Below are 72,089 nucleotides of genomic sequence, written 5' to 3'. Positions count from 1 at the left end.
CGTAGATTGTGCGAAGCACCGATATTAGCCCTGCCAGAGGGCATGGAGGATTTTGTTGTGTACTGCGATGCGTCCATCTCGAGTTTGGGCACAATATTGATGTAGAGAGGGCATATCATTGCTTACCCTTCGAGGCAGCTGAAGCTTCACGAGGCGAACTACCCAGCGCATGACTTAGAGTTAGGGGCTGTTGTGTTCCCCCTCAAGATTTGGTGTCATTACCTCTATGGGGTTCGTTGTATGATTTATACGGACCACAAGAGCCTGAGGTATCTCATAGACTAGCCAAATTTGAATATGAGGCAGCGTCGGTGGCTTGATGTGGTAAAGGATTATGATTGTCAGATCCTCTAACACCCGGGAAAGGCCGATGTGATGGCTGACACACTTAGCCGCAAGGCAGCGCCAATCAGGGATATGTGTCTGATGATGACAGTGGTGACTCTGTTGTTAGAACGGATTCGGGAGGCCCAGCAGGAGGCCATGAAAGAGGAACATCGGAAGAGCGAGCGGATTGTGGGGCGGGTTTCGTCCTTCGACTATGACAGTCGAGGATTACTGGAACTACACCGTAGGGTGTGGGTGTCATACCATGGGGGTCTGCACCAGGTTCTGATGGAGGAGGCGCACGAATATCAATTCTCCATTCTCCCCGGGGCGACGAAGATGTATTGGGATCTTTTTCTGGACTATTGGTGGCCCTGCATGAAGTGGGATGTGGCATGGTACGTGGAGCACTGCTTGACCTGTAGGAAGTTCAAGGCCGAGCATTAGAGACCTCACAGCAAGATGCAACCTTTAGATATCCCGCTGTGGAAATAGGAAGACATTACGATGGATTTTATCACAAAGCTTCCCAGGACCGCGCGAGGAGTAGATTCGATTTGGGTCATCGTCGATTGGTTGACCAAGAGCACCCACTTTATTCCGATTAAGGAGAGTATTTCGGCCGAAAAGCTGTCCGACATCTATATCAGGGAGGTGGTGGCGCGGCACGGGGTGCCAGTGTCGGTGATTTCAGATAGAGATGTTCGGTTCACTTCTAGGTTTTGGAAGAAGTTTCATGACGAGCTGGGTAATCGTCTGCATTTTAGCACCGCCTTCCACCCGCAGACAGATGGTCAGAGTGAGTGAACCATCCAGACTTTGGAGGACATGTTGCGGGCGTGTGTCTTAGACTTCAGAGGTAGTTGGGATACTTACCTTCCGTTCGCTGAATTCTCGTACAACAACAACTATCACGCAAGTATCGATCGTCCTCCCTTCGAGATTTTTTATGGGAGGAAGTGTAGGACCTCGATATGCTGGGGCAAAGTTTGCCAAAGGGTCATGGGGAGCACTGAGGTGGTGCTTAAGATGACAAAGAGGATTCAGCAGGTCCAGAGCAGGCTTTAGACTGCTCAAAGTCGGCAGAAAAGTTATGCAGATAAGCGCCGGTCAGACCTAGAATTCCAGTTCAGGGATATGGTTCTCCAAAGGGTGTCGCCATGGAAGGGCGTCATCCGATTCAGGATGCGGGGCAAGTTGGTCCCCAGATACATTAGGCCTTTCAGAGTTACCGCCCGAGTGGGCAACGTGGCATACAGGTTGGATCTGTCTGTCGAACTCAGTCAGATCCACAGCATGTTCCATGTCTCCCAGCAGCTGAAGTGCTTGGTGGATGACTCAGTGGTGGTACCCTTAGAGGATATTCAGGTGGATGACAACCTGAATTATATTGAGTGGCCAGTGGCGATCTTCAACCGGAAGTCGAAGGATCTGAGGAACAAGAGGGTGGAGCTAGTGAAGGTTCAATGGCAGCACCGAAAGGGCTCGGAGTGGACTTGGGAGCCGATGGATGAGATGATGGAGCATTACCCAAAACTTTTCTAGGAACGAGTAGCAGACCTCGAGGACAAAGTCTGAAATAAGTGGGGGAGATTTGTAGCACTCGGTTCCTGGTATGTATTTTATTTAAAATATTTTGCATTTTTGGCCTGGGACTCGAAGAGTTGACGACCCAACTCGTCGAGTAGGAGTGGGTTTAGACACGAGACTTAAATGGCGGACTCGTCAAGTCGGCGGCCAGACTCGACGAGTAGGCTCTGACTGGACAAAAGCCCTAATTTGAGGGTTTGCACCCTATTTAATAATCTCTTTCAGCCACCACTCGTCCCTATTGCTCCTAAAAACCCTCCATAGCAAACCCTAGCCGAGTGTGTGAAGATCTAAAGGCATTTATGGTGATTTTGGTGGTTTTGTTCACAAGGAAGAAGGAAGAGCATAAAAGGACCAAGAGGAGACTGAAGGATTCGTGTTTGGTACATCATTTGCAGTCTTTGAAAGGTATAAAGCCTATACGTTGCTTGCTTAATTTTTAGATCCCTTTTTTGGGATAATTTAGGGCTTTTAAGCCATATGAGGTGACCAACCATGATTTGCAAACATGGTTGGGGGTCAAGACTTCAGATCTAGCACTTGGGAAGAGTCACAAGGTAGATTGGAGTTGCTTTTGCACTCACGGAAGGTCCCATGCATTGTAAGAACCGTTTTAGGTCCTTTTAGGCTCAAAAGTCCCATGGATTCATGTAAAGTTCATAACTTTACATGCTAGATCGAGCTTAGGGGCTTGGATCTATCTTTAGACAAGTGTTGTACATCAGAAATCTAGGATTTAGGGTGTGGACGTTATCAACACGCTGAGTCCGTTCTTGGGGATCGATGAGTCCAAGGCATAAAGTCCCACATCTATTGAGGGTCAAAGGAACTCAGTTGGGTGTTAGAATGGTTGTAGCAGGTCAAAAGGAGTGACCCAATGCATTGGACTTAGTTTTAGACTTGGAGTTCATGGGACTCGACGAGTGCTAGAACAGACTCGGCGAGTCCAAGGCAATCTCCTTATGGTTGAAGATGAACTCGACGAGTTGTTCATACAATTCAGTGAGTGAGGGTCAGGACTTGTTCATCAGATGAAGGTGAACTCAATGATTTGTTCATACAACTCGGCGATTCAGATGAAGGTTCATTCAAAGTTGGTAAAGAAGAGGAACTCGTCGAGTCGTTGCCAAACTCGACGAGTCGAGTCATGGATAAGGACGGGTATAAGGTTAGGGACTCGACGAGTTGACGGCCCAACTCGGCGAGTCGCATCAACTTGAAGTTGACTTTGACTGGACTTGAACTAACCTTGTTTAGGGTTGCACGTTCTGTGTGCTGACTTGAAGGTTGTCGTGTAGGGATCGAGGAGTCGAAGGGAGTCGACTTGTACGCCGAGGATAGTTCAAACAATGCACGGCATTGAGGTGAGTTACCTTCTAGTAGTGGTGGGTCTAAGGCCACAATGCCAGCGCACCAAAGAAGGGTATTTAGAAGATGATTGTCTTTGTGATAATTATCTTGGTCTGGTTATGTGTATGCTAGTAGGGGTATTTATATCTTGTTGTTGTATGCTAGTGGTAGGGGGTGGAATAGTCCCCAGTTACCGGTTGGAAGATATCGATGATGATTACAGGTTGAAAGATACCGATGATGATTACTAGTTCAAAGATACCGATGATGATTATCGGTTGAAAGATACCGACGATGATCACCAGTTAAAAGATACCGATGATGATTATCGGTTGAAAGATACCAATGGAAGTTACTGGTTGAAAGATACCAACGATATTGTATGGTATGTGGTATGATGTAGGCCTGGCAATCGTGTTGTGTTCGGGTTGGCTTGTCGCGGGTTGGCGGGTCAAAATATGCCAACCCAAACACAACCCATTTAAATATACAGGTCATGGGTTGGCGGGTCACGGATTGGCGGGTTTGGAACATAAACCCATATATGACCCACCAACCCATTTATTTATACGGGTTCACAAGTTGGCGGGTTTGTGGGTTAGATTTCGGTTCATGGTTCCAAATTTTAGATATTTAAGTCTTAAACATCCAAATGAAAATTAAAAACATTCATAGAAACATGTTACAGACTTAGCCTTATAGGTTACGACTTATGATCTTAGACCATCCACCACGACTAATAATGTCAAAACAATCAAATGGTCTATGAATAAATGGTATATATTATATAATACTTATTAAATATTAATACTTGATACATAAATACATTTAAAAATATAATAATTTTTTTATTAAGAATATAAACGGGTTGGCGGGTCAACCCGTTTATTTTTTGAGAAACCCATATATGACCCGTTTAATAAACGGGTTGATGGGTTAGCGGGTTGGCGGATTGAAAAACTCAACCCAAACCCATTTATTTCGTGTCGTGTCGCAGGTCGTGTTGCGTGTCGTGTCGAGAATTGCCAGCCCTAGTATGATGGGGGAACTCACTAAGTTTTGTGCTTACGGTTTCAGTTTTGGTTTTAGGTACCTCTTCGTCTAGGCGGAAGGAGCCGGCGGCATAGCATCGCATCACACACACACATGATTCCGCATCAGACTTTCTGGGATTGTACTCCGATTTTTATTGTACTGATGATATGGATTTTTGAGACATGACTTTACGATTTCCTTTATTAGCAATGTTGTGGTGTTATGACTTATGTTATACTTAATTTAAAATGAAATTTTCGGGCTTGAATTTTGGGATGTTACATATTCAACATAACTTGATAAGTGTATAACAACTTGTTGTGGGCACTGGCAATCAAGTACTTTTCAACGAAGAGGGAAGCATCATTTCGAATGTCTATACAAAAGAAGTTTTGCTCTAATCAAAAAGGAAAGGTGACATGTTTACATTAGACATCAATCCAATTGTAGGCACACCTTCAGTATGCCTTCTTTGGAAAGCTACATGAGATATAAGTTGGCTTTGGCATCGAAGACTTTCACATCTTAACTTTCGAAACATCAACAACTTTTTGTACAAGATTTGGTAAGAGGTTTACCTGTACTTAAATTTGATAATGATTCTTTATGTTCATCTTGTGAAGTTGGCAAGCAACATAAACAAGGTCATCCAATCACGATCGATTCGAAGATTGTCGAACCACTGGAATTATTAATAATGATTTGTGTGGTCCATCCACAGTATCAACACTCAATAAGAAACGGTATATTTTAGTAATTTTTGATGATTTTTCAAGATTCACGTGGGTTTATTTTCTTAGGTTTAAATCCGACATTGCACAAATCATGATTAATTTTATCAAAAAGATGGAAATAACAGTAAAGAAGGTTGTTCGAAAAATCAAGAGTGATCATGGAACTGAATTTAAAAACAATGTTCTTGATTCATTTTTTGCTGGACAAAGGCATTTCGCATAATTTTTTTTGTCTCCATATACACCACAACAAAATGGTGTAGTTGAACGAAGAAATAGATCTTTATGTGAAGCAGCACGGACAATGTTGGCATATGCGACTCTTCTATAATAGCTTTGGGCTGAAGCAGTATCCACCGCATGTTTTACTCTAAACAGATCTTTCATCCGTCGTCGCTTTATTATTACTCCATAAGAAAGTATCAATAATCGAAAACCTAATTTGAAATTTTTCCATGTTTTTGGATGCAGGTGTTTTGTTATGAATCTCAAGGACAAACTTTCGAAATTTCAAGCTAAAGCAGATGAAGGGATTTTTCTTGGGATATTTGCATAATTCAGTTGCATATCGGGTGTTGAACAAAAGAACACGAAAAGTGGAAGAAAGTTTTAATCTTACATTTGATGATTACTATATTAAACAAAGAGTAACGCATTTTGAAAATCATCCAATTCTAAAAGAAATACAAGATGAATTTGAAAATTCACAATTGTTGGATGTTGATTATGATTTAATTTTTGGTATTTCAGATCATGTTGCTGATGCTAAAATTAATGCCAATGATAACCACATTTCTGAACTAACTAAGTTTTCTGATAATTTAACATCAAATCCTCAAGAGATAGGCGAAAGTATGCAAGATAGTCCAGTGGAGAGGGAGCACTTGGATTCGAATACTTTTGTTGAGGGGGAGCCTTCTTTCGAGGGAGAGAATGAGAGATTGGATGCTGATGTTGAAGGGGATCATCATCATGTTGAGGGGGAGAACTCAGGAAATAATGATAATATTCATGAATTTAATGATGAATGTTCAATTGCAGGTTCAGAGAATGATGATTTATACGAAGATGCACATTTGGATTTTGATCCAGCTTATCCACCAATGGAAAAATGGACAAGAGATCATCCGAAGGAACAAGTAATTGGCAATCCACAAGATGGAGTGTTAACAAGAGCTCAAATTCATGCAAAGAATGCGGTATTGAATACTCATCAAGAATTTTGCATGTTTAATGTTTTTATCTCTAAAATCGAACCAAAGACCGTTAAGGTTGCAATGGAACACTCAGATTGGGTTGTTGCAATGCAATCTGAATTGTCTGAGTTTGAACGAAACAAGGTTTGGAGATTAATTCCTAAACCTGAAAATGTTTCAATTGTCGGGTTAAAATGGATTTTCAAAAACAAAATCGACAAATATGGAAATATCATTCGAAACAAAACCAAACTTGTTGTTAAAGGTTATTCACAACAACAAGCAATCCACTATGAAGAAACCTTCGCCCATGTCACAAGACCCGAGGCTGTTCGTATTTTTCTGGCTTATGCAGCTCACAATGATTTTGATGTTTATCAAATGGACGTGAAGTGTGCATTTTGTAAACGGAGAGTTTGAACAAACACTTTACGTGGAACAACCCCCAGGTTTTATTAACGAAGAGCATCCTGATCATGTATATATCTTAGATAAGGCAGTTTATGGCTTAAAACAAGCACCATGAGAGTGGTATGCAACTCTTCCTTCTTTCTTGAAGCAATCTAAATTTAAACAAGGATCAGTTGACCCCACGTTCTTTTGTAAGAAAGTTGGGAATCATCTAATGCTTGTTCAAATTTATGTTGATGATATCATTTTTGGCTCAACTGACCCTGTCTTGTCTTGAGAATTTGAAGATTTAATGAAAAGTAAGTTTGAAATGAGCATGGTAGGAAAGATAAATAATTTTCTTGGTTTAAATATTCAACAAAGCAAAGAAGGTATTTTTATCAACCAAGAGAAATATACAAAGAATCTGATGGAGAAGTTTGGATTGACAAATAGCACGAAGTTACGAGTTCCAATGGCAACTGGCATAAGACTGACTCCTTCGCTAGATAAACCTGCAGTTGACCTAACTCTTTACAGGAGCATGATTGGTTCATTACTTTATCTTACAACTAGTAGACCTGATATCATGTTTTATGTGTGTAATTGTGCCAGGTATCAGTCAAATCCATGAGAACCACATCTCACTGTTGTAAAGAACATCTTTCATTATAACGGAACAATTTCATTAGGATTGTGGTATCCTTCGAAAATTGGGTTCTTTATTCAAGCTTATTCGGATGCAGACTTGGGAGGTTGTAATCTTGATAGAAAGAGCACAAGTGGAGGATGTCAATTGATTGACGGAAAATTGGTGAGCTGGCAGTCGAAAAAGAAAACGTGTGTCTCAATTTCAACTGCTAAAGTTGAATATGTGGTTGCTGCTTCTTGCACATCACAAATTATATGGATCCAAAGTCAATTGCGTGATTATGCAATTAATATCAAATAGATTCCATTATATTGTGATTCTCAAAGTGCAATAAGAATTTGTCATAATCTTGTGCAACATTCGAAGACTGAAAACATAGGTCTTCGTTATCATTTCGTCAAGGATCATGTGGAGGATGGGAATATTGAAGTACATTTTGTGAAAACAACTTATCAGTTAGCAGATATTTTCATGAAACCTTTAGATCAAACATCCTTTGTAAGAATTTTAGAAGGACTTGGAATGATCGATGGAAATTCTGTTCCATGCGAAAAGGAAGAATGATAGTGGACAAAGAATGATTCAAAGGTGCTGAATAAAATGCAATGCAATGTCATTCAGTATTCAGAGGTTGTTGTTCATGGTCAATGCTTCGACCGCTTCGAATTCGTAGATTTGTCATTTTTCAAGGGTTGATAAAATTTTGTATGTTTGCAACAAATACATTTTGTTTCTCATTTAATTTTTGAAAAATCAAAAATCAAAAAGATTTTCGTTTTTTTTTTTGTCATTTATTTTTTGAAAATTAGAAATCCAAAAAGATTTTCTTCTTTTTATTTTTGAAAAATTAAAAAGAACAAAAATATTTTGTTTATTATTACTTTTTAGTATTTTGTTGCAGATATTCATGATGATTTAACTTGGAGAATGATTGCAGTTCTGGGGTCAGGTAAAATTTTCGAATACTTTGAACTAGCTAAGTGGTCCCTAGAAGCATGCTACAGCATGTTGACCGAAGCCTCCATTGACTCAGTATGTGTGTACGAAAGCCTTAATGAAATTTTTCATACGAAAATTTCTTCTCAATCAGGATTGTGTTCATATTAGTCTCCTGAGCTACCTGACTCTTCTCAAATGAGTTAAGAGTTTACTGTTTTGTCCTAATATAATAGAGGTACTGTGTGTGTCTTACTCCAATCTTTTTCATCTGAAAGTTCTTACACGATCACACACGAAGACATATGTCCAAGAGGTCTCTGATTAAACCAATCGAGACTTAGACATATCAAAAATTTGTGTTTATGATCTGACATCATGAGACCGTGATGAAAGTGAAACCCAATTCTCTAAAACTTGTAAGGAATTGATGGGGAACTTTGTTCCAAATTTAACGAAACATTTGTTTCTATACCTTAAATTTGAAACTACATATCATATTCATTTCGTATGAGTGGTCTTGATAAAACATTCAAAACCCACGATGTTTGTTACCCAACAAGATCCAGTACAAATTTTTTTCATGAATATGATTTTCGTGTGAGTTTCATTAGAAATCCAAAGCCACTTAAAAATTTTCAAAGCAAACTTGTCACTGACTACACTGGTCAAACAAATAATTTTTGTTACAATTTCTCACCTTATGTTTAGGTTGATATGTAATGAAATCCTTATAGATACCCAAGAAGTCTAATAAAAGAAGCCCTTCGATACTTCTCTACAAGTATTCGATTATATTTCGCGGGAACATACACAAGCAGTTGATCATCTTTCTTGATTATTAATGAAGTAAGCTTTCCCTAGGGTTTTTACTGCTTTTATGTCGAAAAATTGATCGACATCACTGACTTCCAAAATTTTCTTATTATTGCTTCTCATTTATTTTTTCTAACACTACACTCACGAAATCCTTGAGGTTATGAGTGATACCAACTCAGGCTGATGATTTCGAACATCTGGCATATGACTTCACTTTCAAACCCAAAAGTGAAAGAGCCTAACTTCCATTCAAAAGATGATGACAGTTCCTATTCTATTGGGGAAATCAATACAGCCTGTTTTTTCGGAGATGTATGGTATTCTGTTCGGGTTCTAAGGAGACGTGACAGTTACTTTTTCATGTGTGGCTACTTTGTTGGGCTACTGGAGCGAGCTTCAAGGTGCCACGTAGGATTCATTTAATGTACATCCCGCTTCAAATTCAAACATCAGTGTTACATATAAAAGGGGATTCAAGGATCAATTATCAGTTTACGCAATTAAAAACAAAAATTCTCAAATTCTCTCTGATATTCAAAGCTTTCAAACCCTAACAATGGTGACTTCGCTAATGTCAATGTTCCTTCTCAAAACACTGATGATGTGACTTCATTGTCGATCATGAAGATTCAAGGAACTAACTACCAAGTAGAGGCTAATGTTTCTACCTATCCCGAAGAACTCAAAATGTTGATCGTTGCTTTACAAAGTTCTCTTTCGTCCAAGGCTATGTTCCGATCATTTGTTGTTCCTCTTTCCCGGTTATCTCAAGCAGGATCCACTGCTACGTACATCAAATCTTTGGATGTCATCACTTTCAATCTTGTGAATGACAAAAAGGTTAGACTCACCAAGAAACTCTTTTGTCAAATACTGGAAATCCTAAATTCTCCACCCTAAACTGATGTGCGATTTACCCAAATCGTCTATATGTTCAACGAGATGGGACACCAACCACAACTAACCAAGATCAATGATTTCAAGAAATTGGGTCTTCCTAGTATCCGGAACTTTCTTTTTTGGAAACTTTTTGAGGTGTTTGACAAGTCGGATTGTTGGTCTTGACAAGGGACAGATGGAAGTATACGCCATGGCAGCAGGGCTATACTATGATATCCATGTGGAGTATTCTACACAACTTTGGAAGGAATTTCAAAAGAGTGTGGAAAACACGAATGCTGCTCAAGGCATTTCATGTGGTAGGTATTGGAGCTTTATTTTAAAATATTTTTATGAAAAGGAAGGAATTTTAGTAAATGATGATGACGAGAAGGCTGAATTTTATACATATAATTATCCGAAGAACATGACAGATAATGCAACAATGTTTCCATTTGTTGCTCGTATTTCGAATGCCATGTTGCGACATGTTGATCCTTCAAATGCATTTTTGGTGGTGTACTTGAAAAATATTGATCCTATTGTTCAAATTGGGATATTGTTGCCAAAGGAAGATAAGAAATCCAAACATTTGAAGAAGAATGAGTCTGGTTCTTCTAAAAAGGTTGTTATTGAAACCAAAACAAAGAAATCTCTAAAGAATAAGACTACTGAAGTTTAGGTGCCAGTGGTAACAAAAGTGTCTGTTGAAGAAAATATTTTGATTGAGCCTGTTATTGACGAAACTCCATAGATAGTGGTTATTCCTTCGAAGACTGATGTTTTTCATAGGATCAAGATGAAGGGTAAGCATAAACGAAGGACTCCAACTCTTAATGTGGTACGAAAGCCACATCTTACTTATCAGGGGGGTAGTTTTTCGTGAAGTACCAGCTCCAGTTTCTCCATCATCCAAGAAAAGATTGGCTGAAGATATGGCCAAACAGATTTCTGAAAGGTAGAAGAAGTAAGCACGCAAGCTCATTGATGCGACCTTCGCTCGGCTCGATTAGTGCTGCTCACTTGGATTCTCGGCCGCCTCTGCAAGATCACAAAGAAAGAAGGCCGTCAGCCGTTTCCCAGGAGGAATTCCCAGAAGAACGCTCTGACGGTCAAGTTAGAGAGTGTTTAGGATCTTTGGGTGTGCGCTCCTTCAGAGTCCAGAGAGCTTACCTTGTAGGTCTAAGAGCATATCCTTTTATTCCTAGCTCTCTTGCCTGATCCGTACCAGACAAGATCGCTTTTTGGGGAGATAGGAACAAGGGCGCTGATTGGAGAGTCATGTGCCTTCAATTGTTAGGGTGCTCTTATTGGCTCTAATGGTAATGGTCTGATCCTCCTGCTTGTCTCCTGACCGTATCTTTTGCGTTGGAGTTGGGTGCGTCTCTTGGCGGGCACGAGCCTTTCGCTTGTGCGTTCCACTCCCAAGGGAGCTAGCAGACGCTAAGCCTGCTGGGTCGGGCTTGGTTGGCGTGCGTGAGCCTTTCGTCTGTGCCTTCCACTCCCGGGGGTTCCAGCGGACACTAAGCCTGCTGGGCTAGGCCCGGTTGGCGTGTCCGACTTGTGTTTCTGTCATGCTGCCCTATGCACGTCATCAAGTCCACAAGTCCTGTAGTCATAGCATTGCAGCACTAGCTATGGTGTTCTGAACTTAGTTAGCTTATGCGTGTTGGTTTTTCTTTACCCGTCATTCCGTCTTTAATGGCGATGTAACTACGCATGATGCCTGGCAGTTACGTCACCATGTTAGGCATTTAAATATCCTGCCTCTTCCTTTTCTTTATAAGGGCCTTTAGATGGTTTCTATTTATCTTTTCCTCCTTCCCTCTTCGTCTTCCTCTTTTCTGGTTTATCTTCTTCTTCTCATTTCCTTTCTCATGGAAAACCTTCCCGGTATCCTCCCTTCCGCCGCTGAGTATCGTCAACAGGAGGTCACGTATACCTTATCTTCTTTGGAAAGTGTAGAGTTTCCTGCACCCAGTCAGTATCTCATCCCCTCCCCCTGGAAAGATTGGGATTTACTTGAAAACCTTGGATGCTGGTATCCGCTTCCCAGTGACTGACTTTCAAGAGGAGGTCTTCCAAAAAGACGGTTACAGTCTTCAAATGCTGACCCCTAATGTAATCAACAAAGTGGTTGCGTTTGAGACGATCCGCAGGGCCGACGGTTATCTTCCGGATTACTTTGTTTTCAAGTTTTTCTTTCAATTCTGCATCACTGGGGACAAGTACACTTTTTCAGTCCGGCGAGGGGGGCACACCCTAGTTCCTGATGGACGGACCCCTAAGAACTGGCAAGATAAGTGGCTATGGGTAAACCAGGAGTTGGTCGGAAGCGGCCGGTACTGTGCAAATGCTTTCGCCGATACCATCCCCAAGCTCTTTCCTCATAACCAAAGCATCACTGATTACTTGAAGTGTGTGCAAGTGTCCCCTAAAGATTACTCTGAGGTTTTTCTTTCTGGCATAGGGATGAGCCCCTCTTGGAGGCGGCATGGCAAAATGTTGGTGTTTTTCTCTGATGGCGTGCCTAGGGTAGCACGACAGAGTTGCACCCAAGCCCTAGAGCCGAACACACCAGCCAGATCCGCCCCAGCAGGCTCAGCGCCCGCTGGCGCCCCCTGGAGCCCCCTGGAGCGGAACGCCCAGGCGAAAGGCTCACGCCCGCCAAGTCATCGCTCTTCGCTCCAAGACAAAGTACGGCCAGGAGACAAGCAGTGGGATCAGAGCATTACCGTCAAAGCCAATGAGAGCGCTCTGACAATGGGAGGCGCATGACCTTCCAATCAGCCCCTCTAATCCTGTCTCCCCAAAAAGCAATCCTGTCTGGTACGGACCAGGCAGGAGCGCTAGGTATAAAAGGCATCATTCTCATGCTAGCAAGATAAGCTCCTAAACCGATCTAAAGAGAACAAAAACAAACCCTATAACCATCCTAACTTGATCGTCGAAGCGTTCTCCCGGGAAGCGGCTGATGGCCTTTGTTCTTTGTGACCTTGCAGATACACCCAGGCAACCGAGAAGGTTTCATTCTAAGATAAGAAGTGGGGTCTTACCAGGAGTAAGGTTCCATCATTTGGCACCATCCGTTTGTGAGACGAAGAACACAAACAAAAGCACGAAATCAAGCATCAATGGCGTCCAACGGTAGCGAGCGACGACCGGTTAGTCCCATACGTCCCATGGCGACGTTGGACGAAACGCCACCGCCTACAACGGCCAATAGGCCAATTTTGGGCGAAGGAAGTTCTACAACAGCAGTCGGAAATATTTCGCAACCGCTGTCCCCTCAACAAAGAGCAACTCCGACAGAGCTACTTTCGCCCACACAGCTTCAGACGCCACCGTTCTTTGCTTCGCCGCTGCAACAAACGCGGACACTCTACTCAACTACTCATACTTTCCCTGATCCAAGTGTGAGTCTTGTGCTTCCGGTAGTATAGGCCTCTACTACCATTCACACCTACTCATACTCATCCCAAGTATTGTCTCGCAGTTTCCCAAGTCACCATGCAACAAATCACACAACAATTTCACACACCAGATAACAAAACGAAGATTTTATTATTTCTCGAAACTATTACATAGGTGTTCAAGTTCACCCTAGACTATGCCTCTACTAGGCTACATCATACGAAACTATGGCTACTGCATAATCCGATTTTCGGGTAAGAAGTCCTCATTCTTGATTCCTTGCATGGTTCTCTGCCTCGTTAAGGATCATGTGAAATGCCCTCGGCCTTGGTGGCGTTTCTGGTCTTGCTGCTTTATTTTTCCTTGGGCAGTCTCTGGACATGTGCCCCTTGCCTCCACATCCGTAGCATACTTTGTCATTATGCGTGCAGTCTTTGGAATAGTGACCATTCCTCCCACACTTGTAACAAGTCACTTCTTCATTGCACTTTCCACCATGCTTCTTCTTGCATTTATCACACCATCTTGCTTCACCTCCATTTGCTCCTCCAAGCTTTGATAATTTTCTTTCCTTGTTCGGCCTCGAAGATCCTTCAAACTTCCGCTTCTCTCCTACCTTATCTTTTTCTAGACCCTTTTCTCTTATCTGGGCCTCTACATTCTTGGCTGCCCTAACAGCTGCTTTCAAAGTAGTTGCCATTTTGACCATTGGGCCAAAGTCAGTGGGCAGTCCGTTAGCAAACCTATCAATCTTGGAGAGTTCAGTAGGAACCAAGTAGGGGAATAGCTTCATCCTTTCGGTGAATGCGGTGGCATACTCATCAACACTCATCTTCCCTTTCTTCAGGTTCTGAAACTCGTTGTTTAGGTCTATCAGATCCATCTCCGAGCAGTATTGCATTTTCAACTGTTCAAAAAACTCTTCCCACGACATCCTTAAGGCTTCTCCTCGTGGCATCGTATCTGCCAATAGCTTCCACCAGCTCAAGACTCCAGTTTTCAGTTGTCTTACTGCGAAGACAGTCTTCTGTTTCTCGTTACAGCTGCAGCTCTCAAACACCATCTCCATCTCAGAGATCCAATCCATAATCTCAACCAGCTTCGGGCTTCCTGAGAGGCTTGGTGGTTTCGCATCCAAGAAATTCTTGCACATTCGGCCATCCTTGTTGTTTCTCCCTTCTTGGCCATCCCGTTGCTCACCTTGAGTCCCTACTCGACTCACTTGGCGGCTGTAGTTCCCTTCCTCAGATTGCTCGGGAACTGGCTCCGTCAGTTCAACATGTACGGTAGGTTCGTCCCTATTCAACATCTGTCTCATTTCTTCCCTTTGTTCAGCTAACATAGCCCAAATCATGGCTTGAACTCCAGCCATGGTGACTGGCTCAGGCGCAACTTCTTCAACAACAGGTATTTGCTGAACCACTGGGGGTTGGTTCCTGTTCCCATTTGCGTTTACGTTTCCGCTACGGGTCCTTACCATCTCGATCTATACACCAAATAAGGTGAATTTAGACCTTTACTTGACGTTTAAATCATCCTTATCGCTCCGAAACGTTTACATGCTAGTTCTAATACCGTACTCGTACGTTTAGAATCCTAAACACATAAGGTTTCCAGATCCGGTCGGCAACACACCATAGACCCGAACAATTAACAACATATCATGCACAAAGCATTTAGCACATAAAAGCAATTTAGGCATCATTCCTAAAATAAGCTAGTGCTCACACCTCACAATCATCGCTTAGCATTCTAAGTTTAAGTCTAGAAATAAATCCATATTCCTAGTTCGCTTAAACTAATGCTCTGATACCAACTGTGACATCCCCAAAATCACGGCCAGAAAAGACCGATTTTGTTTATGCTTTATAAAAATCAGAGTACTTCATTTTATAAAAAGGTTGCGGAATTTGTTCCCAGAAAAACAAGATAAATACGTTATTAAAACATTTTCGAAGAAACGTATTTTTATTCATCTTAAAACATTTGGGATGTCATCGTTAATACAGAAACATAAGCATAAACAGAACTTACAATTATTTACACTAGTGATCTACATCCCTTTAAATCTCTCAGTGTAATGTGACTTATATCGCCACCTGTGATGTAAATAAACTGAGTGGGTCAGGTTGGGAAACCTGGTGAGTACATAGGGTTTTCAACCCACAATAATATAATTGTTATGTTCAATCATCAACCAATTAACCCAATTACCCATCCTCGTTATCTTCTTTACTCCTAAGAGTCATCTATCCTGCATTCGTTTATTCCAAAGTCCCTTACTTCCAGGGTTATAGGACTGGCACTAAATCCATAGATGCCGATGTTCGTTCATAAAGCACTAATTCCATAGCTGCTATAGTCTACTCATCGGGTACTAAATCCATAGCTACCAGTGCTCAACAGGTACTAAGTCCATAGCTACCAATTCCTACAGGTACTAAATCCATAGCTACCAGTGTCTAACTAATAGGTACTAAGACCATAGCTACCAATTCCCAACAGGTACTAAATCCATAGCTACCAACGTCTAACAGGTACTAAGTCCATAGCTACCGGTGTTTGTCCCATAGGCACTAAGTCTATAGCTGCCAATGTATACTTACATCATCTTCTATCTCTCATCATTCATCTACCCATCATCATACCCAACATATTCGTATATATAAAATACGTATACAGTTTAAATCCTTTAAAACATGTATAAAACGTTTATCCAGCATAGACAGCAAGTATTCAGATAATATGCACACATAGTACGTAGTTTATATAAAATACTTCATATCTATATGTAAGATGAAAGGGACTATGCACTCACCTGATAGGCGGTGACTCAACACTCGGATAGCGCTTCGATACTCTTAAAGCAAATTCCTTCGATAAAACCTAGTATCAACACCACTAGGGTTTAGTCTACCGATATCCGCGACGAATTAATAGTCTGACTATTATTAATATTATATAAGCGTTAACTAATACTCAATATAACTCATAATAATAGCCCAAATAATTATTTTAAGGTCCTAATAATGTTACTATAATTAATTAGAAGCTATGTTGAAACTAGCGTAGGCGTAGCTCACTTACAACGAGTTTTTCGCAAAACCGGGCTTCGCTGGAGCAGCGTTTCCCGAGCCGAAAGGCTCTTTTCTCGGAGCCGTCAGGCGCTCCGGGGCTTCCGCCTCGTGCTAGGGAGTTACCCTAGGCTTTAGGGGGTTAGGGAGGCTTAGAGAGAGAGTTTACAGAGAGAAAGAAGGGTTTGAAGGTGTGAGAATGAATGGAACCCGGCATCTCTATTTATAGGGGTGCTGACTGGCCTACTCGCCGAGTAGGGGGGACCTACTTGCCGAGTTGGTCCATGTGGTGGCCTTCTGGTGGTGCCACGTGTCCAATTCTGGTGGTGCCACGTCACCCCCTATCGCGTATCAGCCTTCAAATTTAGAAAAATCATAACTTTCGCATACGAGCCCCGTTTTCGACGTTCTTTATATCCACGCGTAGGTAAAATCAAGATCTACAACTTTCGTTTAGACTCCGTCGACTAATTCTCGACCGATCTCAAATTTAACCGTAGGAGGCGTTTAGATTGTTAAATGACCGCGAAGAATTCATAACTCCTTCATACGGAATCCGTCTTCGTCTGTCTTTTTACCATTGAGTTGCTATTAATGAGATCCTCAACTCTCATTTAGGTCACATAAGCCAAAAACCGCTCGAACTAAAATTCGAGTTTGGGGTTGTACACTACTAAGCCGAATCTTAGAAAAATCATAACTTCTTCATACGAAGTCAGATTTGGGCGTTCTTTTTATGGATTTTCTTGGTTTAACATATTCTACAACTTTCGTTTAGATCACTAAGGCTAAAAATTCCTCCATCGTAAATTCACTATTTACGCTTCCCGGTGCCGTGCCGGTTCCGTCGCGAAACTTCGACGGGCCATAACTTCTTCATTATAACTCGGATTTCGGTGTTCTTTATATGTACGGAAACCTTGTGTCATATTTTAAAACTTGGTTAAGATTACCTATTCTAAATAATCTTTTGTCGAAAAGTCATTTTCGACCCCTATTGCCTCTAAATTGACTAGCCCGGATCTGCGGGCGTTACAATTATCTCCCCTTTAGGATGATTACGTCCCGGAATCATCAACGAAACAAGGATCGTATAATGACTCCATACGTCATCTCTTCATCCTAGGTAATAATTATAACTTCTTTATTCCTTCAAGGCTATCTCTTAGACTTATTGATTGTAAGCAATACTTGATCGTGCACCTGCTCTCTACCTCAGATTAGACTCCAAATTATGCTCTATCATCATGTGATGCACATTTAGACTCAGGTCTCTTAAATTCTAAAACAGACTAAGCCTTCCTTCATGTTCTAATGTGATATAATCATACTTTAACATGTAGCATTTCTAGCTACCAACGAGCGCGACACTTCTATTGATCGCTTTGATTTTAATCGTTTGGTTTAAGTCGGACGTTATATCAAACTTGGTTCTCTGAACCACGTAACCTACTCATCGTAGTCCGACTCAATTTGATATGACCACTGGGGTCGGAATATCAACAATCTTTTTAGTCATTACCGAAACGATGGTAACGATATACTTGAATAAAACGAAATCAATCACTAGCTTCTTGATAACCTTGTGACTTTCCCTGATCCAAGTGTGAGTCCTGTGCTTCCGGTAGTATAGGCCTCTACTACCATTCACACCTACTCATACTCATCCCAAGTATTGTCTCGCAGTTTCCCAAGTCACCATGCAACAAATCACACAACAATTTCACACACCAGATAACAAAACGAAGATTTTATTATTTCTCGAAACTATTACATAGGTGTTCAAGTTCACCCTAGACTATGCCTCTACTAGGCTACATCATACGAAACTATGGCTACTGCATAATCCGATCTTCGGGTAAGAAGTCCTCATTCTTCATTCCTTGCATGGTTCTCTGCCTCGTTAAGGATCATGTGAAATGCCCTCGGCCTTGGTGGCGTTTCTGGTCTTGCTGCTTTATTTTTCCTTGGGCAGTCTCTGGACATGTGCCCCTTGCCTCCACATCCGTATCATACTTTGTCATTATGCGTGCAGTCTTTGGAATAGTGACCATTCCTCCCACACTTGTAACAAGTCACTTCTTCGTTGCACTTTCCACCATGCTTCTTCTTGCATCTATCACACCATCTTGCTTCACCTCCATCTGCTCCTCCAAGCTTTGAGAATTTGCTTTCCTTGTTCGGCCTCGAAGATCCTTCAAACTTCCGCTTCTCTCCTACCTTATCTTTTTCTAGACCCTTTTCTCTTATCTGGGCCTCTACGTTCTTAGCTGCCCTAATAGCTGCTTTCAAAGTAGTTGCCATTTTGACCATTGGGCCAAAGTCAGTGGGCAGTCCGTTAGCAAACCTATCAATCTTGGAGAGTTCAGTAGGCACCAAGTAGGGGAATAGCTTCATCCTTTCGGTGAATGCGGTGGCATACTCATCAACACTCATCTTCCCTTTCTTCAGGTTCTGAAACTCGTTGTTTAGGTCTATCAGATCTATCTCCGAGCAGTATTGCATTTTCAACTGTTCCAAAAACTCTTCCCACGACATCCTTAAGGCTTCTCCTCGTGGCATCGTATCTGCCAATAGCTTCCACCAGCTCAAGACTCCAGTTTTCAGTTGTCTTACTGCGAAGACAGTCTTCTGTTTCTCGTTACAGCTGCAGCTCTCAAAACACCATCTCCATCTCAGAGATCCAATCCATAATCTCAACCGGCTTCGGGCTTCCTGAGAGGCTTGGTGGTTTCGCACCCAAGAAATTCTTGTACATTCGCCCATCCTTGTTGTTTCTCCCTTCTTGGCCATCCCGTTGCTCACCTTGAGTCCCTACTCGACTCACTTGGCGGCTGTAGTTCCCTTCCTCATATTGCTCGGGAACTGGCTCCGTCAGTTCAACATGTACGGTAGGTTCGTCCCTGTTCAACATCTGTCTCATTTTTTCCCTTTGTTCAGCTAACATAGCCCGAATCATGGCTTGAACTCCAGCCATGGTGACTAGCTCAGGCGCAACTTATTCAACAACAGGTATTTGCTGAACCACTGGGGGTTGGTTCCTGTTCCCATTTGCGTTTACGTTTCCGCTACGGGTCCTTACCATCTCGATCTATACACCGAATAAGGTGAATTTAGACCTTTACTTGACGTTTAAATCATCCTTATCGCTCCGAAACGTTTACATGCTAGTTCTAATACCGTAGTCGTACGTTTAGAATCCTAAACACATAAGGTTTCCATATCCGGTCGGCAACAGACCATAGATCCGAACAATTAACAACATATCATGCACAAAGCATTTAGTACATAAAAGCAATTTAGGCATCATTCCTAAAATAAGCTAGTGCTCACACCTCACAATCATCGCTTAGCATTCTAAGTTTAAGTCTAGAAATAAATCCATATTCCTAGTTCGCTTAAACTAATGCTCTGATACCAACTGTGACATCCCCAAAATCATGGCCAGAAAAGACCGATTTTGTTTATGCTTTATAAAAATCAGAGTACTTCATTTTATAAAAAGGTTGCGCAATTTGTTCCCAGAAAAACAAGATAAATACGTTATTAAAACATTTTCGAAGAAACGTATTTTTATTCATCTTAAAACATTTGGGATGTCATCGTTAATACAGAAACATAAGCATAAACAGAACCTACAATTATTTACACTAGTGATCTACATCCCTTTAAATCTCTCAGTATAATGTCACTTCATATCGCCACCTGTGATGTAAATAAACTGAGTGGGTCAGGTTGGAAAACCTGGTGAGTACATAGGGTTTTCAACCCACAATAATATAATTGTTATGTTCAATCATCAACCAATTAACCCAATTACCCATCCCCGTTATCTTCTTTACTCCTAAGAGTCATCTATCCTGCATTCGTTTATTCCAAAGTCCCTTACTTCCAGGGTTATAGGACTGGCACTAAATCCATAGCTGTCGATGTTCGTTCATAAAGCACTAATTCCATAGCTGCTATAGTCTATTCATCGGGTACTAAATCCATAGCTACCAGTGCTCAACAGGTACTAAGTCCATAGCTACCAATTCCTACAGGTACTAAATCCATAGCTACCAGTGTCTAACTAATAGGTACTAAGACCATAGCTACCAATTCCCAACAGGTACTAAATCCATAGCTACCAACGTCTAACAGGTACTAAGTCCATAGCTACCGGTGTTTTTCCCATAGGCACTAAGTCTATAGCTGCCAATGTATACTCACGTCATCTTCTATCTCTCATCATTCATCTACCCATCATCATACCCAACATATTCGTATATATAAAATACGTATACAGTTTAAATCCTTTAAAACATGTATAAAACGTTCATCCAGCATAGACAGCAAGTATTCAGATAATATGCACACATAGCACGTAGTTTATATAAAATACTTCATATCTATGTGTAAGATGAAAGGGACTATGCACTCACCTGATAGGCGGTGACTCAACACTCAGACAGCGCTTCGATACTCTTAAAGCAAATTCCTTCGATAAAACCTAGTATCAACACCACTAGGGTTTAGTCTACCGATATCCGCGACGAATTAATAGTCTGACTATTATTATTATTATATAAGCGTTAACTAATACTCAATATAACTCATAATAATAGCTCAAATAATTATTTTAAGGTCCTAATAATGTTACTATAATTAATTAGAAGCTATATTAAAACTAGCGTAGGCGTAGCTCACTTACAGCGGGTTTTTCGCAAAACCGGGATTCGCTGGAGCAGCGTTTCCCGAGCCGAAAGGCTCTTTTCTCGGAGCCGTCGGGTGCTCCGGGGCTTCCGCCTCGTGCTAGGGAGTTACCCTAGGCTTTAGGGGGTTAGGGAGGCTTAGAGAGAGAGTTTAGAGAGAGAAAGAAGGGTTTGAAGGTGTGAGAATGAATGGAACCCGGCATCTCTATTTATAGGGGTGCTGACTGGCCTACTCGCCGAGTAGGGGGGACCTACTCGCCGTGTTGGTCTATGTGGTGGCCTTCTGGTGGTGCCATGTGTCCAATTCTGGTGGTGCCACGTCACCCCTATCGCGTATCAGCCTTCAAACTTAGAAAAATCATAACTTTCGCATACGATTTCCGTTTTCAACGTTCTTTATATCCACGCGTAGGTAAAATCAAGATCTACAACTTTGGCTTAGACTCCGTCGACTAATTCTCGACCGATCTCAAATTTAACAGTAGGAGGTGTTTAGACTGTTAAATGACCGCGAAGAATTCATAACTCCTTCATACGGACTCCGTTTTCGTCTGTCTTTTTACCGTTGAGTTCCTATTAATGAGATCTTCAACTCTCATTTAGGTCACGTAAGACAAAAACCGCTCGAACTAAAATTCGAGTTTCGGGCTGTACACTACTAAGCCGAATCTTAGAAAAATCATAACTTCTTCATACGAAGTCAGATTTGGGTGTTCTTTTTATGGATTTTCTTGGTTTAACGTATTCTACGACTTTCGTTTAGATCACTAAGGCTAAAAAGTCCTACATCGTAAATTCACTATTTACGCTTCCCGGTGCCGTGCCGGTTCCGTCGCGAAACTTCGACGGGCCATAACTTCTTCATTATAACTCGGATTTCGGCGTTCTTCATATGTACGGAAACCTTGTGTCATATTTTAAAACTTGGTTCAGATTATTTATTCTAAATAATCTTTTGTCGAAAAGTCATTTTCGACCCCTATTGCCTCTAAATTGACTAGCCCGGATCTGCGGGCGTTATAATTATCTCCCCCTTAGGATGATTACGTCCCATAATCATCAACGAAACAAGGATCGTATAATGACTCCATACGTCATCTCTTCATCCTAGGTAATAATTATAGCTTCTTTATTCCTTCAAGTCTATCTCTTAGACTTATTGATTGTAAGCAATACTTGATCGTGCACCTGCTCTCTACCTCAGATTAGACTCCAAATTATGCTCTATCATCATGTGATGCACATTTAGACTCAGGTCTCTTAAATTATAAAATAGACTAAGCCTTCCTTCATGTTCTAATGTGATATAATCATACTTTAACATGTAGCATTTCTAGCTACCAACGAGCACGATACTTCTATTGATCGCTTTGATTTTAATCGTTTGGTTTAAGTCGGACGTTATATCAAACTTGGTTCTCTGAACCACGTAACCTACTCATCGTAGTCGGACTCAATTTGATATGACCACTGGGGTCTGAATATCAACAATCATTTTAGTCATTACCGAAACGATGGTAACGATATACTTGAATAAAACGAAATCAATCATTAGCTTCTTGGTAACCTTGTGACTTTCCTTGATCCAAGTGTGAGTCCTGTGCTTCCGGTAGTATATGCCTCTACTTCCATTCACACCTACTCATACTCATCCCAAGTATTGTCTCGCAGTTTCCCAAGTCACCATGCAACAAATCACACAACAATTTCACACACCAGATAACAAAACGAAGATTTTATTATTTCTCGAAACTATTACATAGGTGTTCAAGTTCACCCTAGACTATGCCTCTACTAGGCTACATCATACGAAACTATGGCTACTGCATAATCCGATATTCGGGTAAGAAGTCCTCATTCTTGATTCCTTGCATGGTTCTCTGCCTCGTTAAGGATCATGTGAAATGCCCTCGGCCTTGGTGGCGTTTCTTGTCTTGCTGCTTCATTTTTCCTTGGGCAGTCTCTGGACATGTGCCCCTTGCCTCCACATCCATAGCATACTTTGTCATTATGCGTGAAGTCTTTGGAATAGTCACCATTCCTCCCACACTTGTAACAAGTCACTTCTTCGTTGCACTTTCCACCATGCTTCTTCTTGCATCTATCACACCATCTTGCTTCACCTCCATCTGCTCCTCCAAGCTTTGAGAATTTGCTTTCCTTGTTCGGCCTCGAAGATCCTTCAAACTTCCGCTTCTCTCCTACCTTATCTTTTTCTAGACCCTTTTCTCTTATCTGGGCCTCTACGTTCTTAGCTGCCCTAACAGCTGCTTTCAAAGTAGTTACCATTTTGACCATTAGGCCAAAGTCAGTGGGCAGTCCGTTAGCAAACCTATCAATCTTGGAGAGTTCAGTAGGCACCAAGTAGGGGAATAGCTTCATCCTTTCGGTGAATGCGGTGGCATACTCATCAACACTCATCTTCCTTTTCTTCAGGTTCTAAAACTCGTTGTTTAGGTCTATCAGATCTATTTCCGAGCAGTATTGCATTTTCAACTGTTCCAAAAACTCTTCCCACAACATCCTTAAGGCTTCTCCTCGTGACATCGTATCTGCCAATAGCTTCCACCAGCTCAAGACTCCAGTTTTCAGTTGTCTTACTGCGAAGACAGTCTTCTGTTTCTCGTTACAGCTGCAGCTCTCAAACACCATCTCCATCTCAGAGATCCAATCCATAATCTCAACCGGCTTCGGGCTTCCTGAGAGGCTTGGTGGTTTCGCACCCAAGAAATTCTTGTACATTCGCCCATCCTTGTTGTTTCTCCCTTCTTGGCCATCCTGTTGCTCACCTTGAGTCCCTACTCGACTCACTTGGCGGCTGTAGTTCCCTTCCTCAGATTGCTCGGGAACTGTCTCCGTCAGTTCAAGATGTACGGTAGGTTCGTCCCTATTCAACATCTGTCTCATTTCTTCCCTTTGTTCAGCTAACATAGCCCGAATCATGGCTTGAACTCCAGCCATGGTGACTGGCTCAGGCGCAACTTCTTCAACAACAGGTATTTGCTGAACCACTGGGGGTTGGTTCCTGTTCCCATTTACGTTTACGTTTCCGCTACGGGTCCTTACCATCTCGATCTATACACCGAATAAGGTGAATTTAGACCTTTACTTGACGCTTAAATCATCCTTATCGCTCCGAAACGTTTACATGCTAGTTCTAATACCGTAGTCGTACGTTTAGAATCCTAAACACATAAGGTTTCCATATCCGGTCGGCAACAGACCATAGATCCGAACAATTAACAACATATCATGCACAAAGCATTTAGCACATAAAAGCAATTTAGGCATCATTCCTAAAATAAGCTAGTGCTCACACCTCACAATCATCGCTTAGCATTCTAAGTTTAAGTCTAGAAATAAATCCATATTCCTAGTTCGCTTAAACTAATGCTCTAATACCAACTGTGACATCCCCAAAATCACGGCTAGAAAAGACCGATTTTGTTTATGCTTTATAAAAATCAGAGTACTTCATTTTATAAAAAGGTTGCGGAATTTGTTCCTAGAAAAACAAGATAAATACGTTATTAAAACATTTTCGAAGAAACGTATTTTTATTCATCTTAAAACATTTGGGATGTCATCGTTAATACAGAAACATAAGCATAAACAGAACCTACAATTATTTACACTAGTGATCTACATCCCTTTAAATCTCTCAGTGTAATGTCACTTCATATCGCCACCTGTGATGTAAATAAACTGAGTGGGTCAGGTTGGAAAACCTGGTGAGTATATAGGGTTTTCAACCCACAATAATATAATTGTTATGTTCAATCATCAACCAATTAACCCAATTACCCATCCCCGTTATCTTCTTTACTCCTAAGAGTCATCTATCCTGCATTCGTTTATTCCAAAGTCCCTTACTTCCAGGGTTATAGGACTGGCACTAAATCCATAGCTGTCGATGTTCGTTCATAAAGCACTAATTCCATAGCTGCTATAGTCTATTCATCGGGTACTAAATCCATAGCTACCAGTGCTCAACAGGTACTAAGTCCATAGCTACCAATTCCTACAGGTACTAAATCCATAGCTACCAGTGTCTAACTAATAGGTACTAAGACCATAGCTACCAATTCCCAACAGGTACTAAATCCATAGCTACCAACGTCTAACAGGTACTAAGTCCATAGCTACCGGTGTTTGTCCCATAAGCACTAAGTCTATAGCTGCCAATGTATACTCACGTCATCTTCTATCTCTCATCATTCATCTACCCATCATCATACCCAACATATTCGTATATATAAAATACGTATACAGTTTAAATCCTTTAAAACATGTATAAAACGTTCATCCAGCATAGACAGCAAGTATTCAGATAATATGCACACATAGCACGTAGTTTATATAAAATACTTCATATCTATATGTAAGATGAAAGGGACTCTGCACTCACCTGATAGGCGGTGACTCAACACTTGGACAGCGCTTCGATACTCTTAAAGCAAATTCCTTCGATAAAACCTAGTATCAACACCACTAGGGTTTAGTCTACCGATATCCGCGACGAATTAATAGTCTGACTATTATTATTTTTATATAAGCGTTAAATAACACTCAATATAACTCATAATAATAGCCCAAATAATTATTTTAAGGTCCTAATAATGTTACTATAATTAATTAGAAGCTATATTAAAACTAGCGTAGGCGTAGCTCACTTACAGCGGGTTTTTCGCAAAACCGGGCTTCGCTGGAGCAGCGTTTCCCGAGCCGAAAGGCTCTTTTCTCGGAGCCGTCGGGCGCTCCGGGGCTTCCGCCTCGTGCTAGGGAGTTACCCTAGGCTTTAGGGGGTTAAGGAGGCTTAGAGAGAGAGTTTAGAGAGAGAAAGAAGGGTTTGAAGGTGTGAGAATGAATGGAACCCGACACCTCTATTTATAGGGGTGCTGACTGGCCTACTCGTCGAGTATGGGGGACCTACTTGCCAAGTTGGTCCATGTGGTGGCCTTCTGGTGGTGCCACGTGTCCAATTCTGGTGGTGCCACGTCACCCCCTATCGAGTATCAGCCTTCAAACTTAGAAAAATTATAACTTTCTCATACGAGCTCCGTTTTCGACGTTCTTTATATCCACGTGTAGGTAAAATCAATATCTACAACTTTCTTTTAGACTCCGTCGGCTAATTCTCGACCGATCTCAAATTTAACAGTAGGAGGCGTTTAGACTGTTAAAGGACCGCGAAGAATTCATAACTCCTTCATACGGACTCCGTTTTCGTCTATCTTTTTACCGTTGAGTTCCTATTAATGAGATCTTCAACTCTCATTTAGGTCACGTAAGCCAAAAGCCGCTCGAACTAAAATTCGAGTTTCGGGTTGCACACTACTAAGCCGAATCTTAGAAAAATCATAACTTCTTCATACGAAGTCAGATTTGGGCGTTCTTTTTATGGATTTTCTTGGTTTAACATATTCTACGACTTTCGTTTAGATCACTAAGGCTATAAAGTCCTCCATCGTAAATTCACTATTTACGCTTCCCGGTGCCGTGTCGGTTCCGTCGCGAAACTTCGACGGGCCATAACTTCTTCATTATAACTCGGATTTCGGCGTTCTTTATATGTACGTAAACCTTGTGTCATATTTTAAAACTTGGTTAAGATTATTTTTTCTAGATAATCTTTTGTCGAAAAGTCATTTTTGACCCCTATTGCCTCTAAATTGACTAGCCCGAATCTGCGGGCGTTACACCAACCATACCCCTTTTATGGAAAAAGCCCAACCTACCTTACGCCCCTACAACACGGAATGAGTTCGCAATACCAGCAAGGGATGTCAACTGCTCCAAACCAGGATGGTTTTTCCCGGAGTGTAACATCTCCATTCGTTAAAGAGCTGTTGGATTACGAAATACCAAACACCACGAAGCTCCCAATGCTTAAAACGTACAATGGAACCACCGACCCAGACAGCCACATTGACACGTACGAGTGGACGATGACGTCATTAAAGCTTAACGAGAAGTTTTGGTGCACGTACTTCTCGACGACGCTTGATGGCAACGCCGGCACATGGTTCAAAACGATACAACCAGGCAACATTTCAAACTTCGTTCAACTCAAATACCTCTTCCTCACCAACTTCATGCAACTACGTAAATACAAAGGCGATTCTCATTCAATTATAGGGTGCAAATAAAGGGAGGGGGAGACTGTCCAAGAATACTTCACAAGGTTCATAAATGCTACGCTGGATGTACCGGGGCATGACGAAGGGCTCATTGCTGGTGCTTTCACATGGGGACTCCTACCTGGGCCCCTCTCGCAAAAACTCATGGGAAAGAAGCCTCTAACATGAGCTGAGTTGAAAGAAAGAGTGGAGCGATACCTACGGTAGGAAGAGGGTGAGGCAACTAAGCAGGCCTACTTGAAAGCTATGGCAACTAGACATCACCACCCGACCCACACGAACTTCCGAGGGGGAGGAAGACACTATGGCCAAGCAAGAAGACAATCACCACGCTTCCGAGCATTTATCAAAGAGGATAGACGGGGTCACCGCCCAGAAGTATATGCAGTGTCTGAGAAACAGCAAACAGCCAATCCGCCCAAGAGTCGGTACTGTGAATATCACAAAAGCAAAACGCATGATACAGCTAGCTGTTCGGTGCTAAAGAAGGAGATGGAGGAGAAACAACTTAAGGAAAACCTGGTGGAGGTGGCGTGAAGCCTACGCGCCAAATTCGATGCTGAGAACGCAAAAGGTCCATGTCGCGAAGGAGTTCAGCCCAAGGAGATATTCATGATACGCGGTAAAAGAAGTAGGGAGGAACAACGAAGAGAGCAAATCATTGTTAAACCGCCAGCACGCACGCTCACATTCTCCATACGGGACCCTCAGCCAAACGGTTGGAAGGGCGACAATCCTCTGATAATACAGGCATCCATCAAGGACGTGACTATCCATAGGGTCTATGTCGACACCGGGAGCTCAGCAGACATCATATATGAGCATTGTTTCCGGCTCCTCCCGGATCGTTGGAAAGACAATTTGCGACCTACGACGGGTAGGCTGGTGGGATTCACCGGCCACAGCCTGTGGCCGTTGGGCACAATTCACCTTCCCTTAACAATCACTAGCCATGACAAGCAGCAGAAGAAGACCAGCCTGATAGACTTTGTAGTCATTCGGCACCCGGCGGAACACAACATCATATTGGGAAGGACCGCCCTCTTGAAACTAGGGGCCGTACCTTCAACCATGCATGGGATCACGAAATTCGATACCCCAAAGGGCGAAGCCATGATTCTAGCTACTTCGCCCAGAGAATTGCGGTGCTATACGATTATGGAGCCAGCAGAAATAGCCAAAGGGCCCAAGAGGCCTAGGGGAAGTCTGGCAAAAGGAAAAGAGGTAATCAATGAGGGATATCCCGATCAGCCGATCGATGTTGGAAGCGACCTCCCAAGCCACACAAGAAGAGCATTAGTTGACCTGCTCAAACGCTACAAACATGTATTTGCTTGGACCCCCACGGATATGGTGGGGGTAGAAAGGAGGTTAAGCAGAAGAAAAGAGTACAAGGAGGAGACCGTAACAGGGCAATCAATGCAGAAGTGGCCAAGTTGATGGAAGTCTAAATAGTAAGGGAGGCGACGTTCCCAACACGGATAGTAAACCCAGTTATGGTCCGTAAGCAAGACGGGTCGTGGCGCATGTGCATCGACTTTTCTGATCTAAAAAAGGCATGCCCTAAATATTGCTACCCACTCCCAGAAATCGATCAGAAGGTAGAGTCGCTACAAGGATACAAGTTAAAATGCTTCTTGGACGCATACAAAGGGTATCACCAGATATTGATGAGCAAAGAAGACGAAGAGAAAACAGCCTTCTATACAGACCATGGCACGTTCTGCTACACCAAGATGCCCTTTGGCTTAAAAAACGCGGGGGCAACATACCAACGACTAGTTGAATCGATATTCGCCAAGTAGATTGGAAGGAATATCGAGGTATATGTAGACGATATGGTGATTAAAAGCCCAAATGAAGAAAAAATGCTGCAAGACATCGAAGAGACTTTTAAAACATTAGAGGTAACCAAAATGAAACTAAACCCACCCAAATGCACGTTTGGAGTGAAAGAAGGGAAATTCTTGGGTTATTATGTTACCAGACAAGGCATCTAGCCCAGCCCGACCAAGGTCGACGAGTTCATCGAGACGCCAACCCCAAACTCTCTTAGAGATGCACAAGGTCTAAATGGGAAGCTCACGGCGCTAAGTAGGTTCATCTCAAAGTCTGCCGACAAGGCTATGCCACTGTTCTGCACCTTAAAGGGATGCATCGAAAAAAAAATTCCACTGGACGAATGAGGCGGAGAAGGTGCTCCAGAGAATCAAGGAGGCACTGCACAAGCTCCCGACCTTGGCAACTCCCATCCTGGGAGAAACATTACAAGTGTATCTATCGACGTCAGGTGAAGCGATATCATCGGTATTGGCTGTGGAAAGGGAAGGGGAGCAGAGGCTAATATACTTTGTTAGCAGAGCACTGCAAGGACCAGAGCTCAACTATCCCACGCTGGAAAAACTGGTGCTAGCACTCATCTACGCTGCGAGACGATTAAGGCGATACTTCCAGGCACATCAAATCGAGGTACTCACAAGCTACCCTATTAAACAAATCTTGCTTAAGCCGGAGACGTTGGGTCGGCTGGCCAAGTGGGCAATTGAGCTGGGAGAGTACGACATAAACTACCGCCCAAGAACAAGTATCAAAGGGCAGGCATTGGCCGATTTCTTACTAGAAATGCCTGACGGAGGGAATCCGGCGAAAGAAAAGGTGTGGGTAGCTGAAGAGGCCCCTACCATCAATGGTTCATGGACCCTGTACATGGACAGAGCATCCAGCAGGGAGGGCTCATGGGCGGGTTTGATCCTAACTAGCCCAGAAGGAGAAGAGGTAACCTACACCCTCCGTTTCGACTTCCATACATCGAACAACGAGGTGGAATACGAGGCGCTGCTCGCAGGGCTGCAACTCGCCAAACAGATGAGTGTGAAAGCTGTAACAGCGCTAACCGACTCAAGGTTAGCGGCGAACCAAGTAAATGGGAGTTTTGAGGTGAGAGACCAAAGAATGGGAAGGTATGTAAAGATGGTAAAGCAGCTGATAGAATCATTCAGCCAATTCACAATCAAGCAAATACCCAGAAGTGAGAATAAGAGGGCAGACGCGTTGAGCAAGCTAGCGTCCACTTGTTTTGACCACCTATCAAAGAAAGTTTTAGTGGAGGTGCTTCGGGAGAGAAGCATTTATGAACAGCAGGTGAACGTCCTGACCCCCGCAGGACCCACATGGATGACGCCGTTCCGGGAATACCTCCAGAGAGGGGTGTTGCCGGACGACCATGACGAAGCCAGAAAAATACGTATAAAGGCACCCTCATACACAATGGTAAACGGAGATTTGTACAAGAAGGGGTTCGCGTCTCCATGGCTAAAATGTTTAGATCAAACCAAGGGAAGAGAGACACTGCAGGAAGCACATTCAGGGCAGGTAGGCGCACACGAGGGAGCGAGGGCTTTGACAGGAAAGGTGGTACGAATGGGGGTATACTGGCCAACGATACATCAAGATGCGGTAGAAGTAACCAAGAAATGTGGGGAGTGTCAATCTTAAGCCCCAGTCCAGGCGGAACCCCCGACGCCGCTAAGCAACATATCCAGCCCATGGCCTTTCTACCAATGGAGCATTGACATAGTGGGTCCATTCCCAGAGGCACCAGGGAAGCTGAAATATATGGTGGTAGCTGTGGATTACTTCACAAAGTGGATTGAATCCGAACCATTGGTATGCATATCTGGGAGGCACATGATAAAATTTGTGTGGAAAAACATCATGACAAGATTTGGAACACCTAGGGTTCTCATCAGTGACAATGGTTTGCAATTCGCTGAGAACCAATTCAGAGAATGGTGTGTTGCCAAAGGGATAAGCCAACGCTTCACATCGGTGGCACACCCCCAAGCGAACGGTCAAACAGAGGTGTCCAACCGAACCATCATCAATGGGATCAAAAAGAGGTTGGGCAAAGCAAAAGGGAATTGGGCAGAAGAGATACCAATAGTGCGATGGTCATATAGGACTACGCCACAAAAAAGCACAAGGGAAACCCCTTTCAGCTTGACATATAAGACCGAAGCCATGCTTCCCATGGAAGTGGCAATGAATACGCTAAGGGTGGCCAACCAAGATGAGGAAAGCAATGTACAAGGCCTGAGGATAAACTTACACATCCTAGAGGAGAAGCGCGAAGAGTCGGGAGTACACCAAGCTGCATATAAACACGCAACAGAAAGATATTACAACCAAAGGGTAAAAGAGAAGGCTTTCAAAGTAGGCGAGTATGTTTTGAGGAAAAATGAGGCCAGTCAGGCACAGCCCCAGGGAAAGCTAGGCCCAACATGGGAAGGCCCATACAGGGTCACAGAGGCAAACAGGAACGGGGCATATGTATTAGAGACGATGGAAGGAAGACCCATTCCAAGAACATGGAATGCTAGGAACTTAAAGAAATATTTCTTCTAAGGAAGAGGAAAGATGAAACCCTAGGTGGTCGATATCCCATTAAAGATGTTGCATCTTAGAGGTTCTTAGAGTACACTTATCCATGCTAAGTGACATGAGAATTGATACTCAGTGTATTCCTATATTTAAAGGCATGAGTTTAGTACTCGACATATATAAAATTTCATGCATGAGCGACATGAGCTTAATACTCAGTGTATTTCTTTTAAAAAAAAAACCGCGGTTAAATAGTAATGCAATTGCTGATTTCTCATACTTAGTGTAATGATATCCAACGGTTAAATGATGAGTGCTAAGCGCACTCAATATGAACACTTAGCGTGTCAATAATAGCAAACAAGGCAAAATATTTGGCACATCTTGAGCAATAGGCGATAAACGAATAAGCCAAGCACAAAACACAAAAGGAGATAATAGATAATGCTTAGTGCATATCAAACACATACACATAAAAGAAAAAACATTATTCTGGGCAATTCAACCATTGCAAAGCAAAACACATAGACTAAACAAAACAAGGAAATATTATGGCCTCGAACCATCACCAACAGACTTATCACCAACCACAGTCCCCTCCACAACATCATCCGCACTCACTTTCCCAGCCAAACCGTCAGAAACCTCCCTATCATCTGCCACCTCCAACACCTGCCCGACCATGACCACTAGCACCACAATCCTTACCATTTCCTCCCACACCAATGTCATTCACAAGCACCATTTCACGACTCGCAGCATCCTCAAGAGTGCCCTCTTAACCAAAAGAACACAACTCTCACAAACCATCAATACCCACCTCTCACAGACCCAACAGACCTGCGTGATCCATACTGGCAAAAGATAAAAGAGCATCACTCACGCTAACCACAGGCCCGACAGACAATGAACTAGCACTCACCTCCCCACTTTCACCGCCACTTAAAGCTTTCTGGGAAGATTTAACCCCGGCTACATATGCAGCATGTTGAATGAGACTGATAGCATTGGTAAAGTCAGGATGCTCTATCAGCTTATCAACGATACGCACAACACCAATCTGCAGCAGCCAATCCAAGTCTCGGCGAACAGCGCACACATCCGCTTGCAGCGACGACACAAGCTTGTCACGGTCAACGATGTCACGCTCGAGACTTTTAACCTGGATCATTAAGCCTTCATTCGTTTGGGTGAGAGAATCAACCTTGGCCTCTAATGCAGCCCTAGCCTCATCAAGAACATTCTTCTCAGACGCCAATAGTTCACATTTCTTTTCAGAAGATCGAAGATCATCACCAAGCTCATTCACATGGCGCTCCAAGCTTGCCAAACGCGATCCACAGGTGGCGTGCGAAGCCTCTACCTCACCCAGGGTGTGAATACGCCGAGAACCTGCAACAAGATAAAACATCGCCTGTGCAGCAGCATAAGCCATATTGGAAGCAAGGGCAGGATTACCCCTCAATCCCATATCCTCAATAGTGGCCGGGGGGAAGGCATGACGTGAGAATTCCAGAGCGTTGGCACGAACAGAAAAACGAGAACCATCATGAAGATTCCAAGATGGCACAAAGACTATAGGCTCAGAAACATCGCCACCAGGTCCACTGTCACTAGAAGTCGTAACCGGCCCAGGAGGGCTGAATTCCTTCGCTGAGGAAAGCTTGGATGGAGCACACAAAATAGTTGGAGAAGGAACGGAAGAGAAATCCAGAATAACGGGCTGTTCTATTGCTCTATTGACCCCCTCAGACTGTTGCACAACATCATCGGGAATCACCACCACGCCAGCAGAGGTGGAGTTTACTGGCGTGAAACTCATCGAACTTAGCAGGCGAGAAAAGCTGCACCTGGTATGCACCCTCTTGGGGGCGGGAGGAGCGCCAGTCACTGGCTCACCCATCGCCTGCATAGCCTTCTGTTTCGCCTGCAACCGCCGAACGTCAGCAATAACACCCTCTTTGCTGTCCTCACAGTCCTCCGGGGAAGAAGAAGAAACGCCGCCCGTTAGCATAACAGAAGAAATTGGGCGGGCAAACAACAGATCTCCCCCAGGCGCCAACAAGCCCACTGGAGGGACTAAAGGAGTAGGAGTGTTGGGACGGTCTTCCCGATGAGGAGGGAGAAGATGCTCGAACAGATCCACCTCATGAAACTCCAGTTTGCCTCGATAGCATTTACGCAATACCTCATCCATGGATAAGGAGGACTCAACACCTAAAGAAAAATAGAATGAAATACAAGTCACAAAGGGGCGGCTAAAAGAAACACAACAAAAAAAAAGAGAGAGGGGGCGAATGCGACACTCACCATCAATGACGGAGTAGAACACCGCCATCTTGCCACACCGCCTCCAGGAGGGGCTCATCCCTACCCCGGACAGGATCGCTTCGGAATAATCTTCATCGGCTACTTGCACACCTTTCAGGTAATCGGCCACTTCCTGATTATGAGGAAAAATCTTGGGGACAGTATCGGCGAAAGTGTTGGCACGATAACGGCCACTCCCAACTAGTTCCTGGTTCTCCCACAATCACTTGTCTTGCCAATTCTTAGGGGTACGCCCATCAAGAACTAAGGCATGCCCCCCTCGCCGGGCCAAAAAAGTGCACTTGTCGCCGGTAAGGCAGAACCGGAAAAAGAACTTGAAAACGAAATAGTCAGGAACATACCCATTGGCCCTACAAATCATCTCAAAGGCAACCACTTTGTTAACAACGTTAGGGGTCAACATCGGAAGACTACAGCCGTCCTTCTGAATAACCTCCTCTTGGAAATCCGTCAGAGGCAATCGTATGCCAGCATCTAGGGTTTTTAGGAAAACCCTAATTTTTCCAGGGGGAGAAGAGATGCTAGAGCCAGCAGAGGGAAATTCCACACCTTCAAAATTTTACTCAATTCGAAGCTATTTTACACAAGCAATTGGCCCCTCTTTCCATAATTTTGAGCTTTCTACCAACAACAGATGCCCCACCTGTTTTCACAGGGGTGCAAGGGGGAGAAATAAAGGTTGGAGATGCGAAGGCTACTGGTGAAGCTTTGCATGCAGATGAAAAAGTTGTGGGAAAGGTGTTTGCTACGAAGATCCTAACAACAAAACCAATATTATCTTCTACTAGGCCAGTTACTTCAACAGTGGTCACTACGATGCCAATTTCAAGGCCTATCACTAAAGGAGTTGTTATTGGTGAAGCTACTAGTGGGAGCAATAATAAGCCAATTATAACAGATGATGCTTCGAAAGACAAAAGAAAAACCATTGTTGTGGAAAAATCAAAGGAGGAAAAGAAGGCTGAGGTTGAAGAAGAAATAGAAAAAGTTTTGGTTAGTCCAAAGCATTATGACTCAACGAGAAAGTGATCCACCAGGTTTGAATAAAGGTGATCCATCAAAACATTACAATTACGAAACAATTGAAGCCAAGGTTGCATTCAATAATATGTATTCATTCAAAAAGAAACCAAAGCAGAGCTACATTGTAATGAATACTGATGCAGGCCAACAAGACTATCCGGTGAATGAGACGATGTTTATCATTCCTCAATTCAAATCATAAGGAAATTTGAAAATAAAAAATGAAGGTACACACATGAAGATTCGATTTCATGTTGTTCTTGCCAAATCTGCTGAGGAAGTCTGGTCATTGGTGAAGATTAAAAAGGTGATCATTATAAAGAAGGATGTGGTATTTGAAAACACAGTCCAAAATGTTAAGTATATTGTGGCCAGGGCAAACAGAAATATTTGTGATTTTACCATTACATATTTTCCATTAATGAACTTGTATGATCTTATACAAGTTGCATTGATTCCGAAGGATAAATCTTTTTCGTATCTTCAAAATACTGAACCTGATGAATTCAAGCTTGGGGTTGCTCACATCAAGATTTTCATTGAAAAATTATTATGAGTGCTTGGCACTAACTGCTGTTGAATTAGCAACTGCTAAGGGTTTGGAAATAAAAGCTTCAATGGCTCCTACGAAGACACAAAATGAGCTGAATAAGTATGCAGACAGAGAGATTTGTTTGAAGCCATTTGGGATGGTCTTCGCAGGAAAAGACAAAGCTGGAAAAGCAAAACGTTTTTTTTCCAAGAAAGCAAAGTGGAGAGGTATTTGAAATCTCAATATACGAACTTAATTGTTCGTGTGAATCATTGCGAGAAGAACAACGAAGGTGATAATAAGGAGCTTAAGAAGATCATATCTTGGTAGACAGAGATACAAAGGGTGATGTTGTATTTCATTCAGCTTCTCACAAATTAAGGAATTCAACTATTATTACAAAGGGGGTGATTGTAAGAGTCAATGTATGTTGTAATTAGTCGAAGTCTATTATATTCCCCTTCGTATGTTTTGTAATATATTTACTAAGGTGCTTTTATTCAAAGATTAATGTTAATGCCTTAGTATTTTTTGTACACTTTCTGTTTCCTATAAATAGGGACATCTACTTGAGTTAGAAAAGAGAGAGTTTTACAAAACTTGTCTTTGTACTCTGTAAACACATGAAAGCGTAATAAAGTTGAAACAAGATTATATTTACATCCGGTGTTCAATCTTCCATTCTTATTTACTCTGATTTGTTACATACTCGATTCTTTGATTCTTCAGAAAAAAACTGGAGAATGCACGCCACGTCATCAAGCCGGTCCCTTGCCCTTATCAATAGAAGTACATGAAACATTCAATAAAATTGTAAGCACAAGCTTAGTGAGTTTCCCAATCACCCAAATAATATAATTACACAGTTTCATGCTCATACATATACATAAAAGTTTTCCATGGACTGCCTCCATGGTTTTCAATGGAATCTCATGGGCTACCCAATGGTCTTATATTCTCATGCCATGGCCTCCTCCCATGGTCTTGCTAAGTGTCATGGGCTCCACCCATGGTCTTAACATAAAACCATACATAAATCAAATACCCAACTATTCCACATTCCAATACTAATCTTCTCATATCAATTAATGGGTCACCTTGGTGCCTTCGAGCCATGAGTGTGGTGAGAAGACTCACCTCAATACTGCACAGAAGATGACTAGGTTAGGACTCAATATCCGCTTTACACAACCCTATACTCAGAAAAAATCTCTTCAATACAACTCAAAATGCCCCAAACCCCCTTAAAGGTTAAACTTGTCAAAGACTAAGGTCAAAGGTCAAAGTAAATGGCCTGAGTTAACTCAACTCGCAGAGTTGTCCCTCAACTCGTTGAGCTCCTCCATTATCCGAACAGATCGGAAAAAATCCCATCAACTCATCGAGTTCACTAATAAACTCATCGAGTTGGCCAGAAATCCAACCTTTTAATGCATTAAGTTGATTCCAACAAATCCAAAGATACCAAATCTCATATCTCTTTCAAAATGATGTCTAGAAGGGTAAAGTTTCCAACTTTTCCCTTAAAAACCGTCCATATTGAGTAAAATCTAAATTTTCTTGGTTCATTAGAGTGAGTCTTAATCTATTAAGCCCTTGAACTCTCCTAATATAGTCCCAAAACACAGATCTAGAGTCCAAAGGTTGGATAATCAGGTAAAGTTTCCAACTTTACGTCCAAACAAGCTAGAAATACACTCTAGAGCTTAATAAGGGATTATTGCATGAATGGAACCTAGAAACTAATAAAGTTTGAAAATCTAAGTCAAAAGGGGTCATAAAGGGGTCAAATCTAGGTTAATAACCCCTAGAAACCTCAACATCTTGGACAACCCAACCAAAATCCCAAAATCATGCTAAAACTTCAAACAAAGAGATCAAGACGAATACATGACAAGATGTCGACTTTATACCTCAAGAAGACTATTATTGATGAAGATTTTCTAGATCTAAAATCCTTCTTCCAAGCTAGATGCTTCCAACTTCTAAGATCCTTCCATAGAATCATCAAAATCAAATCTCCAAGCACACTAGAACTCACACATACTCAATCTTACAAGGATAAACAAACTTAGGGTTTTTGGACAAAGTGAGGCTGCTAAGGAGGCCAGCCAAGGGGGTTTAAGGTCTTCAAATAGGGTGCAAAACCATAAAATTAAGGTTTTCCTCACAGCGGCTAACTCATCGAGTTGGGACACCCCGACTCACTGAATTGGATCATTAAAACCGACAACCACAATCCTTCTCAACATGACGAGTTGGAGCTCCCCCACTCGTCAAGTTCCAACAATAATTTCAAATATTTAAGAAATCATTTATACATGAACCAAGCATTACAAGTCTCCCCCACTTGAACTAGACTTCGTCCTCGAAGTCTGCTGATGCAAAAAGATCCGGATAATGCTTCCTCATCTCGTCCTCCGGCTCCTAGGTCCATTCAGAGCCTCTTCGATGCTGCCATTGCACCTTGAATAACTTTGCTTCCTTGTTCCGAGGGGCTTTAGTTTCTCTGTCCAGAATCACAATGGGCTTTTCCACATAATTCAGGCTCTCATCAATCTGAATATCATCTAGCGATACAACCATCGACTCGTCAGCCACACACTTTTGCAACTGCGAAATGTGAAATGTATTGTGGATCTGCCTAAGCTCCTCAGGCAAGTCCAACTGATACGCAACCTTGCCCACCTGGGCGATAATCCGAAACAGGACAATATACATGGGCCCAACTTGCCCCACCTCATGAATCAGATAACACCCTTCTAGGGTGACACCTTCAAGAGCACCATGTCCCCGACATGAAACTCTATGTCCGATATGCACCAATCTACATAGCTCGTCTGTTTGCTCTGTGTTGTCTGAAGTCGGTCGCGAACCTGCTGAATCAACTCGTTCGTCTTAAGCACCACTTCGGTATTTCCCATAACTCGATGCCCAACCTCCCCCCAGCAAACTGAGTCCTACACCTCTGACCATATAGCACTCTTGGTCAACCTATCCACAATAACCCAAATAGAATCCATACCTGTGCCGTCCTAGTTAACTTCGTGATAAAATCCATAGAAATCTCTTTCCATTTCCACTTGGGAATAGGTAGAAGTTGCATCTTGCAATGAGGCCTTTGATGTTCATCCTTGACTTTCTTGCAAGTCAAGCACCGCTCGACAAACCACGCAACCTCCAGCTTCATGCAGGGCCATCGATAATTAAATCCTAGGTCTCGATATATCTTTGTGGCCTCCGGATGGATAGAAAATTTGGACTTATGTGCCTCCTCCAAGATTCTTTACCTCACACTCCCGGACGCTGGAACCCAAACTCTACCACACTTAGTCAATAATCCTTGACCATCTCGAACAAACAACAGAATTTCCCCCTGAATCCGCTTGATCTTCTAGTTCTCCCTTTATAAACCCTCCACTTGTGCCTCTTTAAACATATCCAATAAAGGTGAAATCATGGTCATCCTCAAGCAAACATCTCGTATTGGGGTACTTGCCATCTTATGGCTCAAAGCATCGGCTACCACATTGGCTTTCCCGAGATGGTACAAGATCTCACAGTCATAATCCTTTACTACATCGAGCCATCCCCTCTATCACATATTCAGATTCTGTTGATCCATCAAATACTTCAAACTTTTGTGATCACTAAAACTGGTGCATCAGACCCCATACAAATAATGTCTCCAAATCTTGAGGACAAACACCACCACCCCCAATTCCAAGTCATGAGTGCGGTAATTCACCTCATGAGGCTTCAACTGTCTCAAAGCATAAGCAATCACATGCCCCCTCTGCATCATAACTGCTCCCAATCCTAAAATAAATGCATCATAATACACTACAAAGTCATCCAATCCCTCAAGCAAGGCTAGAATCGATGCCTCACATAATTTCTGCCTCAAGGTCTCGAATGCCAACTATTGATCTGGACCCCACCGAAAGGTCACACTTTTCTTGGTCAACCGGGTCAAAGGTACGACGATCTTGGAGAAATCCTGAATAAATCTTCGATAGTACCCTACAAGACCAAAGAAACTCTAAATCTCGGATGTTCTTTTTTGGAACCTCCCAATGGATCACCACCTCAATTTTGGCTGGATCAACAAAAATACCCTCTTAATTGATGATGTGCCCCAAAAATTGTACTTCAGGCAACCAAAAATCACATTTGTAGAATTTGTCATATAAACTCTCCATCCTCAAGGTCTCTAACACCTCCCTTAAAGGTTGCTTGTGTTGCTCCTTGGTCTTACAATAGTCAAAAATATCATCAATGAAGACAATCATAGACCAATCCAACATCGGTCTACAAACCCGGTTCATGAGATCCATGAATGCCTCTGGAGCATTGGTGAGCTCAAATGACATCACCACAAACTAATAATGACCATAACGAGTTCTGAATTCTGTCTTTGGTATATCCTTGTCCCTAATCCACATATGGTGATACCAAGACCGAAGATCAATCATGGAAAACCAAGATGCACCCTGAAGTTGGTCGAACAAATCATCAATTCTCAGAAGCAGATAAAGGTTCTTCACAATTAGCTTGTTCAACTCCTGATAATCAATACACATCCTGTATAACCCGTCCTTCTTTTTTACGAATAGGAATGGTGCTCCCCACAAGGAACTACTCGGATAAATAAATCTTCAGTCTAGCAGCTCCTAAAGCTGCGTAGACAACTCCTGCATCTCAGACGGAGCTAGACGATATGATGACATGCCTATCGGAGCCGCACCAGGCACTAAATCAATACGAAACCCCACTTTCCTCTCTAGAGACACCCCAGGCAACTCCTTAAGAAATACGTTAGGAAAATCTTGCACAATCGAAAGATTGCTCAACTCTGGCATAGCCTCAATCCTCATGTCTAAAATTTAAGCCAAGAACCTTGAAAAACCCTGCTAAAGAAGCCTCCTAGCCCTCGTAGCCGAACAGAGAGTTGGCCCACACAAGGCTCTCTCTCCATGAATAACCAATTCTCCCTAATTGGGGTTCGAAATCTCACCAGCTGATGCTCGCAGTCTATCATGGCCGCATTGGGCCCCAACCTATCCATCCTGATGATCACCTTCCACCCCTGAAAAGGAATTAGAACCAAATCGATATAAAACCTCTCCCCAAAGACATTCAGAATGCTCCTCTGAAATACCCTTGAAACACTCACAGTGCGGTCATCTGCAATCTGTACCTTAAGTGAGGAATCCAAGGTCCCCGAAGCATCCCGAAACTTCTTGCTGAGCACAAGTGTTGGAACCTGAAAGTGAACCTTTAGCAATCCTAAATCCTTTTGTCAATTCTGAAGTCTGTTGTAGTTCTGAAGTTAAGTCTTCTCTGGAATATGTTTGTGTCCAGACCTGATGTTAAGTTGGTAATGTGAAGAAAGAGAGTGAAGGTATTCAGGAGTAGACTTTGTGTCCGGAATGTGTAATGTTCTAAAATATGTATTTTGTCTTTATACATTAAATGTATTTGTCCTTTGTTTACTTAAATTAGTCATAGGACTTAGATTTATTTGTTAAACACGAATATTCAAAGTGTCAGATGTAACTCTTTTATCCAGTCCTATGTTTGTAATCAGTTAGTACCATGTTTCTTGTACTCCTATTTATAGGAGATTTCAATGTTAAATCAATAACGGGCTATTCAAACTTTTTAAGCAATATTTCATTTACTTCACCTTCTCGTTCTTTAAAATATTCTCCTTGTTCTACATTTATTAAGTTTACTTTGATCTTTATTCTCATTCCTCATTTTATGGTTTGAATATTTTTTGAATACATTAACTCAGACTTGACTGGAATATTCATTAGTAAGCAGACATTGATCTTAAGCATTAACTCAAGGTTTGAGCTTTCAAACCTTGTCCATGCTCATCAAATCTACTTGTTCTTTCAATTGGTATCAGAGCTTGATTGGTTGTCCTTTGAATCCATAAGATCATATTATAATTGATTTGAAATTACCTTGGTATTTCAATCATTTCTATGTTCAGGATAAAATTTCTTATATATACCACTTTTTCTTAATATATCTTAACTTCAATGGCTACTTCTAACACTCATCAAATGATTTCAATATAAATTGCAAATAGCGTGGGTGGCCCTACATGTGCCCTACTGCTAGTTGTGGAAGAATATGACCACTGGAAAGTTAGAATGGAAAGATTTTTACTTGCTAAAGAGAAAGGTGAAGCAATTTGGAGATCCAACAAAGAAGGTCCTCATGTTCCTGTAAGAACAGTTGTAAGAGATGTTGTTGCTTATCTTATGGGTCAAGATGGGATTCGTCCATCGCCTCTAACTGTTGATGATATTGAGAAGCTACATATTGATCAAGTTGCTTTCACGGAAATGGTGTTTGGTGTTCCTCCCTTACTATTTGAACACATTAAGTTGTGTAAATTAGTAAAGGAGATTTGGGACACTCTCCAAGACCTGATTGAAGGTTCAAAAAACATGAAAGACAAGTGTCTCACTTCGATTGGATTTTGATACCTTCACTACCACTCCGGGTGAATCAGTGTCCTCAGCTTCTAACCGGTACAGAATCGTAGTCATCAACATGACTGCACATGGGGTTATCCGAACTCCCTTGGAGTACAATCTCAAGTTTATTAACAGCCTCGGTAAAGGATAGGGAAATATGAAATCCTGTCTCCAAAGTGATGGCTCCTTGAAAAAGTTAAAGCTTTATCAACTTTTTGATGAACTTCAAGGACACGAATCTAATATTGCTCAGACCATAAGGAAACTCTTCGGAGGTCCTCTAGCACCTGTCAGTTCTTTTGAACCAACCATTCCGAACATATCCAACTCGGACCCTTTCAAACCTATTGTTCCATCTATTAAGTCCTCCTTACCTGTCTTACCCACACAAAACTATCATGTTGATGATTCTGAAGCCATAGATTCTAAACTCCATTTCCAACAGGAGTTTGCTCTACTTTCCATGAAATACAAATGTCCTTTCACTCCTTCTTACAAACCATACCAAAATTGATTCCATGCACCTCACCAAAACAATCATCAACCATACTCAGCACCGGAACCACAACCAACTCCAGAAAATCCTCCATCATACAAAACCAAACATCTCAAAGCCAAACTCAACTCCAGAACCACAGTAGAATCCAAAATCTGACATGCCGAAAATAGTGTGTCACAAGTGTGGACATCCAAACCACTTTGCAAGAAATTGCTTGGCTAAAGATCCGTAAAAACTGAAGATCAAGGACTCTGCATATTATGCCTGGAAAGCTCAAGAGATGGCAGAAAGTGAAAAAGCCTTTGTACCACCTGTATCAAGGGATGTCGAAGGATATTGGTCATCCAGAGATGATGATGACATGAATGCTATTGGTCCTTTGCGTTAGAAGATGAAGATGATGTTTCTGAACCACACTACTGCTACATGGCCACCAACGATCCACCTGGCTGAAGCATCATTCAGTAGGTAAAATCTATGATTACTGATAATAATTTTGATTTGTCTCTTTGTGAACCTTAGCTAACCCAGATCCAAATAGATATGAGCACCATCTATAAATCCTATGAGTTTGCCATAGAAGCCAGTGAGAAGAAGGAGTGTGAATTAAATCGTCTTTGGTTACGGTTTGAGGATAAAAATTTGAAAATCGGGTCTTTAGAACATTAGCTTATAATGTCAAAAGATGAATTTATCATTCTAAAAGACAAATGTGAAATCCCTTATTCTGCAAGAAACATTTTAATTTCCGATAACAAACATCTCAATGCAAAAATAGATGCTTTGTATAATTCCATTGGCATACTTGAACTGAATCAACGAATGACTCATAAATTTCGTCATCCTTGGTCTAAAGCTCCTGGTCTTGGAAGCGAGTTTCTGAAACCAATAGCTAGTCCCTTAAAGGAGTTGCAAATTTTGACCTTTATGGAGATGTTCCGAACCATCAACATTCGGACGTACCTGTCACCCCTTCCGGAGACTAATGACAAGTTCGAATCTTTGATTCCTGAGTTTCAACCCATTGTTGTCAAATGTCCCGATTCCACTCCTCTTCCGCCTCTGATAAACATGGACCTAAATCGAACCACTGATTTTCATTATAGTGTTTCCAATCGCATAGATTATCTTCTGAAACACAATCCTCCTACAATTGTATTGTTGAGGAAATCATTCTTGTGACAACCAAACCTGTTGCTTCTAAATTTCCATGAGCATCCTTAGAATAAAGTGTTGAAACATCAAGTAATGTCTCATTTGATTCATTTGAATCAAATTCCTTGCTTACCTCCAAAACCACAGTGGTGCCCATTCAGCCAAAGTTTAATAATCCTTCACGTGGTCAAACATCAAGATCATCATCTGATCTGAAAAAGAAACCTTCACTGAATTGTAGGGGTGTTGTTACTACCAAACAGGAAGCTAAAAATGCCCTTAAGAAGGAAGTTAAGTCTAGACAAAATTCTAGAATTCTTGAGAATTCCAAAAGAAACATGCCTAGGGGTAGTAACAAATCCTCTTCATAGAATCAAAACACATCTGCTTCTGTTAAGATTCTCAAACAAAATCCAAATCCTCCTAGTCAGTCAGATCCCAAGAAAGTTATCAAAAGCACTCCTGTACCTAATACTCAATCTGTCCAGAATGACTTTCCTCGGACCATTTCCTTAGTTCTTATTGGAAAATCATATGGTACAATCTTTAAACCACAATCGTTTTTGAAATCAAGTATATCATAAACCAAAGCAAATTTTTCAAAAAAAACAAAGTTCACAAAAATCTTCAGAACAAAAACTTATTTGGAAAGTGAAAAAATCCTTGACTCCGGATGAGATAGTGACTTCCACTGCTCCGAAAACATCATGTCCAAAGAAAGCCATTCTGAACCCTCAAGTCATTGAATATGACTATTGGATAGATGAGAAGACATTAACCTTCTGTTTGTTACCTAAGAACTCAAAAAGCATTCCCAAGAAACACAAAGTTGTTATAAAGTCAAAATCAAAGTCTAAAGCCCGTACCCATGTCCCTAAACCTAACTCGGAGCCTAAAGGCTCCACCACTCACTAATTTTGCAGGCACTTTGTGCTTCGGAGCAAGAAACAATATGGTATATTGATAGTGCTTGCTCTATGCACATGATGGGGCAGAAAGATTTTCTACAGGATCTCAAGTTTTCTCCAAACGCTAGTTACGTGACATTTGGCAACAACTCCAATTCTCAAATTCGTGGTTACAAAATTCTCACCAATGGAAATTTCTCTATATCAAATGTGGCTTATGTAGCTTATCTGAAACATAATTTGATAAGTGTAGCACAGCTCACTAACACAAATCGACGTGTTGAATTTTCCAAGAAGCATAGCTATGTAATGACTGAAGACCGAAAAGAGTGTTTAATCAAGTCAAATCGCAACAAGAACATGTACCCACTCGACATCAACATGATTATTGGTAAACCGCAACTCTGTATTCTCTCTAAAGTTTTTCCTGACTTCGGTTGGTTATGGCATCGAAGGCTTGCTCATCTGAACTTTCGGTATATGAATGATCTCGTATCTGGTGAAATGGTGAGATGTTTACCTCTTCTAAAATTTGAAAATGATCATTTATGTGTTACATGTGAGTGTGGAAAGCAATCGAAGAAGGGTCATCCTGTTATCATCGAAAAATCAATCTCGTAACCATTGGAGCTTATACAAATTGATCTTTGTGGACCATCTGCAGAGAGTCTTCATCATAAGAAATACATTATTGTGATTGTTAACGACTTTACAAGGTTTACTTAGGTTTTCTTCCTTAGACTAATGTCTGAAACAGCCTCTGAACTCATCAACTTCCTTAAAGGAATTGAAGTTCTCATTAAACTTCCTGTTAGGCGTATCCGAAGTGATAATGGTTTGGAATTCACCAATGGAATCATTGAGATTTTCCTCACCAAGAAAGAAATTGACCACAACTTCTTAGCTCCTTACACTCCACAATAGAACAATGTACTTGAAAGATGCAATAGAACTCTTGTTGAAGCTGCTCAATCCATGCTTAACTTCCCAAATCAACCACTCTATATTTGGGCTGAAGCCGTATCAATTGCATGCTTCACTCAAAATAGGAGTATCATCTATCAACGCCTCAACATGACACCGTATGAAGAAATTAATTGTCAGAAGGCAAGTATTTCGTTTCTCCATGCTTTTGGATGTCGAAGTTTCATCAAAAATAATCGTGATCAGCTTACAAAGTTCCAACCCAAAGCTGATGAAGCAATCTTTATTGGGTACTCTTCAAAGTCAAAGGAGTATCGATTTTAAACCATCGAACTCGAGTTATTGAAGAAAGTTTTGATGTCACATTTGATGATAATTTCACTCGGAATTTTGCTCCCACGCATGTTACAACTCATATAGACTCCGATGCTCCATCTCCATAATTTCAAAACATTCAAATAATTCATGAAGTCGATTTTGAAACTCTTTTTGGACCTTCCGAAACAACAGTTGATTCGGAATCTCGATCAAGTCAACCTTCATCATCTCCCTCTATTTCATAACCTATTTCCGGTCCTCTACCCTCTCTTTCTACGTTTGATTCTGAACCATTTAAACCTTCTCAAGTTAAATGGGGGGGATGGTCAACCCTCTCATGAGTCAAATGTAGATGGATTTCTTGATGCAGCTGCTGAATTTGACTCCAATCCGATCAACAGTGATAACGAAGTCAACTTTTTTGAATTTCCTCCTGAGGATGATGTCAACCTATCCGGTTCCAATGTTAAGCGGGAGCATCACCCACAAGTTCAAACCATTCAGGGGGAGAAACACAACCCTATCATCGATGTTGAATCTTCTGCTACTCAAGAACTAACAAGACTTCACATATGGACTCAAGATCACCCCCCCAAACCAAGTTATTGGAAACCCTACTGCTAGTGTTCAAACTTGTTCTGCCACAAGTGTTCAAAATGAATGTTATTTTTCAGTATTTATCTCCATGGTTGAACCCAAATCCATCAAGGAAGCATTGGAGCATGCTGACTGGATTACAACCATGCAAGAATAATTGGCAGAATTCGATTGAAATGAAGTGTGGACACTCGTGCCTCCTCCTTCAGATCACCCTATTGTTTGCACACGATGGGTATTCCGCAACAAACTTGACAACGCTGGAGTATCATTAGAAAAAAAAAACCAAGATTGGTAGCCAAAGGATTCACTCAGACCGAAGGCCTTGACTATGATGAGACCTTTGCTCCTGTTGCACATCTCGAAGCTATCAGAATCTTTCTTGCTTACACTGCTCATAAAGGCTTTAAAGTTTACCAAATGGACGTTAAGAGTGCTTTTCTTAATGGTGAACTTGATATTGAAGTATATCTTCAATAGCCTCCCGGTTTTGTCAATCTCTCTTTTCTAAATCGTTGTTACAAGCTCCAGAAAGTTGTTTATGGCCTCAAGCAAGCTCCTCGTGCATGGTACGAGACTCTCACTGACTTCCTCAAGTGCTCCGGTTTCTAAAGAGGTATTATTGATTCCACTCTGTTCCAAAGAAGAAATGGAAAATGTCATGCTTGTCTAGATATACGTTGATGATATCATTTTTGGGTCTACAGATTCATCTGTGGTAAACGACTTCGCTAAACTGATGGTCAATCGTTTCAAAATAAGCATGAATCGTGAATTGAGTTTCTTCCTTGGTCTCCAAGTCAAACAGACTTATCAAGGAATCTTTATTCATCAAGAGAAGTATATTTCAGAACTTCTCAAAAAGTACTTAATGGACACCTGTGACTTAGCTAAGGTACCCATGGGTTTCGGACACAAAATCTTTTCGGACCCATCTGGTGTAATTGTTGATGAAAAGAAGTACCGAGGAATGATTGGATCCCTACTTTATCTCATTGCAAATCTTCTGGACATCATGTTTGCAACATGCCTTTGTGTCAGATTTCATGTCAATCCAAAAATGTCTCATCTCTTGGCCGTTAAGCAAATTTTCAGATACCTTAAAGGTACCAAGAGCCTCGGAATCTGGTACCCAACAAATGAGAGCTTCCTACTTCAATCATATTTGGATTCAAACTATGGTGGTCTGCAACTTCAAAGGAAAATTACATCAGGAGGTTGTCAATTTTTAGGTGGTCGATTGGTTAGTTGGTCATCCAAAAAATAGAATTGTGTTGCACTCTCTACAGCCGCAGCTAAATACATTGTTGCTGCCAGCTGTACCTCTCAAGTTCTATGGATGAAGTCTCATCTTCTAGATTATGGTTACCGCTTTCAATAGATTCCAATCTATTGTGATTCTCAAAGTGCAATTGCCATTTCACACAATCCAATTCAGCACTTCATGACGAAGCACATCGATAGACGTTACCATTTCATAAAAGATCATGTTTTAAATGGCAATATTGAACTTATTTTTTTTCCATTTGACGATGAAATTGTTGATGTCTTTACTACGGAATTAGAAGAAACCAAATTCAATGGGTTTCTAAACATAATGGGTATGATGATGTCTGATTCTCAATTCATTCAAGAGAAATGTACTCTTTGATGGCAACATCAAAGGTATCAGTTGATTCCGGAACAAAATCCTTTTACTATTCAGAATCAATTCCTCTCGAAACAGTCAGGATCATTTTATGTGTCTTTTAATCTAACCTTCCACCTCAGTGTTAAGTTGTACAGTTTCTGAACTTTCTGAAGTCCAAGGACCAATGCATTCACTTCGATTATATTCTCATCTCGGAATCCACTTCATAAGATCATCCGAGAATTCAAATTCGGATCGGTAGTAACTACTCTCTTTGCTCCAGAATATTTTTCTAAATTTGCTCCGGAATGTCTTCAAAGTTTGCTTAGGAAATTTTCAAAATAAATTTTGCTTCTGAAATTTAAATTGATTTTATTCTGAAATGCTTCGGAAATCTAAAGGATTTTAGGGTGAAACGTTTTTCAAACAATTACTTTTCAAAGATGCTTATTGATGTGTGTGAAACAAACTAGTTTTAATCCTACTAACTTAGACACAAAATAAACACACGAAAGGCAGTGTACCTATCGATTAGTAATATAGTTAAAGCAAGTAGGGTATCGAACACAGGGAACGGTAAACAATTAAACTAAATGCTAATATTATCTAAATAAAACAAATAACAAAAGGGGGTTTTCTCTAGTTTTACAAGACTAGAAACTTAATTAGAATAGCCAACACACAAATTAACTAACTAGCAACTAAAACAATTAATTACCAACTAAATTCAATAGTAAAGAGGACTTCTGTTTAGGTACGACTCATTTGTTCCCATGGATGATTTTAATGTATCGAATTAATTCTTCATTGGCTATCGATTAAGATAATTAGGCTCATGTTCGATATTCCTAATTCTTAGAAAACAAATTAACTCAAGCAATGGCCAGTTGTCTAAAGTAACGGGTTTCCTAGATTATTCATTCGGGTTAAGTAAGACTTGTAGTGGTTAACTAAATTGGCCCTTCAATTAACCTCTTGTCGATGTTCATCCAACAAGCTTACACATTAACTTACCTATCTTCTAGTTAATTCTAGTTTCATGTTCGTTATTCCTAGACATACAACTATGTGGTCACAATAAATCATATGAAATTAATAACTAAGAGATGTTCATATAACTTAATTACTGATTTAATAATAGAAGAATAGTTATTGTCAACACATAAGGTTCTTTAACAAGCTTAACAAAACATAATTACCAATCAAAATTAATCCTACTCAAATAATCAATCCATGTTCACAAAATTGTCTACCCTAACAGAAGAATAAGTTTTTAGCTCATGATTGCAGTAAACATAAACTCAAAAACGAAATCAAAGTATGTAAACATGATTCAAATCAAAAAGTTACTAAGAATAAACCAAAATTCTCTTGATTCTCTTCACAATTGAATGTAGGGTTGATTCTTCAGTTCCTCACGACCTAGCAGCACTTCCAATCGTTTCTCAGCCTCCTAGGGTTTCTCTCCATGCTATGATATCAATCTGAAAGTACCTTTATATAGATTTTCACAAAACAGAGGCTACTCGGCGAGTCCAGTGACCTACTCAGCGAGTCTGTCACTTAAAACCCGTGTACGGCAAGTCAGCACGTCCAGAATCGCGAAACATCTATACAACTCGCCGAGTACGTTTCGAATCAGCATTTTCTCAAAACAAGAAAATCGTCCGAAATTGTGTCTACTTTTCAGAACATTTTGAATCTCATCAATCGGAGTTACGGTTCATGAGATATGGCCAAAACACTAATGAGGGGTCAAGCTGTCCAGCAACATCCTTCTTTCTTCAAAATCCAAGATCCAAGCGTCCAATCGCTATTTCCGCTTCCTTTTCCATCCGAGCATGTCATCATTGCTGAAAAATTAAATTCTAAACTAATTAAGCACCTTTTTTTCATTAAATGAGACAAAAACAACATAAAGTATTAAGATAATGCATGAAGTTTATAACTAAATATGCTCATATCACTTATCTTGTCACCCTAGAAATCCTCACCATGCTTGCACATTTCATAAAGTAAACATCCCATCGTCGTTTGACGGTTTCTATTCCCCACTTGGTTCCATACTCATCCTTCGTCAACAGTGGTCAATTCATACCATGAAGGGTAAAACATTAAATGCAACCCGTTTCCATATCTGGATCCTCATTATTACCCTTTTTGACCCGATCCATTTCCATCACCTATAAAACCCCTAAAAAGCCCTTCTTTCTCTTTACGCGCCTACATCTTCTTCTCACCAACCCGCTGAAACTGCTCCAACTCCCAAGAAAACTGTCACTAAGAAGAAATCTTCATCATCACATTCTTCTGAGCCTTTCCTAAGAGATACAACCCAGATTTTCTCGATAAATCCCATGGATTTTGATGAACCTATGAGAGTGATGATTGAGTTCATTGCTTATCATCCCATATCCATTCCACTCACCAAAGTCCCAGAACCTCCTCTACCTCTAACTCTTCTTCACACTGCCTTCACAAGAATCAAAATTGATAATGGAATTCTTGAAACAAAAATCACAGGCGATAGAATCGTGCCCATCCACAAATCTACCTTTCACGGGGCAATCGGTGTTAAAGAAAACCCAAAAGGCTTTAAAGTACAAGAACCAACAAACGAATAATTCCAACAATTCCTCAATCACATTGGTTACACTTAAGATTACAAGGCAATGGATTTTAACAAGTCTGTTGTTTCAAGACTCTAGACTGTGCTAATGCATTTTATCATTAGAGGGTTATTTGGAAAGCACGGTGGAACAGACACTCTTAGCAAAGACTGGTTGAACTTAGTCTACGGCATCTATTCTGGACGCAGCAATGCAGTTGACCTTCTTGAAGTGTTGTAGCAGGATTTCCGCAAGTTTGCAATCAAAAGGAAAAGCAATGAAATCTCAAGCCCTAGGTTTTGGCCCTGACACTACAAGAGTTGTACAAGGATAGATCCGAACCTATTCATGTATGCATAATTTTGGAAGAGGTATACGTTTCCTTTAAAACTGTCAAGCATTATCGTATACCGGACCAATCTTCCTTCAGTCCCGTTAGACGACTTCTGGACCACATGGTGGCCTTGATTCCTTTTGGATCAATTCACTTGAAACATCAACGCGAGACTTCGGTTGTGTTCGACCCAACACAACCTTCCCAGTCTTTGTTGAGCCCACTCCGGAAGAGGCCAATCCTTCTATGTCCGGAGGAAAAATTAAAAAGTCTACCAAAAGGAAGACTTCTCCCACCAAGTCAAAGCCATAAAAGAGATCCAAAGTCAGCTCTTCCTCTCAACAGGAAAGAGCTCATGACATTTAGGCTGACTATGGCCATCCGAAAACCCCTCCAACCTAGTCATCCGAGGTACCCCTCAATGTTTCAAAAGCACATGCACACACTCACGGGGAGTCTGCACATAATCCACCCTCACATTCCTAAAAAGGTGTTGCCGGTGTTGAACATAGTCCCTTGCCCCCTTGGAACAAACCCATGAGTCACTTTTGCTATCCCGTCTTCCTTCACACTTGCACACTCCAAAACCCCTGTTCTGGACCCCAAGCATTCTGAGGAAATATTTGTCCCTCCAACCTCCAATGTCTTAACTAGTCTAATACCCGGTAAGGGTACAGGACGACCAGGTATTAATGATCCTTTGTGCGAAGATTTTGTAAACAGGGCTCATTCTCGACATCCAGAGTTTACGAGATCACAAGTGGAGTCCACCTTGATTGCAGTGAAGAAGAGAGCCATTCAAAGCAACTTTCCCTATCTTGCTCCAACAGATGAGGTAGTTGACCTTGTGTTTACCTCTGGTGAAACTCCCTAGTCTCCAACTCCTACTTCAATTCATTCCGCCTCAAACGATGAACTTTTCAAAGAGATATTGCTGGCTGGAGATGGTACCAATGTTGTTGATACAAATGTGTTTTCTTCTGTTCGTTTTATCTCCAAGCCATCTACATCGAAGTCTGCATTTTATTTTGGCTCCTCCTCCTCCACTCATAACAATCAATCCGAATCTACTCAGAAACTTCAAGATGATGCTGCAACCAACAAACATGGGCCTTTCGTTAATCCGGAACCTTTCGAACACAAACCGCAACACTCCAAATCTGACACCAGATCATCCGCTGGAGATTACATTGATCCGTTTGCTCTTCTGGAAATACGAACCAATATGTCAGACACTATACAGAAGGTTAACACTCTAGAAACCTACATAACAGGGCTTAACTCCAAAATTGATGAGAAGGTTCCGGACTAGACTCCAAGCTAGAGGCAATTCTTCAGTCCTTATCAAATCAGTTCGGACCTTCCATAGCTGAACGAGAAGCTCAACTAGATCAAATGATCTCCCTCCATCTTAAACATTCAATCGAAGAAGTTGAAGTGAAATATGATGCCTCTGTTGATCATTATCTTGATACAATCACTAGGATGCTCAAAGTCCATGACGACTTGGTTGCTGCTACCAATGATCTCACCAAACAGGCATATGTTTGTCATGAGAAGTAAATTCAAAGACTGGAAAAGGATATCAAGAAGAAGGATGAAATGAACCTGATTATACAACAAGTCGTCATCAAATTGCTCAGATCCACTTGGAATATTGTTGATGTTCAGAATCGCAAGTTTGATGAGATGCTTGCCATCCTTGGACACTTATTTGATCATCTCTCATCTCAGGCGCCCACTGTTGAAGCCTATGATGCTCTCACCCTTCAACTAAGCAAAGGTATTCAAAAGGTATTTGACAAGTTTTCAGATTTGAAAGACTTATTGATGCTTGCACTGGTTCTAGAAGCCACCGATGCAAGAGGGGGAGAAGGCCCAAGTACTATATGGAAACTTGCCTCGGAGTTTACACTCCAGGATGAAAATGAAAGTGATAACGATGATCTAAAGATTCTTTCCGGTCCCAAAATTTATGAAGGATAAGACATTGAAGAAGAGGAATATGTTACCAATGGGATTATTGATCTTGAAACTCCAAGGAAGCTTTTGCTAAAGGAGATGACTGAAGAAGAAAAGAGAATCTGGTCTGCCATTTTGTCACAACTAGGAAATTCTATATCCTTTTAACCAAAATTTTGAAAGCATGTTTGATGTTTATTCAATGACAACATAACTCAATCGCAAACTCTATACAAACACTTCAATTGGTCAACAAAAGATTGAAAACACTAAGAATCCCAGCATAAGTCCGTTTTGGACTAGGATTCCTTATTGGGCCTAATGGACCAATAAGTTTCCAATTTGACTAGTTTGGGCTTAGAACCCTTAATTGGGCTCTAATTGGACCCACCTTCATAATATTTAGCACTTTGAGACATAATGGGACTAAAATGGAATAAAATTACCCTAATGGGCCTAATAGGGTCAAAATTAACCTAGTTAGCTTTAATGGGCCATAAAACCCATTCTTTTATATAATTTGGACCGTGAACCATCATATTGACTTTAACTTTGGCCAAGCTTGACCTTTTATGGACTTTGAAGTATGAGTCGGTATCTAAGGGATTGTTTTTGTTTAGGGATGGAGTAGAGCTGTTTCCGGGGTCAGGGATTTATCTAGTTATCTTTCAGCATTCGAGGTGAGTCTTCTTGCTGTTCTATGGGTCGAAGGCACCAATTACGGCCCATGCTTATATTATGTTATGTTAGTATGCTAGCTGTCTTTGTGACTTTAGCATGTATATGTGATTATATGCTTTCCAGGCTAAGCCCCAATGTTGGTCGGGGCCCGATGGATATTCGTATGTTATGTGATTATTTCATGTGTAGGTGTTATTTAATATATGTTATTTTTATGTTGGATGGGGTACGTTTTACCGAGCTCAGCTCGATGCCTGGCGGGGCCCGATCCCCGATGGGGTCTGAAGCCGGGTGGGGCCCACTATTTGTTTATTGTATAATCGGTATGTGGTATTTAGGGGGAACTCACAAAGCTTCGTGCTTTCAGTTTTCAGTTTATGTTTCAGGTACTTCTAGTTCCAGAAGGAAGAGCTCGGGATGACTACATTGCACGCACCATTTGGATTTTGTTATGATGTCATACTATGATTTATGAAAATTGTTACACTAGTTTATTTCTAATATTTGGATAATATGGAAAGTTACCCTTTTATCTTATATTAAAACGAAATTTTTGGGACCATATTTTTGGATGTTACATGAACCCAAAGGTTCTATCATGGACAACTGTCGGTCCTACCTGAACAAATGCCATCATGCCATAACTCCAACTTCGATGATGAACTATTCCTGCTACTTGACCATAGATCTTCCAATCCATAAGCCTGAACTGGATCCACCAAAGGAACCAAAACAATTCAATGAACCACTGAATCCCGTCCAACAAGATACGACCCACCGATGACTCTTGACATGTGAAATGAAATATGAACATACACAATATATAAATCAGGCAAAATGGAGAACTAACCCGAAGGTACTACTTATCAATACCCAACAAGATTCTAAGGCGGATACAACACCGATCAAGAAAAATTTCGCCATAATATCAATACAGAATTGGTGGGGTCGAATTACATACTAGAGATTTCTTACGGCTCAACCTTGACCACATGAGGAACGATGGGCGTTGGGACCTGAGCTCTCTCCGCCTCCAAAGCAGGACAACTAGATTTGAAATGACCTTACTGGTGATAGTGAAAGAATATATGATCCTTCTTACAATCCCATTGCACATGCCCTCTTTCCCCACACCTGAAGCACATGAACTTGTGGCAAGAAAATCCATGAGTTCCCCTACACGTTCTACACACCTCATGTGTCACACCCCCGAACCGTCAGAACAGACGTCGGAAACGTCCGGGGCGGGTGAAGTCATGCGTAGTATCACAGCAATCGTATCATAACAATCAAAGTAAACACAACCATTACATTACAATATGAATATTTACATCTGTTTGAAAACATAGTTTACATACATCAAAAGTAGCCAAAGATAAAGATGAGAATCCAAAATGCTTCATCTTCTCCAAAAGCTGGCAAGAGAATACAAGCGGTTTTGAAAACGTATCAGCATAAAGCTGGTGAGTTCATAAGCATGTTTTGTATTGAAAACTAGTCACTGAATTTGTACAACTGATTTCTTTTCATTATAAGTAAAATATTGTTTGTATCAAAACCCTGGTCAATCACCAGTAAGTAAAGTACGTTTCATTTGAAAACCCTGGCTACCGCCAATATGTAAAGTACGTTTTGTTCGAAAACCCTGGCTACCGCCAGTATGTAAAGTAATTTTATTTCTTAAAATAAAACCAAATGTTGTGTCCCTGGGATACCCTCCAGTGTAGTAAGTAGGTAGTCTTATTAATTAAAATAAAACTATTGAAGAAGGAAAATCCAATAAACAAAGGTTTGTTGATACTATTGTGAGTTCGTATAACCATGCTAATATGACTGATGACCTCCATGACGTTTCTTCAGGCGTCATATGTTACAAAATTTTTAACCCCATGCATACCTGCCAAACTGTAGCTAACAGTTCAGGTGTGGGATTGTCGGTCCTGAATAGATCTATTCACAAATCTCACGCTCTCCCTCCAGGAGACTCTGGTTATACTAAAAGCAGAGGATTTACCAGTACCCCAAAGGTGATATGAAGAAGGTCTCACAATCCTATATTAACTAGTTTATGTGTTGTTCTGTTGTTCTCGTGTTTGAAATCGTTTGTATACAGTAGAGTATAAATAATTATACGCAAAATAATTATTTAGTAAGATACTCTTGTTATCTGAATGTAATATGGATAAACTAAATCTGCCATAGTTTATGTGTTTGGATCTATAAAACCAGTAAAGAATTCCCCAAACTAGACCTATTATAGTTTGACTGGTATGTTATGTTCATGTATTGTTCCAAAAACTATGCAATTATGTTTAGAAAGCATCCCTTATGCTTTGTATATTACAAAAGGGATAAGTTATCTAAAAGGTTGATGTCAAACCATTGTAACTGCATCAGTTTTTAACTTGTGAAAACCTTTATGTTTGGCTTGTATCCCCCCCCCCCCCCTTGAAAACGTTATAAAACTTAGAAAAGCGTAGGGGTATGAACTCACAGTTGTTGGTTGCAAAGGATTGAATTGGAAGATCCTTAAGTTGATGCACGTGGCACTTAACGGAATCCTAATATCAATAAATACATATACGTATCTAAATTAGCGATTTCGTTAGATTAAGTATTGGATAAACACTTGGTTTCGGTTAAGGAATGTTATCGGGACTTAGTTGAATCGAGGAAAACAGGCTTTACCTCACGCAATAGTTGTTTACAGCCGTATAAGGGGTTTACGACCGTGAACTGGGTTTGCGGCCATGAATTGAGTTTACAGCCGAGAACTCGGTTTACGTCCGTGATCTGGGTTTACGGTCGTGAACTGAGTTTGCAGATTTTGAAGATCTAAAGGGTTAAGACCGTAAACTCAAGAACAAGGATGCTTCTTTTCGACGAAAAAGTGTTCCAGATGTTCCCAAATGACCCCAAATGATGATTTCCAGCGTTTTTCGGGTGAAAGGAGGGCTTTTGGTGTTTACAGTCAAGCGGTTTAGAGAGAGAAGAGGGGGGGGGGGGGGTGTTTCTGGCTAAGAAGGTTCAAATGAGGGTAGGGGTCTTGTATTTATAGGCTAGGGAGTATGGTCGGTGGTAGGGTCCACCTGGCACCGACCGTAAACGGGTTTACAGCCGTAAATTCGTCTTGGCCATGAACTCGTTGATTTTCAAGGAATTGAAGGTTTTTCACACGATTTTTGGTTTTCTGACCCCCATAGAATTATAACTATCACTTTAGTTAATTTATTTAACTCAAGAAGTTGGCGGAAAATTTAATAAAATTAAATTTTATTAACAGAAGTGGGTTAAAATAACGGGAGAAATTTCGGATTGTCACAATGTTTCGATATGATTTTTCTATTAGTTATTCTCAAAGTTAGACTTTTTGTAAACCAAATAGAACAAATTGAAATTTAGGCGTGTTTGGGATTGCTTTTGAAACTCATTATTGAAATTTAGGTTTGTTTGAAAAAGTTATTTTTTTCACTGAAAAATTAATGTTTACCAAACATCTTTCTAACTTATTGATTTTTTTTTAAAACTAATAAATTAATAAATCATTTTAAAAAACACTCGCAAACACCCCCTTAGTTTCTTTTTATATTCGAAAGATTAGACCACTTTAAGGTGTAGTCTTTGTGCATCCCTATATGCATGGTTCTAAAAAGTGTGTCTCACGGTGCGACATGGATAGGTGTGTGGTGGTATAGTTGTTATGAAAACGTTTAAGGCGAGTTTGTTAAATGTGGCGTCCAAATAACGTATCAAAACATGCATTATCGTGCTATGGCGCGATTTTTTTTCAAATTCGGGTTTTTTGGCTTTTGTTTTTGTTTTTTTTTATTTGATAGGGCCTAAAATAATTAAGTTTTTATTAACTTTTTTATATTAGATATTAATATAGCACTTCTATAAACTTGATATATTTGATAAAATTCAATAATTATATGTTTTTATTAATATATATAAATTAGTCGCGTTTTGAAAAACGTCATGACTAGCCAAATCTCATCATAACTTAACTTTAACCTTACAGTCAAGTCACGTCTCACATTATTTAGAACATTACTGATATATCTCCATAGGTCGGTCACTATTAGGTTAACCGAAGTTGAAGGTTTTCCACGCGTGAAAATCCTACATGGCATAGCGAAAGGCGCGTGAACAACGCCCCAGGGCCGGTGCTTTGGTTGTGTCGTGAGTCTGAAGACGGGGTGAGACGACCAATTGGAGATGAGTTTGGCAACGTTCCATTTAACCCACAAAAATCCTACCATTAGCAAATTAAAAAAAAAATCAATTTAAAACTTATCAACTGTCACTATTAATACTCATTATTTTACTAACATTTTACACTACAAAATAGACAAAATTCTAAGTTTTTTAGAAGAAAAAAATTGAATTAACGGAGGAAACTCGTCGGTGAAAAACAGCACTCATCGATCTTCAAATTTTAAATACAGTGTGCAACCGAATCTCAACCCGGAAAATTTAAGCGTATTTTTAAAAATTCAAAAAGAAATTCTCAAGAACTATTGCAACTAAATTCTATATTTTTTTTTAGTAATTTAGGTTTAATTTTCTATGTTTTTTTAAGTTTTTTTAGTAATTTAGATTTAGCTTTTTATGTTTTTTTTTTTAAAAAAACTTTGTTTTAATTTTCTATGTTTTGTAATTTAATATAATATGGTTCTAATTCATATAAAATATTTTACATGTTTTAAATTATGTTTTTTATTTAATTTAATCATAAAAAAAATAAAAACATATATATTATGGAGTGGTAGACATTTTAGATTTATATAAAACAATTTCAATTTATTTGGTTGGTGGTGAGTTTACGGCGGCTTCGTTGCCACCACTCCCACAGTCTCTTCCTTCATCTAACATTCTCATCCGTTACGAAACTTGAAAACTGAAAAGGGTGATTTTCGATCGTTTCATAAAGAACTCGATCAATTTATCTTCATCAAAATGTGAAACATAATTTCTTGCTTTTACCTATTTTTGGCAAGGGGGTAACGAAGGTTTCATTTGATTGATCGATCATCTATGTCTGTCTCATACTTTATGACTACCATTATATTAGCAGAAGTTTCTTGACAAATTGATTTCAATTTCAAACACATGGAACATTCACCATCACTTCCGGGGCCTCCCATGAAAGAAAGAAAAAAGTGTAGCAGACCTGACCTAGTAAGTAGGGGGATCGGTTAAAATCCATTGTGGTTGCATATTTGATGCTTATTATGTATAACGTTATCTTGTTTCTGTAGGTATAATTCCTCTTTCAATAAGAAAATCAAACGAAATGAGAGCACTAAGATTCGGTTATGGTGTTGCTGTTACAACATTAACGAAAAAACTCAGATACCCATCACTGTACACCACTCGTTTTCTCCCTTTGAATCACAATTACGATTATCGATGTCGTAACCCACACAAAAGCTTGAATCTTTCGTCGAAAAATCCCCAAATATTCAATCGTTTGTTTTGTAGTTTCAGGTCATATTCCTCTTCGGGGCCACCAGACCCACCTTCGATCAGCGAAATCGATCCCAATTCTGTTGCATCCACTGTATCTTGCCCTAATTCTCAACGTCTTCAAGATGACGATGTGTCCGCCATTGACGCCGGATCTTCCTTGCGCAAGCCTGTCTGTATGTGGCCTGGTATGTATCATTCACCGGCCACAAATGCTCTTTGGCAAGCGAGATCCATTTTCGACACCCCTTCTTCGGATGTCGACTCCATTACTGAAAAAACTCCATCGCACAGCCGGACTACCATTCTTTACCCTTTCTCTTCCGATTATATTCTCAGAGAACAGTACAGGAATCCATGGAACGGAATTCGTGCGGGGAAATTGCTTGAAGACCTTGATGCTCTCGCGGGTACAATCTCCTTCAAAGTACGCCCCTTTACCTTCTCTTTTGTCAGATTATATGCTTTCATGAGAGAACATCTTGATTATAACAGTTGTGGTTTCTGTTGGATCTGTGAAACAAACAGCACTGCTTCAATAACGCAGGCATGGCGGATTCCTTGTTGCTAGTGACTGCTTCTGTGGACAAAATGGTTATCAAAAAGCCGATTCTTGTTGACATTGATTTGAAAATAGTTGGAGCTGTTACTTGGGTTGGTCGTTCTTCCATGGAGATTCAGTTAGAAGTCCTTCAACCCACTGAAGAAACATCCGATCCTCTAGACTCACAAGCTTTAGTCGCCAACTTCACTTTTGTGGCGCGTGATTCCAAAACCGGAAAATCAGCAATAATCAATCAAATCACACCCGAGACTGAAAGGGAGAAATCCCTATGGAAAGAAGCAGAAGAGAGGAACAAATTAAGGAAAAAGAGAAGACAAGAAAAGAAGAAGGAGATTGAAAACGAAAAGGAAGCAGAGAGGCTGAATGCATTGTTGGCTGAAGGACGTGTGTTCATTGACATGCCAGCTTTGGCTGATAGAGATAGTATTCTTATAAAGGACACGTGTCTACAAAACTCATTGGTATGTCAGCCACAACAAAGGAACACCCATGGAAGAATTTTTGGAGGGTTTTTGATGCGAAGAGCTTTTGAGCTTGCTTTTGCAACCGCTTATACTTTTGCTGGAAGTGCACCACTCTTTCTTGAGGTTGATCATGTTGATTTCTTGAAACCTGTAAGTGTTACATAAGGGTAAAATCGTCATTTACTCTCATTCATATACATATAGCTCATTCAGACATGGTTATTTCTTTTATACTTTATCAATGTATTCAAACACCAACTCTTCGCCTATTTGACCTTTTTCTTTAATCCTCGTAACCTTAAAATTGTTTGTTATACTGTATGGGTAAAATGGTCATTTAGTAAAAGCTTATAGAACTTATGTAATATGTGATTTGTTGATGCCAGGTGGACGTTGGAAATTTTTTGCGGTTGAAGTCATGTATTTTGTTCACAGAACTTGAGAATCCGGACAAACCGTTGATTAATGTGGAAGTTGTTGCTCATGTGACAAGGCCCGAGTTTAGATCTGCTGAGGTAAGGTCCAAATGTGTAAATATGCACATTATCAATCTATATGAATGCTTGTAAGTTTCAAAAACTTTGTAAAATTGTAAATGATTGATGATTGTTTGAATTTTGAATTTGGTAAAGGTATCCAACAAGTTCTACTTCACATTTACAACTTCTTCAGATGCCATGAGAAATGGTAGGATTCGTAGTGTCGTTCCAGCCACAGAGGAGGAGGCGCGTCGCATTATTGAGCGCATGGATGCTGAGAAACAAATGTAATTACAGTTTCTTGGAAATTAATCATGTAAATGACATTCAATTGCTAAATGAGAACGCAATTTGTTGATTTGCAAGAAAGCTATGTTTGGGATTGCTTAATTTTCTCTTGTTAATGTTTGTTTGTTTCTTTAACTACTTATTTATTTTAGACAAATCTTTATAAAATGGCCCTTGCTGTTTCCTGGGTTTTAGTTTTAACTCTTTGGTCTCAAAGAAGGTCCCGGAATCCAACCTTCATGAAGTTGGAATCCATGACCCTAAGTTGGAAGTCTGATATGCTACATAAATGGTGAGGGGCTCACGTTTTAGGGAATACAACATTAATAGCGGATTCTCAACTCTTCTGTCTCCATCTCTGCATCACAACGAACCCCACACCACCGCTTTTCAAGATTCTGGAACAAAGACAGGTTTTTGATATCTCAAAGCCGCTATAGGATTCGATTTCCCAAACCAATGGATGAGAAAGTGTTCAATGATGTAGTTTAATGGTGTTTCAAAAGCAAAGTTGTGTTTCAATGTTTTACATTGTTTCATTTATTCGTTACAGATTTTGGTTTTATTTGTGTTTCAAGTCAAGCTGAAATTGGTTTTTTTTTTTTTTTTTTAGAAATTTGATATATATAATGGTGTTTAAAAGAATACTTGGCTTTACCTACTAAGATCCATATATCTTTCACAAAACAATTATGTAGATTTGAGTTTCATGAAGTTTTAAGAACCGACCCGGCTAGAACCGGCCCGAACCGGACGCGACCCGGGAACCAAAGTTGGCCGAATTTAAGAACCGAATCGGACCGTCAATTCTGGTTCTGGTTCCGGTTCCAGTTTTTGTCGGGTCTTCGATGTCGGAACCAGTCCTCGAGAAATAGCAATGTATTTTGAGAAATATTTCGGTTACGGTTTCGGTTTTTGCAAGTTTTTGTCGGGTCTTGAAACCTTGCCAAGTGTTGGATGTATTATTATTTTTGGGACATGCACGAATTTATTAATGTAATCTATATAAACAAGCGATTGCTAGACAATATATGAAAAACTACAAAGCAGGTGGTTAGCTGATGTCGCCAACGCCTTTCGCACCAGTCGTTGTCCCGAGGGGGATAAGGTCCAACTCCCTTCCTTCCTTATGAAGGACATGGCATGTGGTTGGTGGGAGGAAGTTGGACATGCCATTGGAGATGATGCAGCTCTTGATGCGATGACTTGGAGTGACACCGCAATTGTTCGATGAGCAGTTTTCTGTAGATTTGTCCCTATTCCCATGCGAGGGAATAAGGTTATTGTGGGAATGCATTGGTTGAGCCTCAATGGGGTAGTGATTGACTGCGAGGAGCAGCTGGTACGAGTTCGGACCCCAAGTGGGGGACGTTTGGTGATTCAGAGCGAGAGGCTGCAGTGCGGACCGACTTTGTGTTCAGCAATGAGGGCGAGATGCTACCTACAGCATGGTTGTGCAAGTTATGTCGCCTATGTCATGGATACCCGGGATAAGGGTAAGGCAACAGTGGATGATGTACCGATAGTACGGGAGTACCCAGACATATTCCCGGAGGATTTGCCTGGGATACCTCTAGAGAGGCAGATAGAGTTCAGGAATGACCTAGTTCCTACTGCGGCTCCGATAGCCAAGGCACCATATTGGTTGGCTCCTCCCGAGATGTGGAAGTTCTCTACACAGCTACAGGAGCTGTTAAACAAGGGATTTATCAGGGCAAGCAGTTCGCCATGGGGAGCCCCGATCCTATTTGTGAAGAAGGACAGGTTACATCGGATATATATAGATTACCGAGAGCTGAATAAGGTAACGTCGAGGAACTGTTATCCCCTCCCGAGGATTGATGACTTATTTGACCAGCTTCAGGGTGCATCTTGGTTCTACAAGATTGATCTGAGATCAGGTTATCACCAGATGCAAGTCAGGGACGACGATGTGCAAAAGACAGCCTTTCGGACTGGCTATGGTCACTATGAGTTTGTGATTATGCCGTTTGGGCTCATCAATGCACTTGTCGCGTTCATGGACCTCATGAACCGCGTGTGTAGACCGATGTTGGATTGGTCTGTGATAGTTTTATCGATGACATCTTGGTTTATTCCAAGACTCGGGAGCAGATGAGGAGCACCCAAGGGAGGTGCTGGAGACACTGAGGAGGGAGTGACTTTTCGCAAAGTTCTTCAAGTGTGAGTTCCGGTTGTGCGAGCTGCAATTCCCTGGGGCACCTTGTCAACCATAAGGGTATTCTAGTCAATCCGTCCAAGATAGAGGTCATGATGAAGTGGGAGGTTCCGAGGTCTTCATCTGAGATTCATAGTTTTCTTGGTCTGGCAGGTTATTATCGAAGATTCATCTAGGATTTCTCCAATATTGATGTTCCCTTTATCTGAATGACCAAGAAGTTGGTGACATTCCGCTGGAGGCCTGAGCAGCAGTCAACTTTTGAGACTCTCGGACAGTGATTGTGCGAGGCACCGATCTTGACTTTGCTGGAGGGTTTCAATGATTTCGTGCTTTACTGTGACACTTCGATCACAGGTATGGGTGCAATGCTGATGCAGCGGGGTCACATGATAGCATACACTTCGATGCAGTTGAAGCCTCACGATGCGAACTACCCAACGCATGATTTAGAGCTAGGGGTTGTGATTTTCGCCCTCAAGGTTTGACGACACTACCTTTATGGGGTTCGTTGTACCATTTACATGGACCATAAGAGCTTGAGGTACCTGATGGATCAGCCGAATCTGAACATGCGGCAGCGGCGGTGGTTAGATGTGGTGAAGGATTATGACTATGAGATCTTTTATCACCCAGAGAAGGTCAATGTGGATTACATCCGAATCCAGGAGAGTATATCTGCCGAGAAGCTAGTCGAGATCTATGTACGTGAGGTGGTGGCACTACATGGAGTGTCAGTTTCGGTTGTGTCAAACCGAGATGTTCATTTCATTTCCATATTTTGGAAGCGGTTTCATGATGAGATGGGTACTCGTCTTCACTTCAGTACTGCTTTCCACCCTCAGACGGATGGGCAGAGTGAGAGGATGATTCAGACTCTATAGGACATGTTGCATGCTTATGTATTAGATTTTGGAGGCAATTAGGATACGTATCTTCCGTAAGCGGGATTTTCGTATAATAACAGTTACCACGCTAGCATAGATCGACCTCCCTTCGAGATTCTTTACGGGAGGAAGTGTATGCCCCCAATTTGTTGGGGAGAGGTTGGTTAGATAGTCATGGGGAGTAGTGAGGTGGTACTCAAGACCATGGAGAAGATCCAGCAGGTCCGGAGCAGGCTCCAGACTACTCAGAGTCGGCAGAAAAGCTATACTGACAAGCGCAACTCAGACTTGGAGTTTCAGGTGGGCGACATGGTTCTCCTGAAAGTGTCACCTTAGAAAGGTGTCATCCGGTTCAGGAAGCGGGGCAAGCTGGGCCCCAGGTACATCAGTCCGTTCAGGGTTTTGGCTCGAGTCGACCGGGTTGCTTATCGTTTGGATATTCCAGCAGAGCTCAGCAAGATCCACAACACTTTAAATGTCTCTCAGCTGCAGAAGTGTCTAGTGGATGACTCCGCAGTTGAGCCTTTAGAGGATATTCAGGTGGATGATAGCCTAAACTGTTGGATTAGTGTCTAAGTCCATAACTATTTTGGTATGTACTTGACCCGATGGTGCATGGTCCTTTTGGGTTGCCTTCACCAAAGCAACTTGATAGGATGAATTGTGGAGAGAAAGGATTAAATATGATTTATTAATGTATTATGAGAATAATATATTAAAGGAGAAATCATATTGTTTAATTAATATTAGTCAAGAATTAATTAGTAATTAGTTTTGTGACTAAAAGAGATTAATTAAACTTAAGGGACTGGAATTGTAATTATAAGATAATTGCAATTTGGGCTATGGATTGTCTTAAATTAAGGAGTGGACGAATTCTATGGGGAAACCCATGGGGAAATCGCCCAAGGCCTTAAGGAAAGGAGTCCATGGGTTGCTTAGGGCTTAAGCATCCAAATTAGGGTTTCCTTGTTAGATAACCCTAATAGCCTAACTATATATACATCCCTTATGACCCAAAAACGTGGCTAAGCTTTCTTCTAGGGTTTCCACAGGTTTTGGGCAGCCTCCTTTACCTCTTCTCTTCATCCTCTTGCTCTTGGTGTTTGTGAACCATTAGAGGAGTGACATTTGTGACTCTAAGCTTTCTAAAGTCAATACAAGGAGATTTGGGATTGTTATTGCTACATAACAATCAAGGTATGATCTTAAACCTATTCTCATGTTAATATGATTACTTATATGCTAGAATTAAGGTTTATAGTCTTGGATAACTTGCATGTACAATAGAGAAACCTAGATCCAAGCATTAGGGTTTGTATGAGCACATAGGATGTCCTTATGACCAAAACCCATCAGTGGTATCAGAGCCTAGATTGGTTTCTATTGTATTGATGCATTATATGTTTGAAAAATTCGTTTTTTGTGTTTCTGGGGGCTGGACTCGCCGAGTCCATAGCTGAACTCGCCGAGTCCATGCTGACTCGACGAGTCCATGCTTGACTCGACGAGTCAACTCGTCAGATGGAGCAAACTTCGGGATTTCTTGCTGTTTTTGCTTAAGGATAGTTGCCTTATCATATTAGATCAATATAAATCCGATTTTATGATATATTTGACTATATTCTTGATCTAATTGAAGATATTTATCAATTAATAAAATATTTGTTTCCTTATGTGATAATTGATTAATTATTTTGATTAAATTGGTAAATTGTTTTGCAAGAAATCATTAAATAAATCAAATATGGATAATTATATGATTAAATGTTAATTTAGATTATTTGTTATATGATCCTTGTTGTTATGAAAAGTTTCATATTTTCCCCTTTAGGTTTTATAGTTTAAATTTGAACCCAAAAGTTTTGTTGTTTTGAAATTTAAATAGTTGAAACCCTAATGTCTTTGAAATGTTTCAAAACTTGCCCTCAAGTTTTGGAATTTAAATTTTGATTAAAAGTTTAGTTTTGATGTATATTTAAATTCTAAACCCTAATGTTTTTCAAATGGTTCAAAACTTGCACTCAAGTTTTGGAATTTAAAAGTTGATTAAAAGTTTAATTAGGAATGTTAAATTCTAAAACCCTAGTAATGTTTTGAAAACTTCAATTCACACCCTTTTGGTTTTATTAATTAATTAAGATGTATAATTAAAAGAGGTTTAATAAATCCATAAAAGTTTAGGTTTACAATTTAATTGAATTAAAAGTATAATTGTTAAATTTGACCACCTAGTATTTTAAAAGTGTAAAATACACCTTATACTATATATAACATTAAAAGTCTAACATTATATATATGTATGAGTAAAAGTCAGTCTTACCGTTAGTAGGCCTCATTCACGAAGTTGATCTATAAGGGGTGTTTAAGGAAATTGCCTATAATATGGCGATTGAATGGGTATCCACTCTTACCCACCGCACTCTTGACTAGTGGAGGGTCGTTAGCCGAACCGGTAGCATAGGACGAAACCTTCCATTATAAGTATGATGAAGTACAAAGTAACTAAATGTTTTTCAAATTCCCAATCTTAGTTACTTAGGCAAAAGTGAATTGATGCAATTCCATGAAATTACACTTTGTGCCCTTGCGAAGACGTTAGTGGAGCATGTGTGGTTTACCGGCACACTAAATGGTTCTAAGCAAAGGTAGCAAAGGGTGACTCAATGTTTGTCATAGTTCGGTGGAGCGTGTGTGGTTTACCGGCACATCCAATAGGTGACTGTAACATGTGATGGTACCATGTAAGTTTGCATGGTTATTCACACCCGCTTTGTGATCCTCGGCATCCCAGTCACAAACAAGAGGGGCATATCGAGATTTAAACATGCCATCGAAATGTTCAATGAATCTCAAAGGATCTAGGAGTTTTCATAGATTTAAAACTTAAATTTCTTTTTGTTTTTCATGGTGGAAATTAGTGAATCTTCATTCACTTACCTTCAAATATTCTGCAACTAGATTACAGCATCCCTTTTCTAGGTTGTAGCGTATTGTGTTGGGTCCTAGCCTTAGTATCTCATTTGGGTGATTTACTAAGGACTCAATTGATCAACTAACTTGAATTCGTTTTCTCCCGTTTTGTAGATGTCAAAGTTCGACAACTATGGTCTTCCCAAATCCCGTGGAACAAGCATTCCACATGAAGATGATATTCCATGATTCGATCAAGGAACAAGAAATCATGCTTCACTTCCTCCTCCTCCTCCAATTATTCTCCCTAACCCACAAGATCAAAGAATTGAAAGGTTCAATATCACTAAAGCCCTATTGGAAATGAAACATGAAGATGGTAAACCCGTGTGTGCCCACGTTCTAGGAATGAAATCACACATTGATAGGTTGATAATGTTGGGTGTGTCATTCCCGGATGAGTTGGCTGTGAATTGGGTTTTGCAGTCACCTCATGAATCATATAATGAGTTCAAAATAAAGTATTATATGATGGATCATGACGACAACCTCATTGACCTAACTTACATGTTCATTGTTGCTGAATCAGAAATGATTTGGCAAAGCAATGGAGCGTATTTGTTGGGAAAGTCAACCGACCATGCTTCCAAGGACGTTCTAGGAGAACCAACCTGCGTTTGCTGCCAAAAGAAAGGGAGTTGGATATAAATCTCCCCCAAAGAGCCTGAAGATTCCAAAGATAGGAGAGTCAAAGAGTATGGTTGTGCTTCAGGTAAAATCCACTATCTAAATTAAGTTCCTATTCGTTGATTCTTAATACATGATGTGATAAGATTGCATTTGAATGTTTTGTAGGATTGGTGAAAAGAAAAGAAGCTTGATGAAAGAGCAAGATGAGTCTAATCACAAAGAAATGGATCTCGATCGCATGAAATTGAGGATTAGATTTTGAGCTTAGATAGTTATGATAGAGTTGTTAGAAATTTTCTTTTTGAAATACACAGTTTTCAATGGATTTTGCATTGTAAGGAAAAATGTTTTCTACTGCTTTTATAAATAAAATAAATTTTGGTTTGACTTATTTATTTATTTGTTTACTTCCTTGCAATTAAATCGTTATGAAAATTGATGTTTGAATATTTCTACAACAAATGGATATGATTCTTATTTATGGTAAGGTCGAGAATTTACCAAATAAGGAGAGTTTCTCATCACCCAAACTTCAATTGGATAGAAATTTGGAATCACGCAACTTGGTTGCATGATGAATGAGAAATTTCATATTTGGAAATTAGACTAATTTGTTGACAAAGTGTCAAGTGAAAGGACTAGGAGATCGAGCACACAAAGTTGTGTGTTGATCAAAGTCCACCACAAGAACAACAAAGATATTCGTCATGATTTACTAAAGGTTTAGTAAATATGATTATACTTATAAGATTAAGTGTAACTCTGAATTGATTGAAAAGGTTTAAATCAATGGCAGAACGAATAAGAAGAATCAAGTAGGCAGAAAGATAAAAGGTTCTCCATTCTAAGAAGAAGGGAGAGTACCATTTATGCTTTATGATAGGTCTTAATGATTAAGAACTATATCTCAATTGATCCTCTAAGTGAGTCTTAGTACAATTGTATGTTTAAGAAGAGGAATCAAGAATTGAAGAAATGGTTAAATCAAAAGGTCAATCATACTTCATTCCAATAACAAGTCTTAAAGCTAAGATTGTGACAATAAGTGAAAAGTATTAAGAAGATTTATAACATTCACCAAATGTGGAAAGTTGTGATGTCTTGGATAAGACAAAGGCCAACTAGGACCAATTTATGAAGTGTTTTGATAAAAGCTACACTAACTCTTGAATATTTGTTTTGTCGAGAAATGGTTATTGACAAGAGAATCTTATATGTCAAGGAGTCAGTGGGAGTCTTAATGGTCTTGAGAGGTTTCAAGAACAAATCAAATAAACCTTATCGATTATCACTAGCACACGAGTTAAGGTTTACAACCTATCGTGTTGACATTATTTTGTTTCTGTGCTATTCCAATTGAGTTAATTATGCATGTGAGTCCTATGAGTTCTCATTTTGAACGCATAAAAGGCAAGGCACCTTAATCAATGAAAGGTACATTGATAGGAAAGGGTAAGCTGCTTAACTACTTGGAAGACATGGTGGGCAGCTATGCTACCATAAGGCAAGAAATCAAGATTAAGAAAGTTCGGTCCATATGAGTTTAAATTTGTCGTAAACTTTGGTTTTAACAAATTCACATGGATAGGAACACATACACCGTTTAAATCTAAGTGTCATAAGATTTCCTCCTTCATGAAAATGATTGTGAGGAAATGCTTTCACTAAGAAAGATTTTAAAAGGATAGTGATTATAAAATTGCATTCTCAAATTCGATTATGGTTACGGTATCCCTTTCCATGATTTGAATTGTGAGGTTTGGCAACTAGTCTTAATTGTTTAGACACACATATAAGCTATCTAAGGAAAAGGTGTATAAGTTTAAGAGGCCTTGATAAAAGATTATCAAAGCATTAAGTATTAGAAACATGGACTTAAGAAATTCAATAGGTATTATTTTTCTGAAAGTTAAGATGTTTATGAATACATGTCGAAGCTAGTGGGAGCATAAGTGTTATGTTTTATAATAATCATCATGATAGTGGGAGCATAAATGTTATGATTGTATGATTATTAAGGCACGTATTGCAAGTTGGCAATATTAATTATAGAAAACAAGAGTTATACCTTGCAAAGTCATAAGGGTTGTAAAGTTGTTTTGCTATAATTAAGGGAGAGAATATTATGCTTCATTTCAAATCTAAAGGCTTAGGTTGAGAAATGTTGATAAATTTAGTCAAAGGTACATAGTGTGTTCTTAAAATTTTGATTATGATTACGGCATTCCTCTTCACAATTCGAATTTTGAGAACATAGCAAATAAAACATTATGCATCGTGTCCCATACGCTTCGGGTATAGGATCGATTGCAAATGCTTTAATATTTGACCATTCTAAAATTTTCCAAATGTCTAGCGCATTTAGAGGGAAAAGGGACTAGAATCGGTTTTGACTAAAATAATTAAACAACTATCAAAGGACAATCTAAAGTTCGACGAGGATTGGTTGCTTGTAAGTAGTTGGAAGCATGGTATTGGATGGACCATATCGACATTATTATGAATAGAAAAGATTCTATTAAGAATGAGTTGTCATATGGAAAATATGGAAATGTTTCCATATTGGATGGACCATATCGACATCATTACGAATAGATAAGATTCTATTAAGAATGAGTTGTCATATGGAAAATATGAAAGCGTGTCCATATTGGGAATTGAATATTGAAAATCTATGTCTAGATTAGAAACTTTTATGCAAAAGGATGTTCAAATGAATGTACTTTGAGTGAGAGACATCATATCTAAGGAATTGTATTGTAACAATCTCCGATAGAGGACTTTGTAACATTATTGGCAATAGTCTTTGTGACTTTGGTGCAATGACATTACGAAAGGATCATTGCATAAAATGTTAGAATCTAACATATTCTATAAGTAGCAAGAATTTGATATTCTTTCACTTATGGAAAAGGATTTGGAGTTGTGAAATGAGAATGATTAGAAATGTGTTCAATTTGATCTATTTCACAAAGAAAGAACCATAGGTAAAAATTGTGTGCATGCTAGGAGCATGGGACAAGTGTAATAATTCAAGTAAGAAATCGATTACCCGAAACAACAAATAATGAGTAATCAATATGGTGATAAATAAAAGGTGTTTTATTTATGCTCAAAGGTTTGAGGCCATATGGGATTAGTATTATTCTTGTGTTTCACTTTGCATGTTTTGACTTTCTGAATAATTTAATTGGTTTAGAACAGTCAAATTATTCGAACGGGCCACAGACGTTCATATGTTGGAAGTAGATATGAATAAAGATTGTCGTGAATTGGTGTGTGGATTGTCTAAAAGAGTATTAGACATAAGCAAATGTTTGCTGCAACGTTCATGAGTGCTTATGAATATGAATTTGAGCATTGGATTAAACCCACGCTCACTTGGATCACTCCATGAATTGTATCACGAGTGATTGGTGAGACGATAACATCTTATATTCTTGAAACTGAGATGTGTGAGTTGTATCTTGCTAATCGGTTGCACATTGATAATATGTAAACACACTAGTAACTTGGTGTTATAAAACATATTGTTGTGTGTGATTCGGTTAGTGAGTGCAAGCAAGCATTGTATCAAAGTTTATCCGTTCCTTTTATCCAAAGAAGGATAAAAGCGATATCTTTGGGCCCCTCGATGATTTAGTGATGAGAAACGTAAATGCTCGGCCAGGCTAGGGCTAATTTGATTTTTTCAATTAGTCAGTCGTCATAAATCGAAGATCGAGAAATAGTACAAAGAGAATGATTTGAAATCATGTCTCATACGATATCTAGAATGGAGGAATATATGATCTCTTATCTAAAGGACACGCGTATCTGATAAAATCAGAGTTGACAGCGGCTTTGGAAAGCTACGATTGCAGATTAGGATCTGAAGTCATACGCATAATAGTTATTAGACTTATCCAAGTGGGAGAGTGTTGGATTAGTGTCTAAGTCCATAACTATTTTGGTATGTACTTGACCCAATGGTGCATGGTCCTTTTGGGTTGCCTTCACCAAAACAACTTGATAGGATGAATTGTGGAGAGAAAGGATTAAATATGATTTATTAATGTATTATGAGAATAATATATTAAAGGAGAAATCATATTGTTTAATTAATATTAGTCAAGAATTAATTAGTAATTAGTTTTGTGACTAAAAGAGATTAATTAAACTTAAGAGACTGGAATTGTAATTATAAGATAATTGCAATTTGGGCTATGGATTGTCTTAAATTAAGGAGTGGACGAATTCTATGGGGAAACCCATGGGGAAATCGTCCAAGGCCTTAAGGAAAGGAGTCCATGGGTTGCTTAGGGCTTAAGCATCCAAATTAGGGTTTCCTTGTTAGATAACCCTAATAGCCTAACTATATATACATCCCTTATGACCCAAAAACGTGGCTAAGCTTTCTTTTAGGGTTTCCACAGGTTTTGGGCAGCCTCCTTTACCTCTTCTCTTCATCCTCTTGCTCTTGGTGTTTGTGAACCATTAGAGGAGTGACATTTGTGACTCTAAGCTTTCTAAAGTCAATACAAGGAGATTTGGGATTGTTATTGC

General features: G+C 40.4%; 2 protein-coding genes across 4 annotated transcripts; both read left to right on the top strand.

Annotated features, from left to right (window-relative positions):
- Positions 1–29,852: 29,852 nt before the first annotated feature.
- LOC145029864 (uncharacterized) lies at positions 29,853–30,725 on the top strand. The gene has a single exon (XM_078978318.1). It carries the CDS (start codon positions 29,853–29,855, stop codon positions 30,723–30,725), a length of 873 nt encoding a protein of 290 aa, XP_078834444.1.
- Positions 30,726–58,407: 27,682 nt separating this feature from the next.
- Positions 58,408–60,956, top strand: LOC145031174 (acyl-coenzyme A thioesterase 2, chloroplastic-like). 3 transcript variants are annotated; one of them, XM_078979690.1, is made up of 6 exons: positions 58,408–58,791; positions 58,872–58,977; positions 59,101–59,506; positions 59,608–60,258; positions 60,495–60,623; positions 60,741–60,956. In XM_078979690.1, exons 2-6 carry the CDS (start codon positions 58,907–58,909, stop codon positions 60,876–60,878), a joined length of 1,395 nt encoding a protein of 464 aa, XP_078835816.1. In that variant the 5' UTR covers positions 58,408–58,791; positions 58,872–58,906; the 3' UTR covers positions 60,879–60,956. The 3 variants fall into 3 exon arrangements, with proteins under 3 accessions (XP_078835816.1, XP_078835814.1, XP_078835813.1); XM_078979688.1 differs by having other exon boundaries at positions 59,095–59,506; XM_078979687.1 differs by having other exon boundaries at positions 58,872–59,506.
- The last annotated feature ends 11,133 nt before the right edge of the window (positions 60,957–72,089 follow it).

This window comes from Lactuca saligna, chromosome 2, assembly GCF_052625555.1.
Source record: "Lactuca saligna cultivar CGN05327 chromosome 2, ASM5262555v1, whole genome shotgun sequence".
Taxonomy (NCBI): Eukaryota; Viridiplantae; Streptophyta; class Magnoliopsida; order Asterales; family Asteraceae; genus Lactuca; species Lactuca saligna.
The sequence above is the reverse complement of the archived record's forward strand: the minus strand, read 5'-3'. Positions and strand labels throughout refer to the sequence as shown.

Excerpts from the sequence above, each read along its gene's own strand:
- LOC145029864 (XM_078978318.1), top strand. The coding sequence starts at position 29,853 with ATGCCTGACGGAGGGAATCCGGCGAAAGAAAAGGTGTGGGTAGCTGAA.
- LOC145031174 (XM_078979687.1), top strand. The coding sequence starts at position 58,907 with ATGAGAGCACTAAGATTCGGTTATGGTGTTGCTGTTACAACATTAACG. Across the intron at positions 60,259-60,494 it reads ATGTTGATTTCTTGAAACCT|GTGGACGTTGGAAATTTTTT; the intron begins GTAAGTGTTACA and ends TGTTGATGCCAG. Across the intron at positions 60,624-60,740 it reads CCGAGTTTAGATCTGCTGAG|GTATCCAACAAGTTCTACTT; the intron begins GTAAGGTCCAAA and ends AATTTGGTAAAG.